This window comes from Buteo buteo, chromosome 15 (genome assembly GCF_964188355.1).
Source record: "Buteo buteo chromosome 15, bButBut1.hap1.1, whole genome shotgun sequence".
Classification (NCBI taxonomy): Eukaryota; Metazoa; Chordata; class Aves; order Accipitriformes; family Accipitridae; genus Buteo; species Buteo buteo.
Genome location: NC_134185.1, coordinates 23,845,564 through 23,917,652, shown reverse-complemented (window position 1 = coordinate 23,917,652; position 72,089 = coordinate 23,845,564). Strand labels below are relative to the sequence as shown.

Sequence of the window (72,089 nt, the reverse complement as noted above, 5' to 3'; positions counted from 1 at the left end):
GTTTGTACCGGATACAAGGAAAAAGATCACTGTGCAGATAGTTAAGGGTGGAACAGGCTTACCAGGGAGGTGGTGCATCGCCACCCTCGGAGATTTTGCAGTCCTCCCTCAACAGGGCCATGAACAAGCTGGTCTGAGCCCACAGCTGACCCTACCTGGGCAGGACATTAGACTAGAGACCTCCTGAGTGTCCTTCCAAACTGAATCGTCTTCTGATTTCAGGAGAAAAATGCAAAATTTACCAAAGGGAGCTGAGACAGTCTACAAAAATGTACATCTTTCCCTCACCGATCCTTCACCAAAAGAGGATTCACTGTGGGAGAACGTGGCCACAGAGGGCAGGAGCGAGGGACTCGGCCACAGAGAACAGGAGTGGGGAACTCTGCCACAGAGGCTCCTTGGCAGATGTAAACAGAAATTTGAGTCCATTTGTTCTAATCTTTCCAAAAGCATTTTGGCCATGATATTCTATGGGGAAGTGGCTGTAAGAAATTTAACTCTGTTGTGTGTTATACTAGATGGAGCACTGGAAACTTTTCCATGAATATTCATTCAAATTTCAACATGAATTTAATTCTGACCATGCTAACGACCTTGTCTTTCTAAAATTTGCCTAAAATAAGTGTGTACATTCAGATGGAAATTTTTCAATTTACAATTGCAGTTTGTATAAGTTATTTGCTTATAATTATACGTTTAGCTGAAGTGAAATGCAAATCAATGTACTTTCCATTACATAAAGATGACGAAGGAGCTTTTAATGGTCTGAAGAGGACTGTGTTGGAAAGACCTTGTGTTTAAATGCAATGGACAAGAAGAGATGACAGAGAACACTGCCATTTCACATCTTGCTATATTATTGATGATAAAAACAAAGAAAAAAGGGAAGGATTACGAGGCTTGAGACAACAAGTTAAGTATTTGATATATGAAATGTGTGGTGGCAGCAAGGTGTCCACTGTAAATGTCACTGTAGGAGTGACTTGTTTGCTTAAAAAGTAAGACACTAACAAGGAAGAGAGGAGTTTTGATTTTAACAGCATCGAAAAGCTACTTGAAATGACGGTAATAAATGAGACCTGCCTAAAGCTGTTGGCCCTAGAAAGGACCTTGTCCAATAGGTTGAGCTTACAGGCTATGTTTATTGTGATGGGATAGATAGAAAGATGAAATACTTGAATACATCAAAGTAACAGTCCAGATAAAGGACTTGATTCCTTATTCTTTTTCACACATTCACATCATTGACTTGAGTGGAGATAGCTTACACAAGGGTAAATCACTGGAGGGAGAGCGGACAGCCACGATGTCAGTAAAGGGCAATTGGCACATCTCTGACAACGTTGTTTGCAAAACTGGCCCTTAAGTATTGACAGTATTACTGGTAATCTGACTCTAATCTGTCTGTGCAAATATCTGTTGATAAAACCACGTTCTTGTTTATCAGCCGGAGCTGGTGTCTCTCCATCACACTATTGCTCACTATAGAGTTAGATTCATCTCACTGTACAAAGAATACTATACATTTTAAAACAGTGATGTTTCAAGCCAACTTTCATGTGTCTGGTTTGGATATCAAATTCCTACTACATGCTGTACATGCCGTAATAGGAATGAAATGTCTCACTATAACATATTGCCACAATTTACTGCACTAAGTTAAAGGTAATGACAACGTGTTTATGAAACAGTGTGATTTCGTTGTCCTTAATCCCTCTCTTTCCCCTGTAGCTCACCGGACAACTTTTTTTCAAAGTCAGTTCAGATAGCTGCATGAACATTACCGACGCCTCTATGCGAGCTGTATCTTGAGCGAATAATAAATAATGAAGACAATTGGGAAGCAGAGCTGCCAGGAGCAGGCTGGACTGGTGCCCTCCGCTGATGAGGTTAGGCTGTTGCACATGCGCTGCTGGTATGCCCGGGAAGGGCTGGGATGCCAAAAGGGAACACTTGTCGGCATGAACCGGCGCAACCTTCTAAAAAATCTTGGAAGTATTTAAGGCCCAGTAATTGGGCGTATTCTTGCTTGGTTTTCTTCCAAGTGGGTTCTTCTCCAACTCTTCCTAGCTTGGAAATATTAATGAATTATCCTTATTGCTGAGCAATGCATTTTCCACAGAGAGCTGTTCCAGTTGTTTTAATGCATTTGCTTCACATTCATCCACATAGGGGTGTTTTTTGCCCACTTTCCACAGCAAGTCTAGCAAACAAGCTTAGTATCTGCAAAAAAAAGAGTGCTAACCTCACACATTTTTTGAAAGCACTATTCAAATTGGGGACTTAATTAAACTTGGCCAGACAGCTCATTTGATTTTTTTCATCTCTTTGCACAATGAAAGTGTATTGTTGTTGTTTGTAGCTACATAAACTTTAAAACTAAACAGTGGGTTATACACACGATAATGCCTCTTCCCGATCCCTGACCTTTAGGAATGGAACTGGAGAAAACAGATTAAGTTTTGTTCTGTTTTCAGGATTCCTGTGTCAGATGTTATGCCCATGAAATATCTGACACAAGGCAGGAACAGTTCTGTGAGGCTAAGGCTAACAATGCATCATAGGTTTTGGATGGTAGGAAGTGAATGGTAAGCTTAACATGAAAGAAATACAGACCAAAAGGGAATCTCTGAGGAAATATCAAGGCATTTTGAACAAATCAATAGAAGAATTTCACTTTATTGACAGTTTATAAAGAAGTAAATTGGAAAATGTATTTAATCAAATTATTGTTGACAAATTAGTCACTCTAATCAGTATCTCCTGAGTGATGTTTTCTTCCTTTGAAATTCCCCCTTAGACTCCTCTTAGCTTCAGCTACAGATTGCCCAAGGGGGGAGACAGAAGTAACCTCACACTATCCCTAAGTGGCCAGCTTTCCAGCTCAGTCACTTTAACACTCAATGTCTTCATTCATATTTGTGATTATTATAGTAACAGTAAATCCAACAGGCAACTAATTTACCAAATGCTCTCCAATAAATGCCTGAAGTTCATTCCTCAGGTTTTAAATTAATAACTGTTAGTGGCTATTTTTAGGACTTAACTCAGGAACCCTATTTGAGATGCCTTACAGGAGCCCAAATCACAGAAAATGTGAAGTCTTGCACAAGAAGCCTGGTATTTATAAAGCAAAATGCTTATGACATCACTAAAATTGAAGCAACATTGTATGCCTAAATGACATACAATAGTTTTGCTGTGATAACAGCACTTAGGAACCCAAGCCACATGAAAAAAAATCTGCAATGCTTAGCTAGTTGTCAAGGCTCATAAAAGTGAAACACCTTCCTCCTGGCAGGTATCAGGTAGACAAACCGTTAGGTGAGTTCTTCTACAAGAAGACCCATGGCATAGGATCTACTCCTGCAGTGTGGTGCCAGACGGAGCAGTCAGAAAGCGCACGCTTTCTGAAAATGGTTGCTATGGAAAAAGTGTTTATGGCTTGGGCAATAGCCTAGTTATTGGGTCACTTGTAGTGAAAGTGGAATATCTCTTTTCATTTCCTTCCTCGCCCTAAAGCATTTGAAACATAGCTTTTTCCACCACATAGAAGACTGACCTCATAAGTCAGCACAGTGGGTTAGAGTATTCTGGGAGGGAAAATCAGCACTGCTACAGATGCAGGGACATTTACTAATTCAGTGCCAGCATCCTTGGACTTAAACTCGTGTAAAGGGAAAATAGCAAGTCATGTATTATAGGAAGAGCAACAACTGCAGATTGTCATTTGCTTTTTTTTTTTATTTCAGAATAGGAAAAAGGTTAAAAAAAAGAGATTCAGCATGTTCTTTGCAAAAAAAAAGTTATGTGTGTCAGCATCATGTGTTAGGAAACTTTTAGGTAAAAAAAAGTAGCAAGTTTCTGCCCATCTGGGAAGGAGAAGGAAAAGACGTACTGTCATATCAGCAATTGCCAGCGGTATTTTTAAAATGCCATTATGGCAACATTTTTCTTCTGCAAGCTCATCTGTTGAAAGACTGGTTAAATAAAAAAAATAAAAATAATAAAAAAAAAAAAGATTGCCAACTAGTCTGAGGGAGAAAGTGGAAGCAGAAAAGCCTGACTGGCATGCAGCCATCAAAAGGTCAGAAGTTCAGATCTTGCTCTTGTTTGATTATTTCTAATCCACCCCTATACAGAAAGCATGGCAGCTTTCAAAGGGAAAATGAGTGAACTAAAGATTGATAATTCCCAACATGATTCCAAGTTGGAGAGCAAATAAATTCATCAGATAAAAATAATCTCACAATGACAATGCTGTTGAGTTTTTACTCTAAGAGCTCCAGACTGTGTTAGTGTCTGGCCCCTGAATTTTTCCAGTAAGCACCTTTTCCCTCCTGTTTCCCTTTCCCTTTGAACTGTTAATTAATCATATTGAGCTCTCCTGCATTTAATGTCCATCTTTGAAACATGTGGCCTAACACATGCCTCTTTCAATTAGGTGTGATGGCAAGGCGGGCTTGAAATAAAAACATGAAATCAACTACAAGCAGCATTATAATTAGCAGTGGAGCTGGACTGCTCACTACAGCCTCTTGCCCCTCCATGTTGAAGCTGTGCCTGATACAAGACATAAAGATTAGAAGTAGGTCAGTTGAGTAACTCATGAATAGTTAATAACTATTTAGCTACTGTCTTGAGAAGCTGTTGGGAAAAGCGGTGGGAGCAACAACCACAAACATTAATCTATGGCAGCAGATAATCCATTGCCTCAGATGGTTCCAAATGGGCCAATGGACAGGAGCCCACTTGAAAGGGTAATTTTTAAAGGAGTACACTTCTGAAAAAAGCCAAATGAGACTCCCTTGATTGAACAGTAGCTGAGAAAAATAGCTTTTGTATGTGCAAAACACAGGAAAAAAGCAGGAATATGCTTGCTTTCTGGAAAAGGCAGTTAACATTGAAACCATTAATGTTCCCGACTTGTTATTTAGTGGTCTGTTCAATTAATGACTAACGCAAAGAATGAATCGAGAAATATGACTGCCCTACTGTTTTGCCAGAGAGTAAGTTAAAAGATAACCTGTCATGTGCCATAAACATTCATCACACTTTCCTTCACCTATTGCATTTTAAATTGATGATTAATAATATTAATACAAATGAACATAGGTGCAATACATGCAGTAGGTGATTGCATGAAGGGTGGACTAGACACTAAATTCTGTATTCTACTCCTGCTTCTGCCACAGATTTCTCAGTCCTCTGACGAGTCATATACTGTACATGAAGGAATTTTATTGCTAAATATGCAGAAGAGGAACCAGTAATATGTACAACGGTGCACAAACAAGCTGTGTTAAAATTTTAAAAAGAGGTCACTGCCTAGCTTTTACAGAAATTACAAATTGGAAAGTGTCTGTAAAACAGAAAAAGCCATTTGCTAAAGTGAGACTGAAGTTCCTAATGAATTGTGCAGCTAAGTGTCTTCAAAATTTTTGCCTGATGTCCAGAAGTTATCAAGTAGTAAAGCATGGTGTAATTTAAGCCAAGTTTACTCTGCAGTGATTTCCTTGATTACTATGATGTCCTGAGTTTCTCCATCTGTAAAGTGAATATTGCAAAACTTAACTCCCTCCTTCGCAAGCTTTTCTGAGGATTACTTAACTGTGAAGACTTTAAATGCTGAATCAGTCCAAGTGGTAACTCTCCCCCTAACATTTGTTGAGCTGCAAAAGCATCTGTACTTCCACCCTTCCCATACATAACTCATACATATCTGTGTTGGAAAGCTACACTAAGACTAAGGGGAAAGATTCTTCTTCGTGAAGCTATAGGGACACAACAGGCTCAATCTATAATCCCCCACTCAGCTCCAGGGAACGAAGTAGAAAATCTGTAGCTGATTAGAAGTCTTTTTTTACACACATTTTGGCCAGAGCCAGTATCTTATCCAGCTTTTCCCCTAAGCATACTTCCATCTTAAACAAAAGGAAGGAAACTCTGATGAGGATCAGACTCTGTTGTAAAAAATTTTTCTATTTTGTTCCAGTGAATATCATATTGATTTTATTGTTTTATGTCTCTGTGCTTAGAGAAACAGAAATTTCCCCCAGGTATTATTGTTATCATCCTCTCTTATGAAGTCTTTGTCAATAATTGCACCATATTTTTCCTAGTGTAACATGACACTATTAACTTTTTAGGATGAAATGAAGAGAATGCCCGAAGAGATACTATATATTTCTAGAAGATATTAAAATTGCTGCTGAATTACATATATAACTATTTAGTTAATTATCTTAGTGAAAATAATAGCTCTGAGTATTCTGTCTTTTAGATGAGAGAAAACCAGCAGTTGTTATATGAAATCAAGGAAATTGCACATTTGTAAAACCACTGTGAGATAAGTGCCACTTAGAACAGACGTAAAAGACTCTTGTTCCTGTTCTTTGTTAGGGAGCTTGGGTTGGGTTTGGGCCTTGGATTTTTCTTTTTTTTGAGGGAGGGGTTGTTGTTTTTTTCCAAAGGTAATCAGATTTTTCAGGTTTGGAGATGAGGGAGGATATGACAAATGGTTTGAAACTGTGGAGGTTCGGGACAAGCCTCACGATAAAAATCTGGTAGGAGCTCTCACAGCACAAGGGAGCTGAGAAGAAGTAAGAGCAGTACCTCTTCCCACTGTGGGTTGGGAACCTCTGGAGAGTGAGGTCTGCCACAGGGAGCTGAGGGAGGCAGGCACGACCAGCACATTCAGACAGATGCCTTCAAGCATGGTAATTGAAAGGATGGGCATACAATCCCGTGGCATGGATGCTGAGAGAGTGTCAGGCAGCGAACTGCAGGAACCTCCATGGTCTCCTCAACAACAGCTCCTATGGCCACTGCTGGAGACAGAGTATTGCGCTAGAGATACACGGATCAGCTCCAGAGGAGAGTTCTTAAGTTCCTCTGTTCTTGAAAACATTTTACTTCATACTTTAATAAACAAGATTCTGTGGAAAAGGTGAAAAAAAAAAAAAAGTTGTATTTCGATATGGTGAGATGTGAAAAACACGATCAAGGGAAACAGAGTATTTAAAAACATCACATGCATTTCTGATTTAGCTTCACTCTGGTATAGACGTCTGTGGCTTTTGACCACAAAATTACAACACAACCCTCTGACATGGTAAGAATTTGTGCTCCCTGTCAGATTTTACCTGTTAATATGCAGAAGGTGTTAGCTACAGCATACTCTTAATTTTATATGAAAGGGAAGGAGAGAGGCCAGACAGGAGAAACAGCTGCAAAAGCAGCCAAAACCCAGTGTGCTGGGTGGCATCTGTAACATAGCAGCCACCCAGATCACCTTTCTTTCCGTCAGCCTCAGACAGCCACCCCCAGTGACTCTGGAAGCACTCAAATCCCAATTATGCCTTATGATTGCCAGTCACGTTAATTCTGGATGACCAGCCAGTAGGGGCAGATTCAACAAGCACCTTTGGCCAATTCTGGTGCTGTCTGCACTGTCATTTTGTCTCTCTCTGTTTTGTGTTAGGATCCTCGTCCTTTGATTCTCCACACTGTCCCAGGGCAAAAGCAGCCCTGCATGGGTCCTAGGGCAAGTGCTATGCCATATGAATGTGAATGAATCTTCCCTTCCCTTCCCTCCCCTTCCCTTCCCTCTTCTCACAGTTAAAACAGGATATTTAGCCTGCTAGGATTCAGTCTCTCACCTCCATACGTGCCAGAATATGCTCACGTGTTGAGTTGGAGCTCTGCAAGCCTGCCAAGTTCAGCCTTGTCAGTGCTAACAGACAAAAATGTTATACTTGCCAGAATTCAGGCCTTTATTCAAAAGTGAAATTTCAGTATTTCCATCAACAAGCACCTATCTAGCCATAAAAATGATGAAATTCACAATTAAGATTTTTTTTTTTTCCTAATGGATTTGTCCCAGAGTGGACATTTTCAAGAAAATGAAGATTTTGGAAGAGAAGAACATAGGACATTAATGGAGCATAAACAGAAGGAAAAGGGGGCTTTAGCAAAATAGATTCCCTTCCTGATCATAATCTCATGAATATATTTGAAGCTTCAAATATTTTACTGCCTAGTTTCAGAGCTGATTAGCTTTATGCTTATGGCTTGGCAAGATATGCATTCTCCAGGTTGATGGATAGATGGAACAGGGATCCAGCTTGTTCTCCAGTGGTTTGCAATAGCATAGAAAAACCTGCTCTGCCTCCTCACAGTTTTTACTGATTCATGTTCTGCCACCTACCCTGGCATTTCATTCTTATTGCAACTGGGTGGAAGGGAGGGTTGAGACATCCACATGGCAGGACTGTCTTGAACATTTCTTATAATGGGGGAAAACCCCTGCTCTTTCATTTGTGTAGGAAAGAGGAATAAAAAATGGCCTCAGCAAAATTGCTGGAACATGTGACATCCTGTACAGGAGTGAAATGTGCAATAACAAACTTGCTGTTCTCTCCAGAAAAATGTCTAACTGGCATCAGCACAGAAGACATTCACAACCAAATAAAATGGCAGAGTGCCAGATAGTGCTTCAGTGCTTAAGGCTGTTGTAAATTTTTTATCAGAGATGTCTGTGCATCCCAAAGGTCAAAGCCATTTCCAGGGACCTAGCTGTCCTGAGTGTATGGCAGCTCTCAGGTTTGAGCAGGAGCAGTGGAAAGGCCAGTCACTGAGTAACTCTAGACTGTGTGTTGCTGTTGCCATTTCAGTCTTCCAAAATTTATGTTAAAGAATGCCTTACATTAATAATTTTCCCATACGGTGGTCATAGATGAAGAAGTGGCATGCCCCTCAGTGACAGTCAATTATCACCTCACCTTCCTGTCATGATCGATCACGCTGTTTTGTGGCAGCTGTCATATTTTTCAAGTATTTGAACCTGAGTTCCCATCTTGACAAGAGCTCTCCAAGAAGACTGTTGGATTGAGGTATTCGGTATCTACTGATGAAAACCGTACCTCTGCAAAACAAGCAGAAGTGATTTCTTACCCCATTTGAAGTTGTTAATAGTCCGCTGGAGAGGATGCCAATTCAAAGAAGAAAGGTAGTTTACTAGCGAACTGAGGGACCACACACATGTATGACATAGAAAGTTAACAAAGTGAACCAAGCCAAAGTTAACTTCAACTTCCAAATAAAACTCAGCATATAAGAAACCCGCTCTACCATCTTGCCTTCAACTCTTCAGTACAGCTTCTTTCTTTCAGCTCAATATTTCAAACTGCAAAGTCATCAACTACTCTCAGCTTCTACAGAGTGTGGTAAAACTTTGTGTCCCTTGAAAACCCCAGCACCTCAAGGGGTCAGAACCTTTATCCCAGAAATAAAAATAGTCTGGAAGTTCAGCTCTCTTCTATGGAGTCAGATGTACCACAGTTTTAGATTTACAGTCAATATTTCATTAAGGAAGAAATGCCAGGATTTGTTGGTGCTGTTGTTTTCTTGTTTTATCTTTCTTTTAAAAATTCCAGAGCCCTGCTGCAAAGCCTGTGAGATCCCGTGAGTGGAAGCTGTGCACGATGAGAAACAGAAAGTTCCTTAAAAGACTATCTGATAAGCCCTAAAGTAAAAATGAATTGTATTCACTTTAAGGCTATCTGCAGAGATTCCACTACTGAACAACAAGTTCTCAGGAAATTGTAAATATAAAAGCCAGGCATTTGTGATGATTTTAGGAACACATGTGTGCTGTCATGAAGGAGAATCATTCCATCTTCTTGCAGTCACAGACTTTAAAGGCCAGAATTTACTCCTTGAAAAACACAAGCCAGAAAACTTCACCCAATATATTTTGTACATGGTATTTCCTTTCTTTAAATGAATTGCCAGTAGTCTTAACTTGATAGGGTGATTAAAATAGTTTCCACAGACAGTTTTAGGGAATGCTGTTGAAGGAATATGTACGCAATTGGTCAAACCCTTCTCTGGTGGACCTGCACTGAACTGGAATTACAGATGCCACATGGTTGCCCCAATGGCTTGTACTGGGAAAAAGGACACTGGTACAGAATGATTTGTTAGTACCTATACCCAGTAAACACAGGGCTTGCTCTGAAGCAACATCAGCTTATACTGGTAGGAATCTGTCTTTTGCATTAACATTATCTTCCCTGTAACTGTGGAATTATTGGATTTACATCAAGGGCTTGTGAAGCAAACAAGGCAACAAACACAAACAAACCATCACCATATATTTGTGAGTCAGTGGTCAGCATATCAAATGGCAGACAGGTGAGGAAGACAGCATGCCATCCAACATGCTGAACTGGTATGGAGAGCAGGGAGCAGGGCTGTTTGGTTTAAAATCTTATCTTTTCTACCTTAGAAAAGATTTTCTGGGTCTTATCTACGAAAGCAGATTTTTTTTTTTTCCTCAGATTATACACTCTCATTTTCTAGGGTTTTTTTTTTTGCTCCTAGACAGTTTGGATTTTTCAAATCGTAACATCTCCAGTACAGTGGCACTCTGAGTACATCCTCCCTTTGCTCTCTTCCTGCTTTGCTTTAATTAGCCCTGTCTTTGTAAAATGGAAGGGTCCTTTCCTCAGCTGTCAACAGACTGAATTGGTACAGTCTAACACTCCGATTTCCCCTGCTTTTCAACAAGAGATAACCTGTGATACAGCTGAGCAGTTGCCTGCAAATGGCTACAACTCTCTGTCTTTCTCGAGACCTGATGTAAATCTCAGCTGGAGAGGATCCTGGAAGAGCAAGTGTCGCTGTACAACCACATCAAGGCTGCACACTATACATGCCCTATCTGTGTATATATATATATATATATATATAAAATGCACTATCCGTGGGCCTAATGTTAGACCCCCAAACCCCAGCGTTTTGGTCTCACAGCTCCGCACGCAGAGCCCTCCCTGGTCTCCCGAGCTGGATTCATTGCTGCCTTGCCAGAGCCCGGCGCAGGGGGACGGCACGTGCCCGGGTGCAGGCAGAGCCCGGCCACCACCACGGCGGCCAGGGAGGCTGCTCCTTCCCCGTCCGTGCCTTCCCACCTCCTCAGAGCACAGAAGACATTCCCCCCCCCAGATTTCCACGCTCCCTCCTGGAATAGGCGTATAAACTCTCCCCCTGGCCCAAGAATAAGAAGAAACGGGGTGGGGGGGAAAGTCCTTAATTAGCTCGATGTCTGGGTCAACTACTCCGTGAGCTGGGTTGAAAGGTTTATTACTTTTATGGCTGGGTTTTTATCTAGGGAAAAGCGAGTTACAGCTTATTGTGAGAGGTGGTTGCGGTCGCCTCAAGGAGAAGGCACGAGAAAGATTGTCATGTGTCTTAATTTCCATGTTGTCTCAGAGAAAGGTCAAATGTCATTATTTATTTTGAGACAAAAAACTTATGGGGAGGTGAATAAATGATTATGTTACTTTCTCTCTCCTTGCTCTCATTTCCTGCCCTGGAATTGAGGCAGATCAGCTGAGCTGCAGCACAGACACTACAACATTCATCTCGGTGGGGTTGAGATGTTTATGTAAAGGCAGAAAATGTGCTGTTTATTTAACTCAGACACAGCCATGTGACCTTCAGATGGCAATATCGTGATCAGTTTTGACACAGGAACAGAAATGGTCAGACAGATGTAGAAAGTCCAGAAAAGATGTTGTAATGGGGATCGCTCCTTCAGTAGAGGTTTATTCACTGTCCACAGTTCGCAGCTGCAAAACAGTTCAGTTTCAAAATGTTTCTGATAGCCGTAGGTGGGATGACTCCCAGCCAATATCTGATTAAATGGCATGGTACATTTTAAGAGAACTAAAGTCAGCTGTAGCACAGAAAGTATGAAATCTTTGTGCTTCGTAAAAAAAGTAATTAATTAAATGGCTGTATTCATTTCTATCTGAATCCTGAGAGTGTTAAGAGCTCTCCTTATGAATCAGAATATTTTCTTAAATCAGAAAATAATATTAGCAGTCTAAGGGAAACAGAAACTAGTGATGATTATTATTAACTCACAGTGCAATGCTTTAGTGCTTTTCCAGTATACATTAATACGATGCTCTGAAGTGCGACTCATCATTCAGAAATGAAAAGGGAAATGCAGCAGCAAAGAGCCTAAGCATCCATTTGCATTTTGTTTAAGTCAGCACCCATCTAGTCTTGCATATATATATATACACACACACGTATATGTATTTATCTATATATTTGTACTATCACTAGATAGAGAAAGTATACGTACAAGTATACAAGGGTTCAAATGGGAAAATATGGGGGAAAGTTCAGCACCCAAAATGTGTTTCATTTGCTTTGCTTACATAGATTGTGTAAACAGAAATAGGTGTAATAATTGGCATTGTAATGCTTTTTGTAAGTAAAACTCCTAAGAACAGAGAGTTTTATACAAGGTCTCGGAAGTCTTACCTTTGCTCTTTTCTGGATTCCCATTCTGTAGGACTACAGGCCAAATTCTCTACTGTGACAGCCTGGCAGCACTGTAGGCCTAGAAGGTGCTATGATTTCCTCCTGGAGGGAACTGGCCCTTTCCTGACAGCTCTTGATGATCTTCATTTAAGCTCTCAGTTGCCATCATTTTGAAATTGAAGCCCCAGCTTCAAATCATGTCAACTGCACCCTCCTTGGCCTTAATATTTAGCATTCCAGACTAGGTCTTTTTTCTTTTTTTTTTTTTTTTTCAACTCAAATGCAGTCATGATGAATTGTCTTCTCTTCTGGCTATACATTTCTCATTCTCACAGTACTCCATGAGAGGCCTCTACAGGAGGTGAGCAGAACTCGGTTCTGATTTCAGGCTCTGTGCAAACTCAGGCAGGACATTGCTGGTTTGGTAACAGACAGTTCATAGCTGAAATCATAAACGAAGCTTTCTTTATTAAGTGAAAATCGAGGAAACCAGCTGTGAGACCTAGTATATCCTCATGTTTCGTACACTTATCCTCAGAAACTGCACCTTATATTTAGGGAAATTGAACATAACTGTTATATATGTATAAGTGTGTGTGTATATATATACATATATATAAATTTAGCCTAGCAGCTGAACGTCATAAACAGAAAGTGAATCTCACTCCAGCCCGCTGAAGTCCCAAGAGACAAGGATGACGGATTTAAGTGAAACCTAAAAGTTATTGGGGCAGAAAGTGCTGCCCGGAGTACTCCGAGGAGCAGTCTCTCCTGAAAGACAGGCTGCCTCCGCGTGCAGCAGGAGCTCGGACTGCTCCCACCCTAAGGTCTGCAGCGAAGGGACTGACAGAAGCCTTTGCTCGAGGTAACGCCTTCACTCATCATCGGCGCTGCACCCCCAAAAACACCTGAATTCCAGGCAGGCTGGATGTTCAAAGCTTTTCTTGCCACTCTCGACATTCCTTTTTCCCAGCTGCCAAAACCCAGCGGTGTCCCATCCTTACGTGAAGCCGGGTGTAGCGCAGCCTCAGGAGCGTGGAGCATCCCTCTTCAGCTCCACGCGGGTGGCAGCCCTGGACACAGGTACTCGGTGCCTGGAGGTGTCTGTCATCCCTTAGGCACGGGGACACTAATGCCTGCCCGTTCCTATCGAGTGCAGCCTGCCAGCTGTGAGGTGTCAAAGAAAATAGCATGTTTATGTTTCTATCTGCTCTCCTAAAGCAGCCCTGCTGTAGCTATCAGGTGTCTCAGAGTAAGGGGGAAAAAAGACAGCAATAAAGGGTTAAAACCCAGGCAGATATTCCTGCCTGAGCATTTTAAGAAGTCCTTTGCCTGCTTTATAGACCACCAAATAATTTTACATAGCATAATAAAGGGGAAATATAGCTGGGGTTAGGCTGATTGCAGTTTCATTAAAACTGCAAGTGTGTGACATATTTCCGTGGATTAGAGAGCCTCTCGTTATTGGACAAGCAGTGCTCTCAGCTGAGGTGCAGCAGCAGCACCACCCTTGTCACAAATTATGGACCTGGAGTTCCTGAAACCCTATTAGACTTGACACTGGCTGCGCAGTCCCTAACTGGGGCCAGTAATGAGAACCTCTATTCCGACCAGAAATTTATGCCTTTCCTCTGCAATAGACAAGTGAGGGCAGCAGCTTCAAGAAATTAACTGAAAACAGAACTGTAACTAATCTGTTTACCTAATTTTTACCAGATGTGCTAAGGTAATCTTGCAGAAGAAATCAAATGAAATCAGCGCAAGCACCGCTGCTTCGCTGAACTTTGGGGACTGCTGAGCATGGAAGTAAGTGTTCAGAGACCAGAACAAAAGGGTAGTAGATTGTAAACCTTTTTCCCTGTTATGAGCAGGGCAATGAAGTGAGACTACCTAGTTTTTCCCAAACTGTTCTTTTTTACTTACCTTGCTGGGCAATCTTACAATGCGAGATCAGACCACATGTTCAGTGCCGTGCAGGGCAATTTGCTGGATGTATGATGTACAATTATACATTTCAGAATATGAAACGATGTATGAAATAAAATATCATAGTCCATTGCACCGAGAACAGAGGGAGTGCTGCATAGTCACTGGTAGTGGCATTGACAGATTGAAGAATCCAGTTCAACGTAACTTGTATTGAGCTCTTCAGCTCCCATAAATCGTATGGAAAGTCTTCTCCGACTAAACCCTCCTGGATTTTTTTTATTATTTTTTTTTTAAGCTAAAAAAGCCTAGCAGAGAGAATAGCTTATTGTCATACTTTTATTCTGAAAAAGATTTTCTCCTCCCCAGAACCTTTGCAAAGAATGTTAAATGCCTCGCCCCAATGCTGTATTTGAACAACATGTTCTGGTTACATATTGCTCCTCAATATTAAATCAACACAATGATTTTCACATTCCGTGTCTTCTCCATTACCTTTTAGCCTTCCAGAAGTTTGTTGGCAAACTTCATATCCCCTCATGTCTTGCCAGAATTAGGCCATACCTGTTGCTGTAGAATTGGAAGAGAAGAGAAAACAGACTATGAACCACGCTGTTGATGGACAGGGTGGGGATACTGGAGTCCACAAAATCAACTGCCACAGCCTGGTTATGCTGGACAAAGGATTTTATTTCATCCAAGCTATCAAAATTGAAAGGTGAATAAATGGCTGATAATCAAATATTCCCATTTGTGCAGGATTTCTTCATTATTCTGGAATTGCAAAATATGTATGAAGAGTGGGTTTAGATCTGTATCCCAAATCACTTTAGCTAAAAGTTGTGGGTAAAGGCAATCTGGCTTTTTAAAAGTTCTTGCTTTTGCCTTTCTTATTCATCTCATCACCTGTCACATCTTTCTGACACCTTGCTAACACAAAATATTGCTGACAGAGGTGTACCAAACAAAAGTTATAAATATGTCTAAAGACATAAGAGAATTTCATTACAAAATATGCAACATGGGATTAGTCTGTAAAATTATTTCATTGATCTACCAGCAGATTGATAGAACACTATTAAAGACTTCTGTCCATTTGGTCTGATACAGTAACATCTTTTTCCTCAACTTGACTCACACAAATTCCAATACTCTATCATTAATTGTTTTTTCCAGGTGATAGGTAACAATTAAAACAAACTACGTGCACCTTAAAGTACAAGTATGTAATTTTTGTTGCATGAAATTTCCTGTTTAGTAGGTGGGAAAAAAATACTTAGATTCAGACCTGACTGGAGGCATGGTGTTTTAGTTGCATAGTTAGGTAACCTTTTGGCTAAGCAAAAAATAATTGAAAATGAAATTTTGGTTAAGAACAATATTTAAAAGACAAATTAATAGGTAATTCTAGCAGTAGGAGAAAAAGAAAACAAGGTCATTAACAGTGTTGAAACTTTCTTGACAGGTTAACAAACAATTTTATTTCTGACATGCTGTCACCCTTAGTTTCAATACGCAATTTTACAAGTACTGATTTTGAATTATATTTCCTTTTCATTGAAAACCAACCTGTGCTACTTAGGAAAGGGACAAGAAAAAAGGCCAAAAAAAACCCCAAACTGAAACCTTATTGTGGGCTGACATGAAATTTTTTAGTTTTTAATTTTCTTGAAAACTTGAATTGTTGGTTTGACCAGGCAGTTCCTAGTTTCCCACCTTTACTTAACTGCATAATAAATACACAGTACTGTGCATTATATGCTGCTTTCCACAACACAATGTCTTTTCAGTAGTTCACTGAATTTCTGAAGGCACTGAAGACACTTTGGCTGTATTCACTTGGTTTGCTACAGGGATTATTGTGTCTGTGACATGGATATTATACACGTAGCACGTTAGTGCAGTAGAATTAGTGAATGGCCTCTTTTCCCACTGGAAGTGTAGCTAAATTAGAAAGAGTAGTGCCTGGCTTTTGTATCAGATGTGGGAAGACAAATGAGCGCTTTTCTGTCAGGAACAACAAAAAAAAGGACTTCGTCATTACAGAGTGGCAATTGTTCTGTATTTTATTTACTGATAATGTATCTTTTTACAGCAGGAGTTTTTGTTTGTGAGGGAATTACAAAGAGATCTTTCAGAGCAATTTCAGTCTTTATTTTGGCCTTGGAGCTTGTTACCTTCCCCTTATTTTTTCTGCTCTGTGGTACTTGTAGCAATGGATCAGCTAAAAATCTTAGTTCAAAAGGATTAATGTATGATAATTATGAATGATGTAAAAAGCCGACCCAGCCCTTTTTTTTACCTGCATCAGAATACAGGCGAAAAGAAGTGATGTTTGAAGAAATGTTTCTTTTTGTCTGTGAATCTACTCCATACAATGTCTGAGGTCACATTGACTATACAACCTAGATAAAAGTAAATATCCTTTAAGTCACTTTTCCCTACCTCTCATTTTTTATATTACAGAAGTGTGTTTCTTTTTTTATGTCAGATAAAGGTAGAATAAATAAAAAGAGATATTGGACTGTAGGCACCATTTGGTCAGAGTTAACTGCAATAACTTTATTTTTTTAAGTGTGGACTAATTTTATTGCCAGTAACAACATTAGTGGTTATTCGTGCTAAGGGCAATAAAAATCCAATGATCCAGGATGTATGATTGACAAAAAGATCACGAAGGAATTTCCCTTTTGCTTACTTATATTTCACATTACATAAATGGTCAGATACACTACAGGATTTTGGAAGCTGTTTCTGAAACGCTGAGTCTGATTTATTGCCAGAGGCAAGATGCCAGACTGGATGCATCAGGGATCTTGTCTGCTAAGAAATGCTTCGCTTTCTTTCAAGAGACTGTCCATATGCGCATTCATACCATAAGCATATGTCTGCTTCTCTGAGTTGAAGACTTCTTGGTTTTAGCAGTATCCACAGGATCACTATCGTGTCCTGTCCCTACCTGACATAAGCTGACTGACGCTGCCTCTGCTTACTCAGGAGTAATTTGTGGATAGGTTCTGAACAGCCACCTTAGCAATTTAGCCTTCTCTTTCAATCTAATTGCTTCCTTTTGTGATTTGTTTGTCCTGCTTGCTTTTCTGAATGCAGTTTAGCTCTTACATAATGAATCTACCTTGCCTCCTTTCTCTACCCACCTGCGGGCAGGGATTTCTTTTATTTTTATCCTTACCAACTGTGTCGCAGCTTGTTCATATGAGGAGACGTGTCTTCCCTGAAGGCATTTATGGCCCTTGTTCCAATGCACGTACAGTTGGGCTTCAAATATAGACCAGGCAGCTGTAGCGCCTGCCGCCTCACACGTGCTTATTCCTCTCCATCACCTAGAGATTCTGCACTGCAGGTGTCTACATTTGGGTGGGAAGAGACCCGTCTCAGGTGTTTATTTGCCTGCCTGGGGCCTCAGAAAAAGTCACGCTTTCAGCACATCTAGCATTTGCAAGAGCAGCAGGCTCCTGATGACCTGGCTGGGATCCCTTAGAGAAGCATTTTCCGCCGCATTTCTTTCACGGGCCCTTAAGAAGCCTAAAGATGGGCTCGCCCAGGGTAGCTGTCATTTCCCTACCCAGACAACAGTTCTAACTGCATGCCCCACTCCTCTTTTTTAAAGTGTGGAAGTCCTACACCCTGCCACATCTAGACCAAAATATCCCATACGATACACTTTGTGTGTCACAGTGATCCCCCCTTTAAAAAAAAGACTGTGCGTGTGTGTACGTGTAGATGCCTCAGTACATGTATCCCATTTCTTCAGGCTGTTCCTATCTATTTCTGGGGTTTCAAACTTTTGTCTTCAAATTAAAAAATGAAGTGTAAGTATCCAAAAATGGTGGGGAGCTGGTTAAAGATGGAGAATGACATCCCATTTATCCTTCAGTATCTCAGAGGTCTTACACAGAACGGCGAAGGAGGAAGAGGTACCTCACCCAACGGTACTGCCGCTTCCAAAAGCAAGGGACGAAGGTGGTAAGGCTGTGCCTCAATATTCTATTGAATCCTAATTGCAATTATGTCTGTCATAATACAGCTGCCATGTTTCTGTAACATTTGCATATGCTATATATGTGCTCATGTCCAGGAAATAGGAGCTCCAGCACATATGTTATGTTCTGTTCATCTAGAAATGACACAATCCTACTTTTCTTCACAGTTTTTTGTGTGGGAAAAAAGGACGTGTCAAGGGAAGCCTAGACATATGGTAACCTTAGCTCTCAGAGACACTGTATTCCAGTGAGACCTAGATTGGCTGTGTGTAGATTTTTTCACTCCTACTGTAAAATTAACGTTATTATTTAGTCACTGAGGTTAATAACCTAGCAATATTTTGTTCATCACCCACCTTTATTTCTAGGGTTTTTTTCTTTTAGTCAAATCCCTAACCAATACATTTTGAATAATGCATAAGCTAAATTGCATAAATATCTATGGGTATTTTGCCACTACCCCTAGATGCATAGATTGGTTAAGTATTTTGTTGTGGTTTTTAATCACAGCCAATCTCAAAGGTGAAATGACCTCTTTAATTTGGAATAATTCATTATGAGTGTTAAGGAGGAATGTTTATGTGGTTTAAGTAAATTAGTGAGAATTGGAAGTCTCTAGATAATTCTCATTTTCCTTTGGCCTTCCAAAATGCATTATCCAAGGATGCTTTCCAAAAATTCATTACAGTTTTAATCCAATCCAGTCCTACCAGATCTGCACATTTCTTTGATGAATTGTTGTTTGCATTAACTGACAAAGCAGAGTCATTCTTCAGGCCGTCGTTGAAACCCTTTTCACAGAGTCAGAACATACTGTCAATATACATTTAATGTGGATCTGTAGGAACAGGATCCTGAGCAAATGTTAGTGTGAAGGCACTTTGTTTTTAAACAAGTGCAGCGAAAGAAACACTTTACAGTTCTGCTTCTTCATACATTTATAGAGTAATCTAGCAGTCAGTTCACTCTCCCATGGTTTTTAAAAATCCAGATTAAATGCTTTCCTCTGCATTTGAGAATTTACATCTATATTCCAGGTCACTATGCAAGCTACTAGAGTATTCTGGCTTGATACCAGAATATAAAGATATTTTCAAGTTCCTACACTGTGCAGAAAATCTGAAGTAATTAGGGCAGGAGTAAAGAGCACAAGTTGAAGCAGGACACCCTAGTTGAGTAATTAGAAGAACTTGCTTGGAAGAAACAAAAATCTCATCTCCCAGCTCCATTAAAGCCAAGGTGAGGTTTCCTAAGGGCTCTTTAATTATGAGATACATAAAGTGTTTTGGAGTAGAGACTGGCTTATAGGATGCTCCTATCAGAACTTCCACTCCTTTACAAAAGGAAGTTACTACCAATATCAAGCATTTTTTTAGAGGAGCTAGCCCCTTTTTTTCCTAGTTTCCTAGTGTCATTTTTCCTAGTTCACCCAGCATACTCCCAAACACAATACAGGAAACCAGCACACTACTGCACGGTTCAGTAGTCCACTCAGAAGAGCCTAAAAAGTAACTACACATGACATATTGCAATTTTAATTCAAGGCAACTTCCAAAAGATAGTGAAGGTAGTTTTCCTAGGCTCCCTCTGTAGCCAATAGCTGAAGATAGGTTCCTCCACAGCATTTCAGACCAAAATGCTGACTTCAGTGTTCCTCCCACAGGGAGACTTTCTGCTTATATAGACTACAGGGTGACATTAGTTTTCTTTGGCTAACTTTTTCTTTTTATACTGTCCCTGAACAACCTGGTCATTTTTTTGATTTAGCTTCTGCCCAGTTTTGCAGGGTTACCAATGCGCAAGAGGTGCTTCCTTACAGGAGAAGGCTATTTCAAAAGTAAGGATGTAGAAATATCTTACTCAGTCCAGTTTTAGACCACTCATTCAGGTCAGTATGTCTCCTCACCATGCCAGCTTCTAACATGCCTTTGCTTAGTGAACATACTGCAGCTGCCTGCATAGATCAATCATTTACAAGCTGATTAGAAAGGGGTCTGGGGCAAGGCAAAGCACGTCCCAGTGAAAATAGAGATATTTTTTCCTGCACCACCCACACATTTGGAATGGGGATATAAGTAATTTTCTTATTTCGCTCTCAGGCCAAAAAAGTTAAAACACTTAATTACAAGATACTATATGTAACTAGGGAAATTAATCTAAACCAGAGAACTCTGATACGGCCAAGAAGAATGGAAACAGTCAAGCTAAGTGTAGGTAAAGAGCACACTTATTTTACAATGTTGCTTCTCAACATGTGAGGCATGCCTTTCTCAGTGAGGTGGATGGAAATACAAATGAGGCATGTGCTGTGATGAGGCACAAAGGAGATGCTAACTGGTTGTGAGTGAAGCACAGGATAAATTAGTTGTGATGTACTGTTTGGCAGTGTTTAAATTCAGGTGAAGCTGAGTTGTTTGCATTCCACCATGGTCCTACACACTAGTATTATACTCAGTAACTGCATAAGAGTATTATTTTTGATTATACAAAAAAAAAAGATAGCTTTTAGAAGGTCTTTTTGCCTAATGGCATTCATCCAGCCTTCGAGAAATGTTCTCCTTTGGGGCTATGCAGTGTTTTCCACAAAAAATGATTAAAGGCTGTACTAGGTTTACTCATATTAGGTTGAGTGCACCTCATTTTCTCTAAACCTGGAAGCTATAATCACCCCCAGGTCACTCTAACATATAGATGGGAGACTGCCTTGAAATACTATGTGTTGTAGGCACAAGGTAAAGAGCTACGAATGAACCATTATTTGCAGAAATCGAATGAGTTTGTCCTTGGCAATAAATAGGGGGAGAAAAGAGGCAAAAGTTTATACCGAGTATAAACTCTTAAAAAAACTTCCATCTAAGCACAGGTTTAAGGGTTTGGTTCATACTGATCTGTTTCAAACATTCTTTAATAAGATGGCTTGAATATAAGTAATCAAACTGAAAAACTGGACTGCAGACCCAGATTTTGAATTGTTGAGTTTGGAAGCACATAGAGCTTTGGTTTTAATCTTGTTGTAAAGTTCATAACTGGATCAAAGCACAGAGTCTGGGGCAAGATGATTTCCTGTCCTGAATGTTTTTCATGATCTATAGTATCAGAAATAAATCTTAAAATGTAATACATCTACAACCTACACTTCTCTGTTAGATTTCTCCTCCAACATAAACAGAGGCATTGTCTCCTTTCAGCCTTCATTTAAAGGTACAATTTGCCTTATTGCTCCATCACATTTCCAGATGTCAATAGTGATCTTGGGAATAGTGCTGTACAAGAGTCAGGTTTTTTTGCATTGATATGCATTAGAGGTTACCTGCATTTTCACCCATGCAAAGCAAACTTCCTTCTGATTAAATAAATCCCTTGAATGTCCTAACTAGTAGCAGTTCCTCAAAAGCAGGAAAGGTGCAAAAATCAAGCTAACTAGTACAGACTAAGCACATTCACGTTTCTTTGGTGCTCTGAGTAGTGATAACTGTTTACCCTTGGTCACGTGCAAGTGCAGAGTATCAAGTCTTCTCTGTTATTGCTCTGTAATTGCTATAAAATGCTGCAATATTTGTGGGGGCTTTTTTCTTAGCTTTATAACATTTATGAACTGTACATACCTGCTGTTTTCCAAGCAGTGATATCATTTAAAGAAAGGCAGACCACACTAAAGCTGCCTTAGCAATGGTGGGTGGTACCGTGTTCTCGTACAAAAAACACTTGACTCCAAAACAGCTCAGTGAACCATAGTTCTGGAAAAATTCAGAACTACAGGAGTTTGGATTTCTTCTTCAGTGCGAAACAGCAGGTATTGGAAATTTCCTCAAAGGCGAATCCTTTCATTTCTGAAAGTTGAGTTCTGCCTCCTTGTCTCATACTGCCGCACAATTTACCAAGTTGCACCATTAAAGCCAAGATGAGGTTACGCATTTCGGTTGAGTTGACAGGTTGTGTGACCAAAACAACATTCTCTCCCCATGCCAAGGCCCTTGGCTGTGTGCCCGTTCCTCTTCCCTTGTACCAGCTCTGCTCCCAGCCGACCACACGGTGAGCTGACCCACGAAGCACAGCACAGTCGGCAAAAAATGATCCCGCTCCCCCCTTTTTTTTTTTAATTAGTTCAGTTAGGTTTAACCCTTGAAAATGGTTCACCTGTTAATGCCAGGGAGGCAAAGGGATGGTTTTGCCAGGAATGGAGAAGAAGCGTCCCAGGGGGAGGCAGGGTGGGTACCTCTTAGGAGAGCACATGTGAAATTCCACCCTGAAAAGCAGAATAAGGAACTGCTCACTGTAATGAAAAACAGGGCCTCTGACTTGTTTTGTTAATCATAACGAAACAGCAAACGCTTCAATTGTGAACCCTTCGCTGGGACTATATTCCGGAATCCGTACGCTCGGAAAGGATACACACGCGGGCACAGGGCTGCCACATCCTTTGTGCCCAGGGACCCAACATGAAGAACCGGCAAAGCGGTCCCTTTTTGAGAACACATGGTTACTGAAGCTCTCCAGCCGTGCTACGGGTGTGCTGTCGGCTTAAGGCAGGTAGCCCCAGACTTGGGCTAGGGGGGCTGCCTGCCTGCCCTCCACCCGGGCAGGGGGCTGCGGCCGGGGGCTGAAATGCCCATCGATTCCTGCTGACAGCAGTCGCCTTGCTCGGACGGCAAACGGCAGTCTCTGCTGTTAAAATACTCCCTCTTTCATTTAATAACAACTCTCTCTATGTCAGAGATGTGTTTTCATGATTTAATGGCTGAAATATCCCATAGTATAACAACAATCTTATTCTCAATGATTTGTGGAGTTTTTTTCTCCTGTTTTTAGTCGGAAGGAGGAGCTTGCATCCTTATTTACTAAGCACTGCCATTTGAAAGAAGAATGAACACTGCTGAATATCGCTGCATGGTACTGTCGGGTTTAGGATGCCCACATTATACTTCTTGTTATTCTTTTTATTATTCTCCCTGATGTTGCTGAAGCGCTTAAAAGTCCCAGTAAAAGTGATATTCGACTATGCTGACTGCTATACAAACAAGACAGTCCCTGTTCATAAGGAATTCTTCTGTAACTTCTGTCGCTGCATGTTACAATTTATTCGCATGCCTATTGAGTTTCAAGTCAGTGACACTTCTACTCTTCTATTAGTATCTGAAGTCTTGCTTGAATATTTATTCAGAGTTGCATGTAATTCTCTGTGCAGGAGCTGGTTTTTGCAAATATTAAATGTGATTTGATGAATTAATATAAAACTCTATAATGTGTATTGTTTACACTCTGTTTGAGGAAGTGACCGGGATACAGTAGTTAGAAAGCAGAAATAGTGTGGAATCAGAAAAAAAAGACTTATTTTGCAACATTTCTGATACAGACAAATCAGGAAGCACAGATTTTTCTAAAGAAAGCATGCTGTTGTTAGGCAATCTTCTGCTTTGTTTCCAAAGCATGTATCTACTCACTAACCCACAATTCTCACTAGAGAACAGATCAGAAAAGAAAGATGTTTTCCTTAATTGTTTTCTGCCTGTGAAAAAGCACAGAGAGACAGGCTCACAAAATCTGAGAAAACAGCAGAGAGAATGAGTGACAAGGCAAGTAAAAGTTTCCATAAGGCATCTATATATGATAAGTATGAAATAACCTTAATGGCCGTAATATAGATTTTCCAGGCACAGCATTCTGTGGTAAGTCCTGACTTATTCTTGGCTGTGTTGTATTTTGAGAAATCTTCTGCATGTGACACACAGGTGAAAGGCAGTGGGAAATGTGTTCCTATGTAGTTTTTAAAGTACTTTTTATAGGAGGGTTTTAAGTTCTACAGAACTCTGTGATTTTCTCTCTATTAACTTTCTTCACAACATCAAAACATTTATAGCATGTATTTTAAAGGCTGTAATATCCATCCAATAAATGCTAAAATTTCTTTCAAAGTATACTTGTAATAATCATTTTTCACACATTTTCAGAAATGTGTAAATCAGTCTGAAAGAATTATTGTTTGTATAACTGCTTCTCCTCCACACTATATTCCGTTAAGGTTTTGTCCTCAGTGTTAGTCATATTTATTTTCAGGAATGCCACAGAAACCGCAACTTTCAATTGCATTTGCTTTCAGACATGTAAAAGAAACACATGTTAAAGCAATTAATAAAATTATGAAGTTCACGGTTTCCTGAAAGTTAGTCCCTGCAGTTTCTCAGTGAAGGAGCCTAGGCTGACCAAAACAATGAGCACAACTCAAGCTGCTCGCTTCTCACTCTGAAGAAAGTCACATGAAAATGTCATAGAACAAGCAGCACTTCTTTCCAGAGTAATTATTTTCATCCTCCCTCCCCATTTCTTTCTCATTCAACATATGATTTCTCTCTGGGCACTTGGATTCAAAGCTCTCTGCTATCAAAAGACCTCTAGTTGACTTAGCAGAGCTCTGAATGGGTCTGGGCTGCTGTAAGGTGGGAGCTAATGAAAACTGTGGTTTGTTCTCCCCTGGTGCCCTCTCAGTAAAGTTTGCCAAGCTGCATAAAAAGCAGCGGCTCTTTTTGTGCAGGGAGGCAAGCTTGTGCAGAGTGCCACTACCAGAATTATCTACCAAAGTTCAGGGCAGGCTGGCCAGTGCTGAGACAGGATTTACCTCCTAGTGTGTGATGAGAGATGAGAATTCAATGCTTTGCTTTGCTTTGCTTTTTCTGCTTCCCTTGTGTTAAAAAAAAAAAAAAAAAAAGGAAAAAAAAAAAAAGAAAGTTCAAGGCTTTTCACTGAATTAATTGTATTGTGAATGTGTGTTGGGGGATGAGTGGGGGGAGACAAACTAGTCATAAGTACATTCAGTTTTACATCCTTGAAATAAGAAAGGAGTAGTGAGAAGGAATGCCGAGCACTAGTTTCTCGTATTAAAATACAAGATTACTTTTCAGTAAAAAGATCATCTTTCAGACAAATTGAAACAAGATTTTAACATATATTGCTTCTCTGAAGTCCTAAAGAATGCATATTTAACAATGATCTTTCCATCTTTGGAGCATATTTAAAATACATTATTTCCTTGAGGTGGCACAGCTACTCCTTGAAGAACACTGAGTTATTACGCTCAGATGTTTTCACACATGAAGGAGGCCACCAGAACACCCTGGGACATACGCATTTTAGAATGGTCTTCAAAGGAAAAAAAAAAAAAATTTTTCATGTCATACTAGAAAATGGTCATTTCCTTGTTATAACTGTAAATGCACTTCCTTTTATTCATGTGGAGAGTCCAAAAAGGGTCAATTCTTTTCTGTGACTCTGGAGAGCCTCTCTAAATAGAAGCTGCCAGAATGAGTACTTTTTAAGACTTAATCGAACCAGTGATCAAATATCTGTATGCTACAAGTGTACGGCGGCACGTGAAACGCCGGGTGTGTAGGACAGATGACCACAGAGACCCCGAGGACCCCAGCCTCGGGCGGGTGGGCGCTGTGCTCTCGAGGAGTGACCTGTTGGAAGCGAGAAGTTGAGGGCAGCTTACGTCTGACTCTGCCACCGTTTCCTTTAGGGCTTTGACATGATATTTAAGGTGCCCACCGGTCAGTCGCTTTTACTTGAGATATGGCGCCTTGGCACCTCAGGCATGGCTACCTAAGACATGCCAAACCGAAATGAATGCGCATACGTGGATTGCACGCGTACGGAAAATCCGACACATCCAGGCAGAGCTGGGCCCATCTGACCCAACTAGCAGCAGGACAACACGTGTGATGCTTTGCAGAAGCACTGGCATCTTCTGCGGGTCCCGTACATTACCCAGGGCACCTCTGGTTCTTTCCCCACGGCGAGCACAGACCTCTCGCAGAGCTCCGTGCCTTGCTCCGGCTCTGGCAGCAGGACTGCGGTGGGGACATACGGCGTTTCCCACTCCCTGGCTTCTTCCACTGACCTGGACATGCCAAAGTCACGGACAAATATTCAGGAACATCAAATGCCATCCAGGCAATGTTCCGTAATGGGAAGGGAGGAGATGTCTAGGGAAACCCAGATTATGAGAATAATCTTAACCTTAGAGGAATGCATCAGAGAGATCAACAGCATCTTGCACCAGGCGATGACCCCAAGGCGCGTAGAAGTAAGGAGCCTGGGAATCAGGCACATGATGTCAATAGAGATTCTCACTATGTTTAAAGCTGTGAAAATAACTTCTGAATTCTTCTGCACATTTCCAGACAAAGAATATAAAGGTTGGGGCTTTTTTCCTTTTCTAGCTATGAATTCATATATTAAAATTCCCCCATGACCACTAAAATATTGGCACATCAAGCTTTGAAAGAGGTGTTCCCCATCCCATGGAACTTTTTTTTTTGTTTTTAATCAAAATAAAAATAAACTTTCTAAAATACATCTGTATGTAATATTCTTGATAAAGAGTAACTGAGAGAAAGCATCTGCTACGTTATTTCAAATCCAGGACATGTAAAGAAAAAAACTATTAGAAGAGTTATGTTTGCTTATTTTCTTATCTTCCAGAGTAAAAGGAATTTTTCCTTCTGCCCACTATCAGCATTCAAAATAATATTTATACTTGAAAGTGTGATCACAGGAAATGTTACTCAAGGATAAACCCTGTTTCATGGGTAAGAGAAATTAGGATGTTTTGTTTCTATCAAAGATACCAGAACAGCCATCTGTATGTAGGTTATGCCATCTGTAAGCTAGTGTCATTGTCTACCTTTCTGGCGCCTCTGCTGTTGATTTTTTTTCCTGGTAATGCTGCCATCATGTTCTTCTATTTCTCTAAGCCAGTGGGAAAATGTCCCATGCGCTTTAGTACTGAGTACTTGAAGTATTGAAAAAATCATTAAAAAAATTATAAAAAATCAGGATGAAACTGGGGGACAAGTGCTAGCGTCTTTTCTCAGCTGATTCAAGACATTTGCTCTACTCTTATTTCTGCTACCATTTTCACAGCCTCACAGGACGGTTAAGGCTGGAAGAGACCGTACTCTGCAGGACATCAGGTAGAAGTGCAAGCCTGTTTCTGGTCTGGTCAAACACATAGCGGTAAATTGTCTCCTGCAAGGAGAGTTGTCTTCTGCCTTATTCACTGCCCTGTGATCTTCCTTGGAAAGCAAATAAGTAGCAGTGGGCCTTCTGCTGGAGGAATAATTTTTTCGTTAGTGGCAAGCCAGAGAAGCAGCTCAGTATCTGTTTGTGTTTCTTCTTTTCCCTTTATCCACTTACTTGCAGTGAACATCAAATGAGATGAAATAAATTGCATTTATTTTAAATTACAGGCCAGTTTATAATCACCTATGAAAACTTCTAAAATATGAAGAAAATAATAATGGTACTTTCTGTTATGACTGTCATCTCTATTCAAACCCAGGCACAGCAAATATGCATTATCAGCAGGTAGAAAGCAATTACCTGAAGCCAGGTGCGCTATTAGAGGGGAGATCACAGGCAGGTGGTGACACGGTGGAATTCCCTTTTCTGTACTCTGGACTAAAGTCAGGAGCAGCAAGAAGCTGCAAAACATTCCCACCTCAGTGTGTCAGAGCCTGCATGCATTATGTCCCTGACAATGTCCCAGGACTTGGAGTGGAAGGGATGGGAATTTGGCAAGATCCTGCAGGGTAACACCATTGCTCTCTCAGACCGTGGTTTACGTCCCCGCTGTTTTCCCAGGGGCTCCAGTAAGTTACTGTCAGGGCTTCTGGTGTGCTTGTGTGTTTATCATTCCTCTGGTTTGGCAGATGAGGAGCTTCAGAACTGAGAAATGGAATGAACTGACCAAAGCAATTAAGGAATTGGTGCCAGACTCAAAAATTAAATCCAGATGAGCCCATGAGGCAATAAATCACAGATGATTTTGGCATGTAAACCCCCTTCTCTTTTAAATGCTGGGAATGCACTTGCCATGGCCCAAGAAAAAGATGAGCCTTGATTCATTTGTAATCAAAGCCATAGTACATAGGACGTGCTGGAATCAGAACACCGGGTACAAGAAAATGGTTGGGATATCTCAGATTTCCCAGGAACTTCTCTAATGGCTGCGAGGATTTCTTGTCGTTGCTAAACTTTCTACTGATGATAATTTTTCCCCATCCTTATTTTTTCCAGTACGGTCAATCAGGTCTGATTTGTTTATTTGTACAAATAAAAGACTATGGAGCTCAAGACAACACAGCTCACAAATTGAAAACAGAAGATTAATTGATCATTCTCAGGTTTTACTCAGTGCACTGGGTGGTTCGTTCTTTACTCCTTTCCACCCCACTCCTCCCCCTTCCTTCAGTGCTGATTTTAATCAGAGGGAAAGGAAGTGACTGTTTTCCATAGAGAATGTTGATATTTGGTGAAAAAATAAGGGGTGGGGGAGTGAAAGGTGCACAGACCTCCCCCCCCCCCCAAAAAAAAAGTTTACTGATAATTCCTTTTTATCTTTGCCAAATGCTGCTCAAGTGTGGGAATGGACAGAGCTGGCAGTCACTTTCACTAAGCCGGAAATACCATCTTTAATAAATTCAGTTAAAGGACGGGATGGACACATAAATCTCTTTGTATGTGTGTGACAGCAGTAGTGTAATGTCAGAGGAGATCTTAGAGCATTTAGCAGAGATCTGAGGTCAGCCCGTTTGCCGTCTTCTTCCTTGTGCCTTTCTGACACTCAATATAAAGCTGAAATATTTATACTTAAATGAGTATTGCTAATACAGGATATTGAGGTCATCAGCATGAGAACGGAATGACAATAGTCTGTGTAAAAAATTCTACAAGCTTCTTCAAGATGCTATATTTAATTGCACTGAGACTCCCTGTGCCTTCATTCCACCTCCCAAAGCCAACATTTTCTTTGGTTATGTATAATCCACCCTTTAAGTGCCGAGCACTTCCAAGGCTCGAAATCTGCTTGATCTGTTCTCAGAAAATGATTACTATTATTACTTTCTAGGGCTTTGGCTGCTTATTAGGAGTTTTGAACAATATTTTAGATTCACTAAATAATGAAATATTGGTTCTAATAAGTGCATTAAAACCTTTCTTCACAGAGCACAGGCGTTTTTGTGCCGTGTCTTCTGTGAAGTCATATACCCTGCAGCCACGCTTGCTGCTGGTGGAGCCAAATGACTCTCTATTCTGCCATCATTTGTGCTGCTGAATTGCTCCTGAAAGTGCCCATGCCATGCCTATGATTGTCTGTTCCTGGTTAGTATATAACCTGAGGTTGTTTCCCCTGGTAAGTGTCTATACACGTGAGTTCATCTGCAACCTCTGGATCCTAAGTGGTTTTTTCCAACACAGACACATGCCTTCACTTGTAGAACATCAGCCTTGCTCTGCTAAGACCCTTATATGTGTTTTTGTCTCCTCTGCAAGATTGTTGTGGATCCTCTCCTCAAAACGTTCCTATCTGAGAGCTCCTCAAAGCCCAGCCCCACTACTGCCCTGTTCATAAATGCAGAGATGTGTGACTAGATCATAGCTACCGGTCTTCTCCCATAGATCTCCGTATCTGACTAGAAGTCACCTTCCTATTTTAAAAATCTCCTATGAACCTGAGGCACCCTGAAGTATCTCGACATAATTTTCTTTTGATATGCTTCCCATCCCTTTTCTTTAATGTTCAGCAAACTGCTGGAACTGATAAATGGATTGTCTTTGTAGATTTTATGTGGAATACAGCATGCCCCTCCCTCTCAACAGTTCTCATTCCAACTTTAGTGCTCAGCTAAAGACAAAGTCCTTCCCCACTTTTTGTCATGTTTTTCCTTAATTTGTACTTTCTTTTAAATATTTTTCTTTTTACTCAAATAATTTTGGATAGACTTTCAAATTCATTCATTTATTGAGTGAGCGAGGATGAAAGCAAAAGTAAGTGCAAATAGAGTTTGAAGATTATTTTTAATGAAAAAAATACCTTCTGCAAACATAATTTCCATCTGCTTACACCGAAGTGATTGCTTAGTTTATTGGTCTAAATCACAAATGGCTTTAAATAATGAGTAATTTTAAATCTCTTAGGTAATGTTCCAAAAACCTGTCACAAAAGAATGATCACACCATAAAGAGTCTCTAAATATTATTTTTAAGTGTGTTGAAATCTCAGTATGATATTCATTTAGCATTTATTTCACAGGTTTTCCAAAGTGGCCACTCAGTAACAGTGACAATAGAAACCCCCAAAAGCTATGACATTGAACAATTTGGCTATTATGAAGCAATACTGTTACATGATTAATAATAATGAACGTGTTGCTTCCCCTTCAGGAATGATTTGGTAGATTTGGCTTCATCCTACCTTTTTCTTTCCTGACCAAGGTAGTATAAACTGTAAGAACCAATTAGCAGTTTTAGTGAAAAATAAATTGCAGAACAAACTCATCCTTTTTTTGAATGTTGTGACTGGGGAGAAAGTTGAGGAGATAAGAGATGGGAAACTAAATTAGTTCTGCTTGTAAATTATATTCTTAGGCCTTTTCCAGCAGTGACTTCTTGGTTTTGCAGCAAATGCCTCTAATATTTTCCAATTCAGAGTGCTCCCTTGCTGTGAGCCTTCTTGCTATGAGGCCACCTGGGATCAAAGCTACTTTCCCCCTCCTGTGGTCTCAACTAACTCCATTAGCTCTAATTACAAACACTTCTGTTACACCAACCAGATTTTATGGCTTCCAATGAGTGAGCCTCATAGAGCAGGAGAAAGCCTACATGGTACTACTGCCAGTTCCTTCTTCAGCATTATTGCTTGCCATACATTAACCTCATTCATGGTTAGCTCTGAGCTAGAATCACTTTGGGTTTTACCTTTTGTAATCAAAAAGATGCTTAAATTGTTTCTTGAAGTACACGATTCCAGAAACAAATTAACTTGGCCTAGGAAAGGGCTTTATAGTATTAAATTTTTCATATGTGCTGTGAGGCCCAGAAAAGGTTTATGGTGTTTATTAATGCTATTAACAACATTTTCTTAATGCACAATGCCATAAAGCAAAACTGTGTTGTCCTGTATAAGTAACACACAGAGAAACATGCATCACTTGCTCTCAGCTTGTTTCCTGATGTCAACATTTTTCAAACTGTTTCTTGAGGCTTCAGTAAAATGGAAGGTGGAAATACTTAGTTTAATTTAACAAGCATTGCACATGAAATGACAGGGGGGGTTGCAGAATCTCCCTGAAAGGGGCTAAATAATAGAGTTCTGGATTTACACATTAACCATTGGAGGTGGAAATCACCTTCCAGGGACTGTGGCAAGGAAAGTGCAACACTTTCCGGAGTTGTAGAACCAAACACACTCTATGGCTGAAAAAGCCTCCTCAGCCCCTGCTACTCCAAGAGCTAAAATAAATTTGTCAGTAATTAAACAGCCTTGACATACTGCCTGTCCACAGCTGTTTCTGGAAATCTTGTCATAATTTCTCCAGCACGTTGTACTATAGTCCTTTTTCACTCTCAAGAAGCCCGTTCACACTCAGCCCTTCCCTCGGTATGTGCAACTCATCTGCATTTGCCTAAAAGTCCATGGAAGCAATGAGTGTCTCTCGCTCTAGCTCTTGTGCCCAAGAAATCCTGGGGAGACTTTTAGTGTCTTCTGGTGGTCTGCAGGGCCAGCTGGAGAGAGTCCCTCCATGCCTGAGCACAGACCAAATTGTTCTTCTCCCACGGAGAAAGTTAAGCTTCATCTTTGTGACAGCCAGTCATCTTCAAACTTCTCCTTTCTCCCCTGCCACCTTCTAGAGGGATTTGCTTCTACAGCTGAGGGCTTCACTGCTTTGAGGATGAGTGAGAAGGTCAGTGCAGGAGAACAGAAAGCAGCACATTGAAAATAAAACTGTGCAACAGGAAAACTGAAGTGGAACTCCCCTAACATCAGCCACCTAAAAGCTATAAATCTATTTTAAATTATCTAGGCTCCCCTCACAGTCAGTACAAAAATATAGGCACTTCTGGGATGGATCATCTTAGCCACCTTAGGCATCTATTTTAGATTGGAATAAACTGCATTTTGGAAATGTCTTTTACTCTGATTTTTTTATTTTGAAACATAAGTGATTATAGAAAGAACCACATTGTAATTTCTTGAAAGTATTCAAGTATTCATTTTTAAAAAGGCCCTTTTTTTCACAATTTCACCTAACAGGATTCCTGGTTTTCCGCAATTTTACTTGTCAAGATTAGTGAGTTTTTCCTCCTTTGGCTACAGAACTTATTTACCTCAACACAAATGTTAAAGCTCAGAATAGTCAGTGATTCCAAAATCTCAAGATGGAAAAATTTTGCTTAATGTGCAAATATATATCCTACAACATCATAGTTGACGAGGAAGAAAATCATCATTGCTGACATTTCTCCAAAAATTAGGAGAAATTTTTGTAGTCATAAGCAGCTGAAACTGCTACCACAGCTGGAGATGGATTTCAGTAGTTATTTGTGAAAATAGGTGCCTAAATTCAGATTAGTCACAATAGCCTCTTAACTAACCAAAGCTGTAGCAAAGCACTTACAGAGTTCAAGATGTGGTCCAACCCTGCTGGGTCCCTCAAATCTGTGTCTTGTTTGCTAGAGAGAAAGTAACCAACAGGGATTATTTTATCAATTAAGTGCCTCAGAAGCAATAAAATATATTATCATTATCCTTTCAGGGAAAGAGAAAAGAACCATAGCCTCTTGTTTAATTTCAACTTAACTCTGCTTTTAAATCTAAAGATGTGAAATATTTCTTCTTACTGTTATTCTTACTCAGACAAATTCTGGCTGCAGAAGTTTAGTGTTTATCTGAGAAAAGATGGCGTTAAACTTATGTCCAGATCACGGCCTGGCTTCCAGCCATACAGGAAAATAGAGAGTCATAAACTGTCCCCTTACTCCCTAGGCATCTCAGGTTTAAGCTCAAGAGAAATAATTTCCAGAGAGTAACTACTTCCCATCTGTGTGTTTGCCAGGACTCAGACTGATGGGATAAATAATCCCATTCTCCCTCCCAGTTCCTCCAGAACAGATTAACTGATCTTTGTGCATTGACTCAGCAAAGAGAAGGTGATGTTCGAAACACAGACCCGGTGCCAGATATTTTCCCACTAAAAGTAAAAAGGTCACTAAGAGAAAGCCAATCTGCCTCCAGGGTTGCTGTCAGGAAAGTGTGACAGAATGTGTTCACCTTAATTAGTATTTCAGGGTTTAACTTTTAGTATTAGGAATTTATTGCACTTGTTCTCTGTCTTCAGCTGCGGAGGATTTACCCTGAAGTCTGCTTTCAGCATTCATAGTCTATGCTTTCAGAGACACCGCTGTCTGTCAGGTTAGTTCGTGAAGGACGTAATATAAGATGTAGGAGCAGGGCAGCCAAGCTGAATTTGACCAAAGGTTCCTTCAGCCTGCCGTTCAGTTTTGGCAATGGCCAGGCATAGGCACCAAGGAAGAGGCCAAGGGCAGATTTGTTTTTCCTCTTGGATTATTCTCCAAGCTCCAGTAAATTCATTTATGGACTTCCTGAGACAGATAGTAGTAAGTCTCACAAGTTGCAAAATCATTCCCTTCCATCAGCTTGTCCACTCCACTTTTTAAGATGCATAAACTTCTGCTGCCTTCGTGTCCCATGGCAAAGGGTTCCACAGCTTCCCAACTACAGAGTGAAGAATTGCCTTTTTGTCTGTGTTTTGAACTTGCCAGCTGCAATGTGATGACCAGTAGCTCATAAACCAGAGAAGGCAAATAAAAATTGATTCCCATCCACCCTCTCAGAGCCATTCATGATTTCGTAGGCCTCTGCCTATTCACACCTCAGCTAGTTCTCTCCATGTTGAAGAGCTTATTTACTCATTCCTTGCACAGAAAGCATTGCTCACCCTTGGTGACCTCCTCTGAATTTCTCTAAGGCTCTTTCCCAGGGAGTAATTCAGATCACTAAAATTAATCCTTGCTCTGAAGCACTCCCTGGTAGGACCTTCTGTCTTTCTCCATTGACAACATAAAAGGCTTAAGGATGCCAAGGGCCCCACTTACACACCTGAGTTAAGCACCGGGAAAGCTCTTCCACCTTGCTTTCATTTAAATCATTTTCTTGTTTGTAACAGTTAAAAATAATGTAACAGCCTGATTATTTCAAAGAACAGAATTATTATTCTTGCCTGTGTGAGAAACAAATTATTAAGATAAAGTTCCAATATGATATGTCTTTCACAAAGGAATAAAAACACCGTATATAAGAGGAAAGTGTTTGCAGAACTTTCACAGAGGGTTTTTCCATTACTAAGTTTGTCCACAGGCTGGATGGCTTGTGAATTCCTTCCAAACTGAAGTGTGTGGTGGTTGCAGTTAGTAATAACAGGGCCTTTTTCTAAGTCCTACTTACATGAAACGTTCTGAGCATTTGGTATTCAGTTGCCGGAATTGAGCCTACCTGTTTGCTTGTGCCCTAAGTAGGCAAAGTCGTTGGCACTTTACTGAATTGGTCCCAGCCTTAATGTTATTGATTTTTAATATACAATAATGAGAATGAAATCTGGTAAAGAAATTAGAAGTTACACTAAGAACAGATGAAAGTTTCCCTTTTGTACTCTATGTCATGCTTTCTGCTCAGCATGTTACATTCCCAAAAGTAATCTCAAAAATTGTCCTGACAGTTGAAGCATAGAAAAATGTGAAAAATTGCATATGCATGTAAAATCGCAGGCCTAATTCCGGAGGTGAGGCCCATCTGAAAATTGGCCAAATATCATCTCCATCCTCCTTTCCCTTCTCATGCAAACTCCCATTATGTTTGCACTCACTTTGTAATTTGAGCTATGACTTGATCTTCCTGCATGTGCTGTACTGGTGAGCATTAATTTTGCTCCAAAGAAAGAGCTGCCATCATTTTTCATTTAGATAGGAAGAAAGAATATTCCATTTTGTAGCAATCATCTTGGTATGTTGTGTGTCTGTCTGAAACGTTTCCAGAGAGCGCAGATAAATGGTGTGATATTTGAAAAACAGGGCACCATATATTTTGGATAGTCTCTAGGAAAGTTTGCAGGATGTCCCTGACTGGCTCTGTCTGTGAGGTCTGAGACAGTCTTTCTGACAGAGCAGATCTGTTACTTATCCAACAGGGAGCCACTTGTTACTCCCTCTCATTTTTGAGGGAGGAATTGAAACAATATGCCAGCAGGAGCAGTAACTCCAGACAAACTCCGGATTACAGTGGGCCCGATGCAGCAAGGAGTTGCAGCAAGAGCTTTGCTTGGAACACGTGAGCTGCTCCATTGCTAGTGTTGAGGTACCGTGCGGAACGTCCAAGCACCCTGTTAGCTGGTCAGGATGTATTTATGGGATTAGGAAAATAGAAGTACCCTTTTCCCAAATGGGAAGGAGGTTCTCTGAACTGGTGTTAATCTACATGTGGCTTCTTGCCTCCTCCTTATTCTTACTGAAGCACAAGAGACGATGTTTTTTTCTCCTCATCCTTTTCCCTTCAATTTCTGACTTTGTGGTGAGCAAGGCAAGTGTACGCTTCATGCTGGAGTTTGCTTCATCCATCCATGATCTTGGTAGGATGGCAGCAGCAGAGGTAGGAGAAGAACATAATCATATACTAGAATACTTTTACAGTTTCTTTTCATCTCTCTAATGCAGGGTTATCTTTTTATTCTCAGGCCAGAGGGAGATTTTCCTCAGAGTCATAGTTTATAAACAGCTTTTGTTTTCCTCTTTTTGGGGGGGAGGGGCTAGGAGGGGAGTTTAAGTTAATTTAAAATGTTAGCTCAAATAGCAGATGAAGTTTCATTTGAAATCCCTAGAACAATGTAGATTTTTTGAACATGAGACTAGAAAACAACATTACATGGTAAGAATGGATAGCTCTAAGGACCATGCGGTACAAAGCCATCCTTCTCCTTTCATCTCTTCCCTTTTCTGCAGAGAGGAAGGGAAAGAAATGTTCCTAGCCAGCAGAATTTTTCATGGGAGCTGCTTCATTAGTAGTTTGAGGCTAATTCTTCCATCATTTAATAGATTTAATAAGTCTGTGGCCTCTGTTTTTAAATATACTATGACAAGTCTGTCTGACTGAGTCTAGAAATGGGAATGGGAAAATCTTCACTGACTGCTGAGAGATCCTGTGTGCCTCAAAGGGACTAAACTTTTCACTTTCATTTGTCTAAAAGCTGTTAGGATGAATCCATTGCTGTTTTTTCAAGGTGTGCATGATAAATAACTGGTAATAATGAGGAAATATGAAATTTCTCTGAAAATAACTGCTAAATATAATCCAACATGACCATAAATTATGTGGTGTTATGATAAATAAAAGCAGTCAGATCATTGAGAGAATTACTGAAACATTAAAAAGTTCCTAGAAACAATTAGAATCGTTTTGCATTTACCCAGTGAAACATTTATAAAGTAAAAACTTTGTCCTGTATGAATTAAACACATTAACCATCCAGCATCTATCTCAGCAGTTTGGTAAAATGATCATATTCATTCTTCATAATTAATTTCACAGAATAGGTAGGAGTCTTAATCACTGTTGTTCTTTGTTGAAGTGCTGGAATGGCAGGGACAGCAGTGGTCCTCTACTGATTCTGCAATACAGATATTTCAGCTGGTTCCAATTTCTATTGTGTAACACCTCAGGCCTATCAAATATTGCCCATTTTGGCCTCACTGAATGTTTAGCCAATGTCAACATGATGATAGCCAGCTCTAGAGAAGCCACTTTGCATTACTTAATTCTACTGTAAATATACAGTCATTCCTATCTTACTCACTGACTCATCCAAATCAGCAGCTGGATGAAGAGCAGCTGGATGAAGAGCAGCTGGATAAGACTGGTCCAAACTAAACTGCGGTGGTATCTGTAGGACAGCAGCACTCTGGGTAAGCTTGCCTCTTCTCCAGTGTCCTCTGTCATGAAAAGCCTTTGTCCTCAGACTGCTAAACTGATCCTCAACATCCATACTTTTGCTGTTTGTTTTATTTTGGTTCTGCCTTTGGAAGTTCAAATAGTCATTGGATAAAAAGCAGACCAGCACCATCAGCACAACCCATCACCCCAGTATTGTTGCAGTCCCATAGGAGAAGCATCTAAGTATGCAGGATATTCACAACTGGTCACCTCAATATTTTTGGCTCTGGGAAATTGTTTCATGCCCCAGCTTGTACACACACAGGCACACATATACACATACACGCATACACTGAATTATTGGGAACATTTTTGTGATGCCAGTGAAGTCTCCATAGGCTTTTTGTAGGCTTTGAAACCTCTTGTTCTAAGAGCTACAAGTGCTTGAAAATCTTAACTCCTTTCTGATTCAAATTAAGAGCTAGTTTCTTCAACCTTATTGCTCAACAATAAATTGTTCACAAGAAACAACAGATACCCAGACTACATACCAATCAAGCTGTTTCTCTTGGGACAAACTGGGAAATAAAAAAGCAAAAGCTTGTGAAATATTCTACTGCTAGTTTGCTAGAGGCAGTATAAGAAAGTAAAAAGACATTATTTGTATTTTTGAATGTGATTGCATTTAGTGGCATCTACAGTGCCCTGCATCTTCAGAAGTCTGCTGTCATTCCATTTTGAAAATTTTGATTTAAATGTTTCTCATATCTGTCTAGTTTTATGAGACTGTGTATAACTGGGTTTGCATGAGTTTCATTAGCTTCTCAGCACCCATTTCTGTAAATAAAAGGTCTCAGGAGCTCTGAGGCACAGATTTTAGAGGAGCACAAATTTCCACAGTGGTATATTATTTTGCTATTGACAACGTAGGAGAAAACACATAGGAAAAAACCCCTATTTTTTTCCTTTTTAACATTGTTTTTCAGTATTATACCAAGAACCCAAATTAGGTAAACACTTTTTCCACTGTATTAAATACCTTTTGTGATTGGAAAATAATTTTTCTTAGAAGAAGAATACCTTTTTAAAACCAAAATTCACATTTGTCATGAAAATACATGTTTTCATATAGGGACATGTATTTGATTTTGAGGAAAAATGATTAGTTCAATGACAATGTCATGATAGAATTTTAATTAGCATTAGACAGTTTGAAGGTTAATTGCACCTTTACAGTATCAGCCAAGAACAACTCCAATAAGTATTCTGCTTCAGAGTACCTGGGATCCTTCCTGCACAGGGGGACACATCTCATGGGACTCCCTCAATGGACACCATTGCTCCCCCACTCCAGAGCCACTGGCTATAAACAAAACATTAAGATTGAAACCTCCACCCTCTTTTTTTACCTTGAGGTAAAGTGTTTTTTGGAGTATACAGAGAGAGCACTCGATTACACCAAGGGAATTCAGGCACAAAGGTTTTTTCTCGCCCTTCTATGAGCCACTGCTGGGTGGTTTTGTAACTTTTCCCCTAACTTAGAGTTTCAGGCATGTATAGGTCTTGCTGTGAAATTTTCTATCCTAAAGTAAGAGGATCATCATGTAGTGTTTACTGTTTGATAGTGAAATTTGTTTGGATATTTTCAAACAGAATAAAATAGTTTATTTTATTAATCCATAAACAAAGAAAATATTGTGACAGCATCCTAAGCAGAACGATGTGACTTCAAAGCTGGCTTGCTTTGAGCCAGATGACACCCCAAGGTCCCTTCCAACCTGAGGCTAACCTGAGGTGCTTTTCTCCATTATGCTATTACAGAATTTATATACCCTAACTTATCTATTTATTCAAATATGTAGACTCACGGAAACACAGAGAGAGATTAGGGTGTATAAATTCTGTAATGAGATAACAGAGAAAAATCACCCATGAGACTTTCCTGCCTTTTCACCTGTGGTGTTTGAGGCAAAGAAGAGACTGTTATATGGAGGGAACCCATATAGGTTAGGTTATCTCTATACTACAAAATAGTCAAAAAAATGGGTGGCCGCCTCCAAAATGCCCACTGGGAATGGTTCCAGGCCCACACTGTTGCCCAAATGGTGCCTGGGCATGTCTAGAAGAATGCTAGTTGTGTCTGAACGAGAGTGTGTAGGGGTAAGGCTAAAAGCCCAGATCATTGCTCAAGCCTTTCTCCTGCCCCTCTTTAACCTAATACAGACCTAGGTAAACAGCTGTGGTGAGAGAAATACAGCAGAGATGTATGGTGGTACCACTCAGGGGCTTTGCTAGGAAGACAAAAGAAACTTCTTATATTTGTGTACAATGTATTTAGCCTACAAACTAAGATAGCTTTCTCATTGATACTTAAAAAAAAGGAGGCAAAGTAATTTCTTGGGTTTTTTAAAGTCTTGGAGGTGTTAAAACATCATTTAGATTATGTGAAATATGTTTTTTTCCCATATAGCTAAATAAAGCACATGCTTGCTACAAATATTTCATTTATAGCTTATAATAGCATGTGTAGGCATTTGAAAGGGGGAGGCTGGTTGAGGAACAGAATGGGAATGAGCAAGTCGATTTACTTTTAAATGTCTTGAGAATATTACACATCTTCACTATGGCTTAATATGCACATTGGACAGCTGGATTAGTACAATAGGTTGTAATCAATATGACCTATAAAGCCAAGAACTAATGAAGATTTACATAAATGGACTATATCAGGCCCACAAGAACCATTATAAATTAACAAGGAATGCAAATATAGAAAGTTTTGACCCTGTACCAAAATCTGCATTTACCTGATAGACAATAAGTAACCATAAGAAGTAAATTTGGTAAATAATATTTGTATAATAAGAGTGAATTTACTACATAAAAAAAAAATACTGGAAAATAAGCATTCTTTTTAAATCACTTAAACGTTGTTTTATCTGCAAAAACAGTTGTAAAAATTATTTTGGTCTCACAGGCAATATAAGCATGTTTGCTTCATAATGTCTTCCTTCCCTCAAGTTAAACTGTAATGAGGCTTGTGTTTAAGTAACATTACGTTTGTGATGTAAACTGACCGAAAGCCAGGAAATTCAGAACTAAGGCTGATACTGTCTTCAGTTCATGCTGTGATATCTATTTCCCCTTCTCTTCACAAAGCCATGAGCAAAAGATGAGGTGTCAGTGTAATGCTGAATTTTCTGGCTTTTGTCAATTCATGTCACAATATCAACAGTGCTAAGCACAGGGTGGGGGGTTGTATTTAATAACAATATCAGATTACATTAGACACTCTTTTTTCCCCCGCTTATTGCTGAACAGGCTGTTTTATGGCTTTTGGAATTCAAATTACATCTAACTTGACCTGCGCTTGGGTGTGTTTGGCTTGGAATGCAAATGTCCTGTCCAGTTGCATATCCCTAAGTTCTCCAACAGAAATAATTCTAGCATTCCTGCTCTCTGTGCATATATAAATCTTTGATCAAGGGTATTGTGGAAGCACTGAGGCTAGTACGCATTCTCCTTGTACAAAAAAAGAAAAAATTAAATGGTCAGGACAGCTGTTATGCTCATGCCTAGAATTCAGACAGAATGCTCTAGCTTATAAATGGGGTGTGCGTGTATATAACACAAAAGATGTACCTTGTTTTCCTTCTTTTATGTTTCATAGTGGACTGTTTCTCTGGGAGGCTCACAGCATGTTTTTATTATATTGACCTATTTTTGTACATGTTTCTGTGCTAAAGCAAAGAAAATACATTGTAGGCTTACCTACCTCACGTTCCATGAGGTTGGTAGCATTCGACTTTAAATCGTTTATTCTAGCCCTGTTTTGCACTTCAAGAAAAACTATCTTTAAACACTTACTTGTTTTCTATTCTTTATGATTACAGTAGAAGAGCTTCCAGAGACTGACAGGAATACCGATTAAAGAATGAAGAGATTTAATTATGAGGGTACCTGCTGGCACAGCTCTATTTAAACATTGGATGTGTTTTCAGGATCAGCCTCCTTTCCAGAAATGCTTGACTCGGCAAGAACTGGCTAAGTCTCTAAACTCCAATAATAGCTTTGCTATATATGTTTGAAATAATGTGAATAAACCTTCTTGAGACATTTTGCTAAGAAAAAAAGCTATTCTGAACAGCAAATTACATTGTATTTTAATAGCAGATGATGTTGTACAATCTGCCAGATAACTTCCAGTAGCATATTTTTAAAGCACTTGGATTATAGTATAAACCTCACTCAAAAATTGAATGAAGACAGCTCTCCAGTAGCAAAGATGATATCAGGTATAAACAGCCTTAAAATATCCTACATTTGTAGTGACTTGACAGACTAAGGCAACCTCCCAAAAGCCATTTTTTGTTCTGTTTATTGAGGAAATACAATAACAGACATTTTAACAATGTAAACAACATGTAAGTAACTGAATGTTAATCCTTGTCAGGCTGAGGCTACTAGGATTGACTGTAATTGAAACAAGTGCAATAAAGTATAGCTAGAAAATGACTTTGATGAGTAAAATGCCAGCTCTCTTTAAAGGTTTGAAGGTTGGAAGGGGTGGTTTGTGGTCAATGTTCTAACAATAGGCTGCCTCAGATTTCTCCATCCTAGCCGGTGCCCTCAAGTGGATGGTGGTGTGGTGGAATAAAGTATTGAGGAATCAATTTTTTTCTTTTCCTGTTTCTTACAAAAATGATTTTTTTTTTTTATAACTGAGATGTGGTAGGAGTATTTTGCACACAGAAGAAACCTTCTCTACAGCTTGCTGGATTCCAACAGGCTAAGGTCTGCACCCATTGCCATCTTCCACTTTCCACACTGCTCCTCCCTTTTTCAGGCTTCTTTCTCTCCCTGCCCGTGGTTCTTTAATACTCCAATTCTACCTATAAATCTGCAGATTGAGACCTATACGGTGGTGGAAATAAGACAGCAAGGAAAGATCATGTGGAGCTCTGTATATGTTTAGTGGATAGAAATTATACTGAGAAAGATAAAGCATGGCAATAGGAAGGGATGATATCTGAAGAGCAGTTTACGAGGAAAGGAAGGCAGAGTGGAAAAGGATGTAACTTCAAGTAGAAGGGGAATGAACACCGTCAGCGTACAGGAGGACTTCACGTGGTGAGCAGGAGCTTAAAAGTTGAGAGATGAGAAAGACTTTTCTTTAAACCTAAAAGAAGGAAAAATAACCTAAGGAAATCCCCCCCCCCAAAAAAAAAAAAAAAAGTCTGCATTTACAGTTAGGTTGCTCAAGTGCACTTCCCATCAGCACAATCATTTCAAATCAAGGAAACCACTAGTGGAGCCAGCATTAACCAACTTCACTTTATACATCTTACCACCTAAACATTACAGTACCCATAGCTATTTTCAGCACCCTCAGCTTGATAATAAAAACCCTTTAATTTCAGCATACAACCTTGTGCAAGCCTCATATCCAGTTCTTAAAAAAAAAAAAGTACAGTCTTTGTTCTGACCTCATGTTTATCTTTCTGGTGGCTAAGTTATTAGCTGTCTTCACTTGGCTGGGGCAAACTTCAAAGTGGGTGTCTTTGAATAGCATTTTGAGAAATTTGAGGAACTACATAGGTATTTTATGTTAAAGATGAAAGGATGTTTTTAAGTAGAACAGATGAGACTATGAGTGTGTATGTACATTACAAAGTTTATTTAAGAGTCTGCTTCTATTTTTTCAGTATTCCAGTATATTAAGCTTCCTTGATCACCCTGGACATTTCAGATATAATTCAAATTTATGCCAGTAGCTTTGGTGCTATATAATATTACTCATATGCTAAGATATATTTTACCCTTACCTATGCTATTTATGTATTTTCCCATTTTCAAAGTATTCCTTTTAATCTTCCTTGTTATTCTTTACAACATCATTACGTATTACTATTTTCCCAATTTTTCTATACTTTTTCACTGAATTCAGCTCTTCTGGTACTAGCAGACTCAGAATTTCTTTTATGTATGGAGGTATTATAGCATCTCTTCCTTTGTTATACTACTTGACCTGGCATTGAGAGAGGAATTTATTTTCATGCTTTCTCTTGATTCTGTTATTTAAATATCATGCCAGAATAGTCCACACTGGTGAAGACATCACAGTGAATTCTGTGAGATGAAGATGGCACTGCTGAACTAAAAGTCCAAGCAGGTCTGGCTAGCACTATACATACGCTATGTACATGCACATGGAAAAATACATGTGGGTATGTGTATGTATACGGAAATGAATAAGCAGTCAGTATAAATACTGTTTGCAAAGGGAGAGAAAAAGACACTGAGACAGAGGAATGTTACATGTGGTGTTTGCATATGGAGATAATTGATATCTGATTCCTAAGTGGTCAACACATTTTCCTGGTTCAGCTAGCAGTAGATTACACAGCAGTCTCTTCAGAAGTTCATATGACTGAGTAAGTAGTCTGGCTCTTTTCCACTGTACCATTCCTTTGTCTGAGGGTGAAATAGTCATTCAAAAACTAGAAAATCAGGATCTCTCTTTTTCTATTTTAAATTTACCAGTTACTTCCCTAAATAGAACAGTTAGCCACTGAATTCAGCTCTGCTGGAGTAGCTGTTTTTGCAACCTATTTAATATAGCTCTTAGTGTAAAAAGAAAATATTCTGTATTTAATTGAGCACCAAAAATGCTGGAAGAGGAAGAACAATTCATGAGCCCACTGAGAAGAAGCATAAACCAGCACCTACCCCCCTAGATTAGAGGGGGATCCAAGCAACTGTTGTATACACTCCTCTTCTAAATCACACCCTGATCCTCTGTCACTTTGACTTTATTTGTGGGTCTCAGTGGAACTACTCATAAGTGTTAAACAGACACGAAAGTGTTTACAGAAATGAGCCTAAGAGAATGACATACTTAATCCTGCTGCACGACTGCAGGGAGGAGCTGGAGCAAATTCCACCCAAGCATTCCCCAAACTCCGGATCAAACCAGAGAAAGAAAAGCTGTCTGCTGCAAATAAGAAGTGGGATGCCAGACAGCTTGCTTTGCATAAGCTGCCAACCAGTGTTCCTAGCATGTAACCTCAGGAGTCACTGTTAAATAGGAAGAAACTTGATTTGGTTGTAGGAGGATGTTGAGGGGAAGAAAGTAACACTGAGTTTCCAGAGACAAGGAAAGATTCAGGCAGTTATTAAATACTAAAAATGACCACAAATGTATCAGTTTTCTGGTGAGAGACAGAACAGATAAAATACAGAAATCTCCAGTTAGATATATCACAGAGGAGAATGGAATACAGTCTGGCTTACCAAGTAGTTTCATATCAGTCATCAGACTAGTTTAGGTAGTAGTGCCAGCAGTCAGCTCCCAGACCCCTGAGACCTAGATAAAACCAAAAAAATGCCCTCGTCCCTCTCCTGCTGGTGAAAGAGATTCAGTGGGCAGGTAATAAGATGCAGTGAAAGAACTGTTTTGAAGATACATTTTGATAGTGAGGAAAACAGGTTAAACAAATTGCTTCTAAAATTACTGGATTACACTTTGTTATCTTAAGTTATGACTATATCACCCTTTCATAAATAAAGCTTTCCTTGTTTGCATATAGTGCTTGCAAGCTGGCATTAAAGAGGGTACACCTGATTTTCTGTCTTGATAAGGCTGGTAGGTGGATTAGTCACTCGTACAGGCTTTGAAGTATCAGAAATGTACCTTTTCTCCTGCCTTTTTCTAATGAGCAGAAGGGGTTACTGTCAGCCAAAAAGAGCAGCATGATTCTTTCAATCACTCATCTGCACTTTTGGATTCCTCATGTAAGTCTATGTTTTCATTTTTTATTTTTTTTTCTTTCTCCTGCTGATTATGTATTCTTCCTCTTTCTCTTCAAGATTAACAATAGCATCCTATTAGTTTTCGTGATAGTTTGTGATTACAATGTCTGAAAAGAAATTCAATCTACCCAACCCACTACATGCAGATATCTGCTCATTCAGACATATGAAAACTGGCTGAACCCATTTCTAAAGCCTCTCAGCTCACAGTTCTGTAAATGGAAAGACTCCACAAAAGCAGGAAACTTGTGAAAGGCCTTTACAGTTGATTACTCTTTACATAAACATACCTACATACACATGCAAAGACAACCTGACTTAATAGGACTCTGTCCTCCTTAAGTCTCTCTCATTTTCATCTCACAGTCACAGAATCACAGCAAGGCTGATGTAGGAAGGCAGTCCTGGAGATCTTCTAATCCAATCCCTCTCCTCAAGCAAGGTCACCTAAAGCAGGCTGCTCACAACCGTGTCCAGTCAGATTTTTAATATCTCCAAGGACGGAGGCTCCACAACTTCTCTAGGCAACCTCTTCCAGTGTTTGACAAGCCTTGCAGTAAAAAAAATTAAAAAAAAAAAAAATAAAATCCTGTATTTCAGTTTGTGCCCATTGCCTCTTGTCCCATCACTAGGTGCCACTGAAAGGAGTCTGGTTTATTGTTCTTTACTCCCCGGGACCACCCCATCACTCCTTCCTAAGCTTTCTCTTCTCCAGGCTGAGCAGTCCCCACTCTCTCAGCCTTTCCTCATAGGAGAGATGCTCCAGTCCTTTCATCACCTTTGTGGTCCTTTGTTAAAGATTGTCTCCAGTATGTCCACGTCTCTCTTGCACTGGGAAGCCCAGAACTGGACCCAGCACTCCAGGTGTGTCTCACCAGTGCTGAGCTGGGGGGAGGATCATCTCCCTCGACCCGCTGGCGAAGCTGCTCCTAACCCAGCCCAGGAGGCTGTTTGCCTGAGGGTGCACTGCTGGCTTGTGTTCACCTCGGGGCCAGCCAGCACCCCCAGACCCTTTCTGCAAAGCTGCTTTCCAGCTGGAAATCTGACACACCTCCTTCATTGCTTTGTCATTTAAGTAGATGCGCCTTGTTGTGTCCTAAACTCATCCTTCCATTTATAACGCTATCTTGACCAGAAGAGCTTACTTAGTACACCCACTCTTGAAAATAAAATAAAATTCATAAATTCCCTTGTTGATTCTTCACTAGGTGGTTATCACACACTTACTTGCAAAAATCTTAGAAAAGGTGGATATCCATAGTAGGCCCAGCAGCAAAGTTGTGAGAAAAGCTATTGGTGACTTAAAAGTAGAAGTTACTAATAAAACAAGAAGTTAGGGAGGAAAATGCCTTCAATTTACCACACATCATTATGGGAAACTGCACAGCACATGTTTAAGTGCTTTGCTGCATTGTGGCCTGTGGTTTTATATAGTATAACTAGTACTGTGTCAGCTCATACTATTACTTCATATTATTTCTCTGAATCTTCCTCGTAATACAGTTTTTATTTCTGTTAGCAGATGGAATTTATTGAAGTGGGTTTTTTGTTGTTTAGCAGAATGATCTCTGATTTGTTTTCTTAATTTTGCTGCCTAATATTTTAATTTGACATATGCCTTGCCCAATTATTATTTTATATTTAACTATATTTTCATTCTTTCATCTTGTTTTGTAGTCACTTAAATGATTCAAACTTTGCATCAGTTTTATTTCCTTTTCCCGAGAAAAAAATCTATGTTTCCTTTTTCTGCATTTAGAATTTATGAAGAAACTTAATATAGCAGTTGAATAATTATTTTCAAATTCACGTTAGTTATTTTTCTATTGATAAAGTCGATGTTTTAACTCATTCATACTTTATACTTCCATATACATGCTCCTCCTCCTTAGGAAAGATTATTTAAAACTTTATGACTTTCTTTGTATTGAACATACTGCTCTAAATGTCCTGGTTTTGATAGGTCTTCCTCAGGTATCTCTTGAAGAAGAGAATAAGAAGCTCAGAGAGCTTGCTTGCTGTCAGGCAACCTGGAACTACTTAATTTTATGGAAAGTATTTGTTCTTTGTAAAAGCAGCTCAAAGTCTTCCTACACTGGCCAGTTCAGCCTAGAAGGCAAAGTCATTCTCTTTCTACCAAGACTGAGGATACAGGAGCTTCCTGCTCCTTGGTATGACATGTCCTGCTCTGTGGACAGGGCAGAGTTAGTGCTTGATGCCATACTTTCCTGAATTTGCTCTTTCTCAAATGCTCAGAGGCATATTACCATAAGTCAAGCCAGGGTCCTTCCTTTTCTTACCAGAATAAAAGTAGACTATGGGATTTGGAGGGAAAAAAGGTCTACTCAGCATAATTATTTCCGTTTCCTAGACTGGAAAACTCAAACAGTACAGGTCTGTCTAGCAGTAGCAACTTAGTAACCTACATTATCAATCCAGGCATACCACATAAGAATAATCCTCTAAAAACAACAATCCCAGAAAACCCAACAACAACCAACCAAACAAAAAAAGAGTCATAAAGCAGAGAAGTTTAACGTCTTTTGGAAAACTGTGTTTATGTATTCAGTGATCTGAAGAGCCTAGAAATTAAAGATGTCTTAGAGAAGTTGCTCTGTGGGGTGGTATAGAAAAGAGTCTGGTTGCCAATCATCAGTCAATAGCCCCTTCACGTTCCAGTAGAAGATTACAGGGAAATAGGATGCTTTTTTTACTGTGCTGCATATAGTCCTCGCAGATCAGGATGTCTCTTTTCTTGGATATTTAAATCTAGATTAATTATGAGTCTGCTTTTCCCTGTGTTCTCATAGAGAAGAAAGTAATTAATGACTATTAAGTGGTTGTAGTATGAGGCCTAAATTAAACAACGTTTTCCTTTTCCATGTTTAGATAAGATAGGTTATGAAAAGTTAAGTACAGATGGAATATGACAAATGCTGCCATCCAATTTCCCATTGCTTTCCTGATGGCATGTCTTCTGAAGTAACTTCTAAGTAGTTTCCACTTTCTTTTAAGACAGAAAAACTTTACTATTTCTTTTTGCACAGTAGAAAAAGAGACAACGTTTTCTAAGTAGCTAAAAAATTAGGTATTGCCTTTGAAACTCCTCTTTGTAAAATGAAGAATAGAGTTAAAATCTTCCAGGGATTTCTGAATTTCAAAACTTGAGCTGGATCAGGTACTCATTGGAAACAAATTGGCTTATTAATGAGCCTTTTGTCGAGGTTGGCAAATCAGCTGTGTGTGAATTCCAGCCTGTCAAATGCTTGCAAAGGGTTGACTTGGAGTGTTTGCAGATCCCTCTTCATGACCTGAAAACAGTTCCAGAAGCCGCATGGCATGTATCCCAACCACTACTTTGGCCAACCAGAGCACCTAATACACCTCACTGAGTGATTGCAAACCATTCCTGCTAACGTTTATAAACTTCTTGGAATTTGTCAACAGGAAAACAAAGCAAAACAAGAAAACCCACAAACTCAAAACTATACCCCACTGCATGTTTGCAGCAGAACTAAAAATGATAGAGACAGCAGAAGGCTGTCCTCCTTTTCTAGCATTTATTGCCCAAAATTAAAAAGAATGCAGACATGCTTGCAGGGTAGACCATAGATAATTCTACCTTATTGGGAGAATTATCTGTAATTTTTTTTTTTTCTTCTTGAGTTACGTCACAACTTTTACCAAAGAAGTGGTACAAAACCCAGGCATCTTAAAGAACTATCATAGTACCTGAAAGTTCTGGTTTATCCTGTGGTAGGGACACTCTTTTTAGAGAAAACAAATGGATTTTTTTAGGTTTACCACAGATTGGACACATTTTTTGTTATTATTCATGCCAACAAATCTTCAGTATTTTAAGTTCTTAGTCTGATACCAGAACTAAGCAAATCCTTGAGGAACTGTTGGATCAGGATGAACTGAAGAACAAGGTACTTTAGGCTAACTTATACCAGGAGTAAATATAACTAATAGATATTGAAAGCATGTGAATGCAGAGTTTTAATTCTAGCCGCTCTGCTTTACAAAGATTTCTGTCTTTGAGTGCAGATGAAGATCCAAAACTGCCCATGCAAACTGCTAAAAAAAAAATCAAATCCACGGTGAGCGTTTATGAGGCTGGGTCCAAGTTATTATGTTGGCAAGGAGGCTTTTTCTTGCTGTTTCTCTTGCAAATGTAGAATTTACTAAGGCTGCTGTAGCTTCAAAACTTTCAGACAAACCTTTCTTCTCTGTCAGTTTGATATAACTGTAAGACAACACACACTGCAAAGTTTAAATAGTTACAGCTTTTCTGACTTTTTTTTATTGATGGAGCAGTGACACATCAGTTAAATCCTCTTCCTCCTTCACTTTTCTTCCCACCACCCCACCCCACCCCCCAACTTATTGAATATGCAATGAAAAGCTAATTGGCAGAGAGCCATTCTGGCAAGCTGCGTGATGTGTTCAGCAGTTTGTTTGATTTATACCGTTGGAAGTTGCCAAACTTTTTGTCATTTGGTTTAATATAATGTTGTGCCTTTAACAATTTTTTCTTCCATGAAGGATTTTTATTTTGCTCAGTAGGATTATAATTTGAAGGTATAATTAGCATCTTGTTAATTGTCGATAATTACACATGTCATTCAAAAAGCTCTTGCAAAGGGCATGCGATTCATTTAACAGAACTTCCTCGAGCTGGTGTTCAGAGGTCCCTAATGAGCAAAGAATAGAGCAGGAGTGGATGTAATAATATAAATTGAAAATATGAACACATATAAGCAATCTAAATTTAAATTCAAGGCAGTGACATGAATGAGCCTCTCTGCTATCAAAAGAGATGCACAACAGTGTGAATTAGCAACCTCCGTGCTCCAAAAAATTGCAAAGACAAAGAAAATGGTACTCCGATGTTAAGCTTTGCATTTAAATTTTCCAGCAACATTTATACAAGTGTAATGTAACATACAGAATATTACAGCCAATGCAATGATGAAAATTAATAATTACTTACATTGCAATGTTTTTTACCACTGCAGTGTCATTCTGTGCTGTGTAACCATGGCAGAATTTGATTGTTTCTGCTCATACTGTAACAATTGTAAGGCTCTCATTTAGGAAAATAGGTTCCATTGAGAGAAATCAAGAGTATTTCTGTAGTGAAGTTTGGCAGCCTTGCATACTTACAACCTGTTTCATATCAAAACAGCATAATGGTGCAGATCCCTCTGAAAGAATAACTGGGGTTTCTCATTCCTTGGCAGGTAAAACTCTCAGTGGATCAGTGAGCGAGAGGAAATTTTATCCTCTCCTTCAGGCCCATCAGTCTGGGGCCCGTAGAGCTGGAATCAAACCCTCATTTGGGGGGAAAAGGATTTTTGCCATTTACGCTACCTCCGAGTTACCTCGCCGGAGAAAACAAACAGGCGGTGGCCTCCGTTCGGACCTCTCGTCGTGCTGCCGAGGGGGAACGTCCCGCGGGTTTTTCTCTCCCCTCCGCCCGCCGCAGGGCTGGTGCTGTCATCGGGTGTCCCACTGGGTCGGCTGAGGATCGCAGCGGTGCAGGGCAGCCTTCGCGTCTCTTTTTCCCACGCTGAGCCGCGCACTTCTCAAAGACGGGCCGGGACCTGGTCTCCAGGAGTTGCCATAACCTCCGCTTGAACTTTTGGGTTTTGCCCCACCTCGCCGAGGGGACTCGTTCCCCTCTCTCCTCGGGAGCGCTCAGCTGACTCCGGCTGCGTTAGCTCCAACGCGGTTGTTCGTTAGAAAACTGCTCGCTCCCAATATTTCCATCTGAATGCGGTTCATTTTCTCCACCCATGCGGATGACTTCAGACATTTTCTTCTTAGGCCTCCTCTTTGTTGTTACATGACTACGGTGGAGTTTTTCCCTTAGCCATCTGTCTTTTTGAGAAGCGCTTTGAATACTGTCAGGTGTTCATGCTAGCAAGAGTTCCTCTGTGTATTCCTCAGAGCCTTTCCAATCAGTTCCTCTTCTACTTGACACAGAGCTGCAGCAGCTGGTGCCAAAGCACTCCATCACCTTTGTTAATAATCAGGTTTTACTGCCTCAGTAAAGAATGGACAAGAGTGAGGATTTAAAAGAGATTAGCCTCTAACTGAATTAGAGGGGACTACAGATATCTTTGGTTTATGTGAAAGATTCAAAAGTTTTTTTTGTCTTGAGAGTATTAGCGTTTCCTTTTAATGACTTTATTAAACAAACATTTAAATTCTTGTATCGTCTTTCTCTCATTTTTCCTTAATCCCTGGGATTCTGTTACATACGGTGATTGTCAAAAATTATGTTTGTTACAACATAACATGATGTTTAACTAAGAATTCTTGGTATTTTCAGTAGAATTTTGCTTGTCGTATTCTTTTTAGGTAGTCAGATCACCAAATGTACACAGCTAAAGAGAAAAAGCCACAAATCAGCACACAGTATCAGGACTGTTAATGTATTAATGATCTATTCGAGCGGGGTGTCACAGGTATCACTGCACTCAGGCCAAACAAGATCTCCCCATCCTCACTTCTTTAAAATTAAACCATCTTCCATGTGGCAAAAGCCAGCTAATGAAATAGCTCCAACTTCTCCTTGAGAGCAGACTTCAAGTGAAAATATTTCAGTGACCCAGACCCTGTCTTCCAGATGATGCTCTAATTCTTTTTGCATTTAACCCACCAAAAGAAGCCCAGGTGACGCTGGAAAGAAACCTCATCCTGTCCAGGCTGGCAAGTCTAGAAATGCTGCAGGTGCCCTTGCTGCAAGTGTCGGAGGAAATCCCTGCGTGAGGCTGCTGAGCAAAAGGGCAACACTACCTTGAGAGATACTCACGGTCCTAAAAGAGAGAAGGATCTTGTCTGCAGTGCCCCGAAGGTGCCCCTATCTAGAGTAGGACTCACAGTTGTGAACCTCAGTCTCACGCTGATGCTTAAACTACGCACCGCTGCATGGTGCCAGAGACAGGACAGTTGCTGTAGGATTCATGTTAAGTGAAAATTAAGGACTAAATACAATAACAGAGTTTAACATCTTCCACCAAACAATGGGATATCACCTGTTGTATTAACAAGATTTGGGGCGATGAGCGAACAATTTAAAAGACACAGTTTAAGGTTTGTTTCAGGCTCTTATCACTTCTCCAAATCCCACCTTCAGGTATCTCATCTCAAGGATACTATTACTTTTAGAGCTCTATCTGTCATTATCATTATCATTATTATGAGATGCAGCGTGCTTCATATTCTCACTAAAATTAAAGAGAAGATGTAAGTGAGATAATATAATGCAGTTCTGTATTACTAAGAGATGAAATGTTATATAGGGGTACACAGGGAGAGTTTTAGCTAAATTTGGTTTTTTGTTCATTGTACCCTGTAGGCCAATCAAAGAAATTGCATCTTTTACTGGCCCAGCCCAGTGCCAAGTAATTCTTGTCTCCTTTCTGTTATCTTTACCTCATTTCCTAATGATTCCTCAAGTGTTCTGTTCCAATTAAAGTCTAATAGTATATTCTTTTCTTAAATCTTTTTACAAAGCACATTTATAATATAAATCAATGCAATGAAACCACTGAATAATGCAGGCACAATATGTACATCTCGAGAGCAATTTTTAAGCTCTTCAAATTCAAGTAAAGAAGGAGAATGCAAATAAGGCTGTGGATATTCTTGCCTCTTATCTGTGTGTGTCTCACATATCTTCCTTTTATTTCCTACTTCTTCTTTCAGAATAGCTCATAGTGCCAAGTTTTGGTTTTGCTTTTTCTTCATCCTAAATTCAATCGAGCACATCCTGTTAAGAACAGGACCATCAGAAAATGATATTTAACTGGACCAGTGAGGATTTCTGATTTTTCCCGTACTCCATGCAGGATTGATAGTCTTAATTCAGATTATTTTTTTATATGTTAAAAGCATGAATGAAAGAGGAACAGAGAGCTATAAGATATTCAGCAGAAAAAGCAACAGAAGAAAGAGCTGATAAGCTTGTGCAACAGATTGTGAGTGGAACAGAAGAGTAGAATCAAACAAATTTTTTAAAGAAAGAAAAAGTATAGCAAGGAAACAACCACCACAGAAATCTAATGAAAAAGAAAAAAATTAACGAAGGTATCAGCAGACACTATGTAATCTGTCCAGGAAAATAGAAATACTTTACAATTGGCTGTTTTGCACCTGGAGACGTTTGGATGCAGAATGCAGATAGTCAGGCTGTTTATTTAGAGATCTAATAAACCTTGTGTTCAGGACATGTGCCTTCTTCAGCACTATCATATTCTCAACAGTTATTGCCAATTCACTGAACTTTGTCTTGCATCCGATTCTATGTAATATTTTTCTTAAACCCGATCTTCTGTGATCACGTGAAAAATCTCTTCTTAAAGAAAAAAAAGTTATTAGTTCTTATGATGGCAAAGCATATCTTGGAAACCACTTTCAAGTTTAAGTGCCTCGAAAGCGAATGTATGAAAGTTTCCAAATTGAATCTTATGGCTTTTACTGCAATCTTGCGGGCTTTTTCAAAATGATTTTAGAACATGTGGCTTTGGCCATGCTGTCTCTGCAAAACATGTAGAATATGTATGGCCGATGGGGAATATATAAAAAGTTCTATGCACTTAAGTTCTCTGCAGAGAGGCTCAGCTATATTACAACGGCTTTCTGACTGGAGAACCTTCTATTCCAGCACACCTCGGCCCTGCAGAGCCTTGTGCAACCCACAGCTGCCAGACGCCTGTGCCACGCAGCCCACAGTGCATGTGCAGTACTTGGAGCGTGCTGATCTCCTCCTCAATTTCCATCATGATCAAACAGGAAAGAGTTTATAGCAATACAATATTGTTGGCGGTTTTATTATGTTTTGCTGTCTGAATTAAAAGAAGATAGAAGTAATGTTCTTTGATAAAGAAAACAGATATATTTCTTTTATCCCTGAAAGTTGCCTTGCTCCCTAGAAGTTTCTCTCATGACATCACCTGTAACTTTTTCTGTTTTCCAGGACTGTCAAATCATCTTTTCTCTGTGACACTTTATGAATGTGTATCTAGTGCACTGGAACAGTATTTATGTACACATTTCCACATGTCTCTAAAGCAAAAATGAAAATAACTGTGGTTAAAGCTGTCACATCAAGTACAGAAAATATGTACTTAGAAAATGAAAGGGTTCTATTTTATAAAGCAAATATATGAAAGTCATTCCCTTGTACATATCAGCCAAGACTTCGGTGCAGGGTAATATGTAAATAAGTCTTCTGATATCACTGGTGGAGACAAGCTGCCAGGAAGAGCTCAGGCCACCAGACAGTAACAAGGATGCCTGAGGCTGTTACAGCAGAAAAATTCTCCATGCTAGTGAGAATATGTTTTCCACTGGACAGGGTTAAGACTTACCCTGTTAAAAATACTGTCCTCATCAATTAAAGCAGATCTCAGAATATCAGAAAGAAAGTACCAAGCCCCTGTTAAAGCTGGGGGCACATTTCCACTATATCATTCTCTGTAAGAAGCAAACCCTCCCCAAGGGCAGTGCTGATCCCCAGCTCCCCTAATTTCAATACAGCTAATTTCAATACAAATAATGATGCTGAAAGCCTTATTTCTGAAAACAGCCTGGTCTAAACTGGAACTTTTCCCTTCTTTATCTCTATTTCTAAAAGTCACCAAAGGATAATGTACTAGATAGTGCTTTTTAGGAAACCCCAAAAGAAAAGCATAGTTCAAACCTCTGAAGAATGGCTGGTCAAACTATAAGCTGAATATAATTTCCTCTGTACTAGCATCAAGTGGACATAAAATGAAACTGGTTTGATTCTGGTGCATTTTACCCATAACAGGCACTAATTTATCCTTGGTGTCAGTGAGAAGAAAATGAAGCTGTTAAACATTAGTAAAAGTCAGTGAGATGGAGATCAGGATATTAAGAAACTTACTTATTTTGTATCTTCTCCAGCATATTTGTGGGTAGGAACATTTTGTGCTTTTTACACCCTCTCAGCCCTAGCAACACTATTGTCCCAATAGCTAGGAACCCCCAGTTTGAGGTTAAGTTTTGGCAGGTCTGAGCTGGCCACAGTATTTAGCAAGATACCCCTAGCGTATTTTCATATGCTCCATTTATTTCGAGAAAGTCAAGGGAGAAGTTTAAACAAAGGGCAGAGCCAAGGGTAGAACATATTTTGCACTGTGGATAAGAAATTATCTGTATCAAAAGACATGATCCTCATCATGACTACTTCACATGGGAACTACCAACACAAATCTCTGAAAAGTAGTGTTTAACCCTGTTAACTGAGCCTGATGACAGAGGATTGACACATCACAAGCCGGCAAAATCTGTGCTCACCACCCCAGCTTCTTACAAGACCATTTGTGCAGGAGTGATTCCAAGTTTTCATTATCTCAGTCTACTGACTTCTATTCCTGGAGATGTTGCACTTGGTAAAAGAAGATGTAAGGTCATGTACCAGCCAATTGCACGATAAAAGAGGGAGTATAAAAATAACATACCATTTTGTCTACCCCTCTTTTCCTTCCATCACCCCTGCACTAGCACGTATGCTGAGTAGTCTATGAAAAGACAAATTTAGTACCACCTGTAGTCACTTAAAGTCATATTTCAATCTTGTCTCCAAAAAATGAATGATATTTTTCCTGGAAACTGTACCTATGAACCAAGCATTTTTTTAAATTTTTTTTTAACTAATAACATTAAAAATATTTATTTATTTGTTTGTTCTACATATAATCAATAGTTCTAATCAGTTGTCCCTGTACATATAGAGGTATCTTTTACAGTGTGTGTATATATATATATATCTATCTATCTTTCTGAAATGCATTTTAAATTAGTAGGCATTTTCATGCCTCTCTGAATATATACATAATGAAAAAGAATGCACTGGTAGATGCTGATAAGCCAAAAGAAGATGTGAATTCCTGAAAAACTGGAATAGGCACTTCTAGTAACTTTCATACATCACTGCACATAAGTGACTCAGATAGGTGTTCATAGGAAAGTGGCTCCATTGAATGACAGGCAGTTAGATAGTTTTATCTAGCTAGCTCACCGTTGAAGGTGTATATACTGAATAGAATTATCATCAGTTTGCAGATGGTTAAAGCACTACTGTTCAGACTTCTGACAGGCAATGATTTTTAGAGTTAACAACGGTTTTAGCAGCAACACAGGATTAGAATGGCCATCAAAAGTCCAGCCTCCTGCTTAAAATAGACCCAACTTCATGTAGTCTTGTTCATAAACCTATCAAACTACATCTTTCTTATCATTGATAATCTCTTGGAAGGCTGTTTCAAAAGGTTGTTTAGTCCTTTGATGGCTAGAAACATCTTCATTTCACAGGTAAATTTATTAACAGGAAGCTTATATGGAATTATTTTTGAGTCAGTGCACAAAAATCTTATCGCTCAGATATTTCATCACCCTTCTGTTGCATCTATAGATCTATGAAGTATCCCCTTAGACTGAATTTTCTTAGACAAATAAAGGTGATGTTTTGAGGACATATTTAGTAAGAAAAGTGTAAATGGGTTCCTGATGTAGTAATCCACCTGCAAAGCAAGTTAGTAATGTTATATTTCTTCATTATGTTTTTGGGGGTGATAACTCTGAAAAAGAATTAGGAATCATTGCATACTTAACACTTTTCAGAAATACCAATGACACTGAAAACTCATTTCTCTGTTATCAATAGAAATGTTTCTCCAGCAGCAGGAAAAGGGCTGGTGCTGCTAATATCCATCTGTCCTAACCTGAGTGGGTGAGATTTGTAGGTGAGAGTAATTTAACTGAATGTAGATATACTTGGTATAGATACACAGATATGGGCTGGTTATTTAAGTTCCTATCACAAGACCCTATGAGAAATAAGCCCTTTAGGTTATAAGACATCTAGCTATTTTGTAAGTCTATTCAGGATGAAATGGTTTGCTCCCTAGAATGACTTGTATTTCCTTACTGACCATAAAGGCAACCCTGGAAAGGAGTCATCTGACGTTAGCTGAATTAAATAGTCTCCTGTCTATAAGGATGACTTTGAACAAGAAAATCTCATCTAGACCCAGATTTAACTCTTCAACCTGGTGTTCATAGTCCCTTTACATTCCCGATCTAAGAAATGAAAGGGACAGGCACCTCTGAAGAGCAATAATTGCACCGAAGACCTGCCTGAACCTCTGTGAGTGCCAATCATTCACCCTCAGTTAGAGAAAGAGCCTATATAGGGTGCCTATGCATCTCACTTAGCCACCTTAGTTTACTGTCTGAAGTTACAAGGGATAAGTACAGGCCAGAAAATGTGATCATATATCAGTTCATTTTGCAAAGACAACCAAATAGCATACCTCTGTTGTTCATGAATCTCTAGGTTAAAAAGTTTCAATCATCCCATCAGTGTTTTGAAATAACACCATAAAATGATTTACTAGATGGTGGTGTATTCACACGCTGTAAGTCACAAAATATAGTAACTTAAATAATCATTTTCAGGAGATCCAGCAACTCTTGGAACCATATAAAAATGCATCAATATAAACCATTTGCCAAACACTTATAGAGATGAGGACTGCATTGCAGACAACTCCTGAAAAGGAGGTGGGGCAGTGGGAGGGTAAATTCGTAACACAGATTATTCACAATGAATAATTCAACTAGTTCTTTTTAAAACACACTTCCACCAGCTGGCTTTTGTGTAAGAACTTCAAAGTATTTCAGTCTGAATTGATTAAGACTCTACACTACATTGATCTGGGTGTTAGAAAAATTTGCTGTTCTCCAAAAAAGCAATGACATTTGAGCAGTGCAGTTTTGTACTACTTCTCTTGACAAGTCCATGAGAATATTTCTTTGAAAATTAGGACATTTTTATTGATCTCAGATGCAGAAATATTTTCATTTTGACTTTCCTTTACAAGGAAAGTACATGTTGAATCACAGAATTGCTGATATTTCCCTATAATAGTATCACTTTGGATCACTGAAATCTATCAGGTTTGTTTCTAGCTGCAGATATGGACATTTCACAGCTAATGAAAAAAGTTATGGTTGAGGAAAGTTCAACAAGAGCAGTCTTTTTTTCCCCCCCTCTTACTGAAATCCCTTGCTAAGAAAAGGAAATCCCTTTTTTTTTCCCCCTTGGCACTAAAATGCTGTAAGCAAGGACTATACTGGTGCTAAATATTAGCAGCTGAGTTCCAGAGTGATGTATAAACAGAGTTCAAAGGCAGAAATAAATTTACATATGCATTGCTAGCATAGTTTCTTTTACCACTGCAGTATTCTATACATTAATTTGAGTGCTGGAAAACTCCTCTCTCTGTGGCTTGTATTTTAAAAACAAACTAAAACAGAGGAAATAATTTCTGAGGCCACAAATGGGACTTTGTGGAGACAGCACACATTAGGACTGAGGGCCTGCCAATTGCTTCTTATTTCTTCCCTTATTTATACTGCTTATTTATTCACCCTGTACTTGGAGGTCTGGCAATTTTTTTTCTCTTTTGTCAAAGCAGCTGGGGCATTTTGTGATGCATCCCAGTGGGTGCCTCGCTGTACTCCAAGGCAAACATTATTTTACCATTGTGGGAAACGTATGTCTCATCCTCACTCATATGAAGAGCTATCTAACCAGCTTTATCATAGTGACAAAGAATGCTATCCATTTGTTTGGATAAACGTATCTCATTTCCACATGAAAACCAAGGATATAAGAGATAATCATGACAGACTGAGAGATATCAAATGTTTAATTTAGTTTAGAGCAGCACTTGAAAGTTTAGATATACGTGGAATGTCCCAGATTCAAACCTTTCCAAATGCAGACAGTAGAGATGTGTGTAAGAGTTTTCCACTGTTTTCTATTTCTTCCCAGAAAAAGACTTCTACATATTGGATTTTCAACTGCTGCTTTCCAGTGGAGCTGTGGCAAATTATGCCACCACCAGATGAGTACCTCTCTGATTTGTTTTTCCTTGCAAAATTATGGTAACTACAATTGAGGTTGTAGTGGCAACTCCAAGACCATAAAGCAAAATGGAAATGACAGAAATATTTGGAAAAGATAGGTGAATATTGTATTTGGAGAATGAAGGTAAAAACTTTGAACCTCAAAGGAGTTCCTTCTAAGCCTGAGAAAGGCCAATATATTGCATTCTCATGAGACTTGTGTCATTCCTGAAACAATACAAACAAACCAAACAACTGCAGTAGAAACAATTTGTTCAAATTCTAGTTGAGGACTGGCCTTGCTTCTGGTCACATGGATCTAGGAAATACCTGCTCAGGTTGAAGAGATTCCTCGTCCAGTATGTTTGAAATTGTAACTTCCTTACGATACCAAGTCTTTCAATATTAGGGGCCAAAACCCTCACATTCCTGCCTTTCGATACGGGGAAAGCCTCTTTGGAGCCTTGGACAGAGTATGAAGATTTTTCTGGTACCAGACTGATTCTTGGGCTGCTAACATATAGTCCTGGAAAGGAGGGAATGTTCTTCCCAGCTACTCCTTCAAGTACAAGGGGTAGGGAGGAAGATCCCAGCACCCACATCAAGGATGCTCTGTCTCTGCCTCTGCAGATGCCTCCGCCTCTGCTCCCCTCCCATGCAAAGCCTCATTGCTCGGATCGTCTGCAGGTACTGATGTCCATGGTCTGTTTTAAAAAGATGTTTTAATAAAAGAGCAAGAATACTGCAAGCTACCAGCAACAGGGAACTTTTCCCTTCTACAGGAAGGACACCAAATAATGATATTCAGTCTGACACAGGCTCCAGATGTAAGTCCCTGGCATTTACTAGAACTTCTCCTCTGTCTGCATGTGATTTCCATGTGCTTCTTTTGTAGGCAGTACTACAAAATGTCTTAGAAAAGTATTGAGAAAATAAGAAACTTCCCCATGCCCGTGCTTCAGAAGACCTTGGAATGGGTGAACAGCCCTGGGGATGTTTCATTTCAACAGAAGGAAGATTGCAACTCCTTCCATGTTCCTGGCCCAGGTTTAAATACCAGTAAAAAACTCCAGTGTACACTCGCACACCGAAGGTTAGTCCTCTGTAGTGGTGCCAAAAGCAATTCTTATATGACTTTAAATATAGAGGATTTAGTTCTCTTCTGCACTTCTGCTGTCATGAGGTTAGATCAGCTACAAATAAAGATTCATCCATATATCATTCAATGTCTCTACAAATGTAAGAAGTAATTTGTTCCAGGTTTCTTCTTCTTTATAAGGAGTGTCATGCCATAAAAACGGCAAGTTTGCAAAGTATTCACACTCCTTTGAGAGATTAAAAAAATACAAGGGTGAGGAGCTGTGGGTGTACATACACACAAACAGTCTGTGCGGAGGCATTACGCACGTATTAGCATTGCATGTTTTAATGGCATGCCCTCTTTCATCTGTGCTCTGTTCTCCCAGCTGTTTCCCTCAGACTCAGTCCCAGCATTTCAAATGTCTGAAAAGAGGTTTTTAACAGATGCTGTTGCTTTTCTCCAGATCCAGCTTCTTTTCTGTTTATTACCTTTTCTGTAAATGTCCAGTGTCTCCTGATTCAAGATAAGCCTTCACACTTCTGAAAGAGTCTCCTTATTAAGTTTCAATTTCCCACTAGCTAGCAGAGGCAGAAACAGAGTATGCATCCCGTTGCAAAAAGAAGTTTGATAGCTTTCCCACAGGACTTTCCTCTTCTAAACCTAAAAGCTACAAGATACCAGTCTGAGGTCACGTCTTGAAACATTGAGAATTGCAGTGGCACTTTTGAACAGTTGTCTTTAAGGCAGGAGGAAAGATGTACCAGGCCAGGAACCCTTCAGAAACTCTCTGAAATATTGCCAAAATAAAAAGCGGGAGCTGTCTGGATTTTCAGGTGGAGGGGAGGAGAGGGAAATCTCTCTACAAAATTTGGGGGCTGCACTGAACATGTGATGATGGCTGCTCTGGGAATCACCTCTGCTCTGACCCATGGCTTTTTGGCCTAATAGAACAGCTGTTTGTAAAAGGAGATTTTCTCATTTGAGTCAAGCTTCATGAAACAGTCTTTCTTTTGCCATCCACAAAAATGCATATTAAAAAAAATAATCACGTCTCCTCTTTCAAATGGAGAATTCAACCACATTTTTAGCTATCATCTGCTCGTAGCTATCCTATATGATGATTCATTACGTTTAATAATTCTGAATTCATATAAAGAGAAAGTAAAGGATTTTAAGGCTCCAAGAAGGAGAAAAGCTATCCATATATTCCAGAGAAGAACAGCTGTCAGGCAGGGGAAGTAAGGAATAATATTTTGATTTTGTTGTGAGGTACTTCCTTCTATAAATAACACTGTTACATGGGTATAAATCAGAAGTACCGTCATTCTGATGAGACCCCAGGAGACTTGAGCTCTCTGCTCACAAGAAATTAATCTCTATTAACTCAGATGACTTCTGAATAGGTTACATGCTCATCATTCACAGAGGTAGGCTGACTGCTGAAGGTTGATACTCTCTCAGAAATGAGGGTAATTAATGGATGAACTGCTGCTAAAATACTAGTTCAAGTCCAGTTTGCACACCAGAGGGTCTAGTATTGTTCACTTATTTTCATCTGCAAGCTTCAGTAACAACCATTTTCTCACCAAATATTTATTTCCTTTTCAATTCAATGTTTTGCTTTTTAATCAAATAGAATGCTGGGATAATGCAAAGACACTACATTTTAATTTATAAGGATTTTAAAAATTTTATTTGTAATAAATTGTTGTTCTGGAATCTTTTTTTCTTTCTAAATCTAGGGTATGCTTTTGGGGGTTTGGGGTTTTTTTTAAGAGTTGTTTCAGATAACAAAATAAAAATGCTTCTGTGCCTTTTTTCATTCCCTGAGCAATTTCACAATAGACTGTGGTTCATGGAAAAGATTGCAAGGGTCTTCCCGCGGGCAGGACCAGACCCAAGCACCAGACAACAACCTTTTCTTTGCACGGGAAAGGGGGTGCTGGGGATTTGGTTTACAGACAGGTTCTGTCCCACAGTGGAATCTGAAATGGTGTATCAGGAGCTACTGCCCTCCCCTTGTTCTCATCAGAAAAAAGAAACTGAAAAAAGTGGAAGAAATAAGAGAAGACAGGGAAATGGTACTTAAGACATACGTTTCAGAAATAAATTGTTAAAAGATGAAAGTCATGTTGTTAAATATGAGAAGAAAACAGAGTGATCAGCCTTGTGTTTAGTACTCTGAACACAGAGCTTTACAAGCATAAAGGCTGTTTTGTTTTTAAAAAAAAGACCCAATTTTAGATATCTGGTGGGGAGGCTGGGGGATGGGAACTCACCATTAACTGGAACAACTGTTCAAAGCAAAGAAATGAAAAAGGGAACAGCAGAGGAATTTCTCTCCAACTTGTCTACTGAAGCAGTTTCGGGTTTAATTTTCGTGTCTGTTTTGCAATCCCTTGATAGTCAAAACTGGCTGACACAACACATGAGATATGCCAGTGCCAGTCCTGGGTATTTTGGGTTCCTGGAAACAGCACAAAGATCTGTGTTGACAAAAATTTTACAGATGTGCCACATTTTTTATTCAGAGTGAGACGCAGAGGCCCCTCAAACGGGAGGCTCCGGGCTGTGCCCGGGGGTACCCAGGCAGCGGTGAGCACCCAGCGGGTCCTGTCGGACCAGGGCGAGGAGAGGGGAGACACCAGAACAAGCTGAATTCTCAATATTGTCAGTATTGCTTTCACAAGCATTCAACAACTGTGAATAAGGCTCCCGGTTTCCTGAATATCACTTAGAAACAGAAGGGTTTCACTGTTTTAGTAACAAACGGGAGGTTCTTTCACCTGCTTCTGTTGGGGGCAAATCTGAGATGTCCTCGAACCATATTCTCACTGAGAAGTCTCAAGAGGACTTCAATCCAATTCTCACTAGGAATCATATCCTTAAGCTCATTTCTGGAAATATAGAAGGGATTTTTTTTGTTTTTTTCTTTTAAGCTACTTGGCAGATGATGAGCTCTTAGAAGACACCCAAAACATTGAGAGACCTGTGACAACATTGCATGAGTTGGCAATAAAGTTCAAGTAGGGAAGAAGAAGAATAATTTGAAGGTTGGGATCCAAGAGAAGGGAAAGAAATCGGTGGAATAGCTGGGTGTATTTGAGGAGAGGAGGGGAGAGGAGGGGAGAGGAGAGGAGAGGAGAGGAGAGGAGAGGAGAGGAGAGGAGAGGAGAGGAGAGGAGAGGAGAGGAGAGGAGAGGAGAGGAGAGGAGAGGAGAGGAGAGGAGAGGAGAGGAGAGGAGAGGAGAGGAGAGGAGAGGAGAGGAGAGGAGAGGAGAGAATATTCAGCTTCACTCCATAAATCCAGTATACATAAAGCCAAGATCTTAATTTCTGTTCCAACTTGTCAATATTAGTCTGGCTTTAGAGCTATAGAAAGAATGCCCAGATGCAAGTGAGTAATTTTTCTCTTACTGAATGTAAACTTCTGGTCAATTTGAGGTACATAGGTTTGCTGCTTTTGCCATACATATACCCTGGGTGACTTTTATACTTAAACTCCTCTATGCTATATTAACTCCATCAAGTAAGGAGGAGAATCAGGATGCAGTACAGATGAAGACTTTAAGCCCCTAGATTTAAGCAATAAATACTACTCAGTAGAGACAAAATATATTGTTTACGTATTAGAAATCTGTGTCAAAGCTTGTGCAAAAAGACATGTACTCTGAAAGATGAAAAAATAAAATCTAATCTTGAGGTAATTTGGATTGATTTTGTTGAACCATATTTAACAATATGTCCTATAAACACATTAAATTAACTGATAAACTGTTCATTATTATCCAAAAGCCAAAATTAATTTCTGTTTTTATTCTAAATTCAATTGCAGGGTGTCTTGCTCAGAAGAAATGAAGTAAACTTAATTTGATAGAAAAGAAACTCTAATGAAAGAAAGATGCCTTCAATTCCATCAGGTTAGTAAATAATTTTCTAAACTTTTGTGAGGAAATCCTTTTAATTTGCTAAGGAAATTTGACACACAGTCATTACATTTTGCTACATTAGGCTACAGTATTTAAACAAAGATTATTTTACTGCCTACAGCAAATGCAATTTGTATCCAGAGCATTTTGCCTAGTAATTCAGATGTTTATATAGCTTTTTCCATCTATTGAACAAGAATACAACTAAAAACCAGTAAATCTTTAACAAAAGATTTATTAAAAAGTGATTCTTTTTTATAGTGTTTACATAAAGATCAGTATTTTATGCAACAGTGAAATCTCCAAATAATATAGCTTCTCTAGATGCCTACTGTAAAATGACATCTTAGGTGTTTCATTTTTATTGACAACAGTGACATTCTCAGACATCCCATGAGCATGAGGGCCACTCAAGCCAAAGGAAAATTATTTACAGGCCAGAGCAAGAGTTAGTTATTAGCATTAATGTTGTACAATTCTTTTCCCCTTTCTCTGCTTCTGGTGTTCTCATGGGACATTGCACATAGGCCTCGCAGTTAAGGATGTCTTTAAGGGAAAACACAAGACAAATCCTCAAGTCCTTCTGTAATATGCGCAGTAAAGAAAGAGTTAGGTGACAGCCAAGCAGCAATCTGTAGTCCCAAAGGTATGCTGTGTGTCAAAGTAAATGTCAGCACTTTTGGGGTAAGGCCCACTTTTTCCAGCCAAAGACATTTCTGTTCATTCAGATTGAGTGTTTTGAGCAAATTTAGCAATTTTCTGAAGTGTATCTCTAAATCCAAGTGTTGAAGTACTCACTTCGAAGCTAATGTTCTTGCAGATTAAAGTACTTAAAAAGCTTGTAGAATTGTCTCTGTTATTGCACAGGTGAAGAGATTGCTTTAGATACTAATATGCATCTGCAGTGCTAAAAGACATCAGGAAGAAAAGTCTTGCTGAGACTTAGAGAACTCCTACACAGGTCTGACAGAGGTAGGAAGCTGCAGAATGAAGCACTTCTGACTGAGGAGCAAATAAAACCAAAATCAATCACAGTTGGCTTCAGGTGATACAGTGGAAATTGAGTACCTCAGCTGGTGGCAGACAAATATTATTTGAATGTTTATATTCTGTATTTTATTTATTATTTTATTTTATTTTATATTTCTACATGGATCTGATTAAACAGGAGATAAAGCCAGAGAATTTCATGTTTCATTACAGAACCATACTCCATGGGTCATGTCCCATGTTGACCAAACTTCCTTGTTCTAGGGACACTATCTCGTGCTTTGGTGAAAGGGAAGAAAAGGTCTTTTATCTTCCTTTTTCTTAGACCATAAATTTCTTTACTTTCTGTGTATGCTGTCTGTATACTGCTCAAGTGTCCCCACTGAATCTCCATTTACAGCACTGCTTTCACCATCTGGATTGCATTTGGGACCTCAAGTTTTCAGAATACATTGCACTTTGAATGAGTTTTCCTTGCACACCTTTTCAAAGATGCCTCTTTCAGAGTAAATGCCCTTTTGAATCAGCCATAAGAACTGCTCTTCCTAGCTGTTTGTCTTCAGGATGCATGCTGCAAGGAGTCGCATTCAGAAAGGTTTAAGTTTCGTGGTCCTAGCAGCAAGAATTTGCTTCCTCTTTGCAGGGGCCCACACCTTCATGAAGTCCACACAAACTGTGCTGCCCATCATCAGATTACTGTTGAAGTGGAAAATGTGTTACACTGGACTTGTTTCTGTAAATGACATGTAAGCTTGAGATCTAGTTCAGAAGAAAAGCTGAATCCCTGAAGAGACATTTGTTTAGAGACTCATCAGTGAACATAGGTCCTTTTCTCAAATGTTGATCCATTAAAAAAGCTTTTAAGACCCAGGGTCTCTACAAAGCTCTAAATTTAAAACAGATCTTGCAAAGTACATCAGGTGGCATCAGAAACAGAAGTGGCAGAAGAAACAGGTCTCTCCAATTTCTTTGCGGTGGGATAACCAGAAAGAGCAACAGTCTGTTTGGGACTGTAGTTTCGCAACACTGTCTGAATCAGGCTGGCAAGCACTGGAAGAGTAAGAAAGAGAAAGAGAAAGATGAGGAGGATTAAAAGGACATCCGGAGGCGCTGGGTTCCCTGGCACGAAATGGCTATTGAAGTTGTGAAGTGAGAAAAGCTAAATATGATTACAATCTTCTTTTAGCCATCTGCTGTGGTTTTTCCTAGCTTTCTTCAACCCAGCATCTGAAACACAGTCCTTCCGACTATGCCTCACTTCTTTACAGGTATTATCCTGCAAAAAATGACTGCACATCTTAAAATTATGTTCTGCCTCTGCAGCCACAGAAAGGTTACCCAGATATTGGGGTGCATGTTGTTAAAATGGAACTACTAAAATTGGCACCAGGTTTTTAACTCTGCAGAGTTTGAATCTTAGACAGCTGGATTTCCCAGTGCTGTTTTTTAAACCTCTCTGCATGAAGATCTTGTTCTTTTCAGTTTTACTTAAGCATTGCACTTACTGCCACACTGTAAATTGCAATTCTTTTCTTTAAAATCAAGTTACGTGGACAGGGAGGATTTGAGGTAAAGTCCAGGAGTTTTGTTTACTTTTATCTGTGCCTAAATTCCCTGTTCAGAATATTGATTAAAATGAGTGTCAAGATTCTTGCTACCTTTTCCAGGACTTTATGTTTAAAATACAAATATGACTCTGACTAATATGATGCAAATAAAATGCCTCACCCAGTGACTCATTACAAATAAAAAAACCCAAACACACTGTTATCTACATCTAAAAAGTGTTGCTGCTATTGTTTTGAGATAACTTGGAAAACTAGTAAAAACACACTCAACGTGACAGATGACAGGATTTTTTGATACCATTTTTAGCAGTATTTCTGACACATAGAAACAGAAAGCAAGTAATTGATTTTATCATTCATCTTTTTGAATTGACTTAATATGAACAATTTCAGCAACTGTAGGTAAAACTTTATTTTGTTAGTTCAGGTTGTATTTTTACTTACAAGGACACAGAATCTAGGGCACTGGATCTCTTCTGTTCATAAAAGGCCTCACTAAGCACTTCTTGACAAATAAAAATTGATATTCTAGATTGAGTACAGTCAGTGTAATTCAATGCATAACATATTCATAATATGCTCAGTGATGTAAAGAATGCAAAATAGGAAATTTATACAAGTATTTGCAAAATTTTACAATGCTGGGAAAATGAAGACTTTCGTCTTAATGGATATAAAATAGAGAGATTTGTCAGTTGTAGCCCTGACCTGCAATTCTAGGAAAAAAACTTTTTATATGACATAAATAAAGAGAAGTCACCATGCTACATCAGTCAGCTAAATAATTCTAATGATTACTGTGTGTAAAGAGAGGACGTTTGACTAGGAGTTGAAAGATATGAGGTCAAGTCCTACCTCTGGCACTGGTGAGTTGAGGTGGCCTCAGAAAAGTCAAGTCATTTCTTTGTGACTCTGTTTCCTATTCTCTGCCAATACCATCACTTTAAGCTAACTAGAGCAGGATTCACTGGGTGAACATGTACCCAGAACTTCAACACCTAGACTCTTCTCATTGTTACTGCAGAGCAAATAATAGCTTTGAGCTTATGATTCATCTGAGCAGGAGAAACATCTTTCAAACTGATAAACCACACCTTTGAAGTCGTTATTTCCTTCTAATGGCTACAGGTGGCTGGATCAAATATGTATGGCAGACATTTAACGTTAGGTGAAAAGACTGAGGCTCCATTGGACCTTACAATAACAAGTGGCATGGTCCAGAACAAAAACACTTGTTGCTGTGGGTCCAATATCCATGCTAAAGGTGCCTCAGGTGTTTTACTTAAGACAAGAAGTAAAAGACATTAGAGAAGCACATATTTTGGTTTCATTTCACACCAGAGGAATCCATTTTACAACCTCCAAGGCAGTTCCATGGTGAAAGCCAAAGTGCAAGGGCGGGGGGGGGGGGGAACAATCAGAATATGCTCTTCCAAGGATTGTTTCTCTGAAATAAAAAACTAGTGTAGATGTACCTATTGCCTCCCACTTTCTGACTATGCCCAGCAGAATATAGAGTCAAGACTCAGAATTTTTTCACAGTATTGCAAAAACAGACACTAATAAAAGTTAGTGATCCTCCAAAAATTCTCTTCCCACCTTGGGCTGATACTTATGAGGAGTCTGATACTGATGGATTTATCTCCTTCCAACATAAAATATTTTATCTTGATTTTGTCCAACACGTATAGCATCTTCTATGTTGTGGATCCCCTCTTTAAACTCACGTGGTTTTGACAACTGGCTTTCTCAAAGGTGGGTATGAGGGAGGAGCATTTGAAGATCACTCTCCAAATGACTCACACTATCCCATGACTTTCTGCACTCTTTGATGCTTTTGGTCAGACTCAGCATCTTAAGTTCTCTGCTTGCAGCAATAGAAGGGAACTTGACATGAACTTGTTTTTTATCGCCTATCACTCAACACTGTCTAATATGCCTGTGTGGGATTCAGCTGTCTTTCAATCAGTGTTTTACTTTGCAACTTTTTACTTACATTTTGCCACCCCAGCTCTGTCTGGGAATATTTTTCATCCTTTCAAAGACTTATTTGTGCTTTTCTTCCTTCTGTATCCTGTTAAGGGGCTGGTGAGATTGAGATTTTCTTTTCCTTTTTTTTTTTTTCCTTAGACCCATAATTCCAAAAGTAACTGAAGGATTTAAACATTGCTTGTGAAGTCAGTGTAGTCCTGCATTACAAGGTATATATAAAAAATATAAAAATCAAACCCTTGTTTTCAAAACAGACCAATTAAACATTTTCTTCTGTGGGGTCGCTGTTGGTGTTAGGTATCTGCATGGCTTTGCCGCAACTGATCCCTAGTTAAAGGTATGAAATTGCTGAATTCCTGAAGTTGCTGGGATTGTTTGTGATGCTATCACATTTTAAGGTTAAACAGTGAACTCTAGATTCAAGTTGTGGCAGGAATGGTACAAGAAGGATTGATTTTCAAGTGTAGTGGGGTTTTTTTTTCAGTTTATTTTTTTTTTAAGTCCTCTTCAAGTCTGCACGTAGCCTGAGCTGCAATAACTGCAGCCCAGGGCAGTGTCAGTGAGGCAATCAACACCTTATCTGGGCAGCTTTTATTTCCTGTTGAAAGAGGTTGCTGAGGTATGCACTGAATCCACATCTCCCCCCACAAACTACTTCATCCTCTTTGCTATCTGCCCAGTGATCTTCCTTCCCACAGCAGAGGAAGAAGGCTGGGCCTCCCCGTACTGCTGCAAACACCTTCCTCTTCAGCGCTGGCTGCTTCCATTCAACGGGAGCGTGAGGCTGGGGGGACCCGCATCTCCCCCAGCAATTCAAGGTCCTCCCAAAGGGCTCCACCAGCTTCAGTGGCACCAGGATGTGGCCTTCATGACATAAAACAGCACAGGAATGTTCTGATTTTCTTTCTCTGTTTCTTAGGAATTTCGGTTCCCACTTTTAGGGAGCAAACTTGAACTGTATGTATGTTGCAGTCCCCCAAAATCCATGGTTTCCATAACAAAAGTAATGATACGTGATATGGAAGTAACTTCATTCTTAATAAAACAAAATAACTAAGTAGTATGATATAAAGCCAGTTTCCGTCTTCCTTCCTTCTGCCTGCTAATGAGATTAAGTGCCAACTTGATAGGAGGCAGATTATTTTTGAATCGTGTAAAATTGTATTTTTAAATTATAGAGCTTGACCCAAAATCGGGTTTATATATAGTTAGAATAGGTTAATAAATGGTTAAATGTTCCTGCATCGGCTTTTAGACATCCTTGTTTGCTTGGGTTTTTTTCCCCTTTGGGTACTGCAGACTAGATTTGTCTGGGCCAATAGAAATTAATTTGCCCTATAAAATTTACCCTCCCTGAAGCAATGCAGCAAACTCAGCAAGATTGTTTTCTCTAAGTAACTTAGAAAGGGTTGGGTGGGTTGGGCAACCAGCTACTATTCAAGTAAGACTGGAAAACAGCAGAATAAGAAATTTAGATACCGATCTGAAACCCAATTCATCATTAGTGATACCATCAAGACCTCTGTGCTATATTTCAGTAGGGGTGAGATACATAAAAACCAACATAATATAGCAAATTTTCTAACATTCATTAATACATCAGGGGAAGAAAAAGTTGGAAATTTGTCTTTCCCTCTAATCTCCCACATCTCCTAGCAAAGCCAAGTAGCAAACTCTTGGGGGGGGGGGAAACACCACCACCCCCAAACCCATGCTACTTGAAAAGTCAGAGGTAGTATCTGAACACACTGAGAAAGTCACAATGTCCACTATGAATTCTGACTTCTTCCAATGAGCTTAATTCAGTAGCTCAGTTTGCTACTGGAAACCGAAACCGAAAATCATCTCAAAGCTGGCTATAGCAGGGGTTTTAATTCTAATGCTGACCCTGTTAAGGTCATGCTGCATCTTTGCTCTCAGCTCCAGCTGCAGTATTTTGGCTGTGGACCGGTTTTACAAACAGTTATTTCATTTCCAAGTTATATTGCTTGCTATTATCACAGCCGAAACCATAGTCTCCCCTGGAAATGGCAAAATGGTAACAGGGCACTGCCTCAAACTGCAGTCTGCACAAAGGTGGAAATTTTCCCCACTCCCACCAATTTCAACAAAAGTCGTACAGAGAGCAGGCGTGCCGGGTCTACAGTACCCTTGTGTACAGCTAAGCTTTGCAAAAGTTACTCCTTACTGCTTCTGCCTTCTTGCATGAATGCTTTTACAAAAATCATTCACAATCATCATTAATTCACAGACAACAGCTGAATAGACTTGGAGAGCACAAGGGACCATTTTGATCATGTATCCTGCTTAATAGAGACCATAGGACCTCCCCCGATAAGTAATTCCTGACTTGTATCCAGACCTTCCGATTTACTAAAGGGACTTTGCCAACAGGCAGTTCTTCATTGCTGCACTGTTTGCGAGCAGCTCATTTCCAAAGTGCAGATTTTGCTGCTTAAATTTTATATATTCACAGAACGGTTTGGGTTGGAAGGGACCTTGAAGACCATCTCGTCCCAACCCCCCTGCCATGGGCAGGGACACCTTCCACTAGACCAGGTTGCCCAAAGCCCCATCCAGCCTGGCCTTGAACACTGCCAGGGATGGGGCAGCCACAGCCTCTGGGCAACCTGTTCCTGTCTCACCACCCTCATTGTAAAATGTTTCTTCCTTATATGCAATCTAAAACAACCCTCTTTCAGTTTATTTGTTCTGGCTGGTTAATTAAGTCACATGCTATCGTTTCCTTCCCTTGGAACTATGAGTCAGGTAAGTAACCAATGAAGGAAAATATGCAAAATGCAATTTAATACTAGGGCAATCCTGCGTTGGTATCAGTCGCGGAAATCATATTCAAGTCAACCATTATGCCAGTGTACATCACCTCAGAATCTGACCCTCAGGGAGCAGAAATAGTACGATATGGTTTTTATGATAATAATCAGGAAGCACGTGAAGTTTGTAACTTCACAAACTCAGTTTTGAATAAACCCAGCTAAACCATTTTATTTCATCAAGATTTGCAATAGTAGAACAAAGGACACTGGCTTATTAATAGAATATGAATATTGAAGAGTATTTAATGTGACTAAAACATAATTGACTTTGTATTCAAAGACTTAGGAAACTGAGATGGTGATAAGGAGTCATAACTTTCTGGTTTGGCTTCAGTTTTGATTTTGCTTAAAGCACAAGTGGCAAATGGTGATTCACACCTTTTGCAGAGAAGAGGTGGCATGAACAGTATTGTCTCTTTGTCAATGCATCCTATGAAATAGGATTTGCTGGTTACATTGTGGTCTTTTTGCTGACCAGATCAAGAGTAGCCTGATAGACAAGCCACTGTGAATCTGACATAAAAAGTAGAGGTTTATCATCATTTCAAATAAGCTTTGAAATTTTCTATCTGAGTATTTGCTAGATACTTGGCCATATGAAGTTTTCAATATCTGGCACTACTACTGGCTCCATGTGTAAACTCCTGCAATTAACATCGCTTCTCTGCATCAGCTGACACATTTATAAAGACAGTGGTACCATATGCCAAGGCATTAATTGGTTAGTGCTGCTCTGGTACAAGGGCACCACATCCTTATTAGCACAACGTTATTAGGTGCTCATTTTATCAAAGAGACGACCCAGGCAGAAGTCCTCCACTTAAATCAGCTGTCACTTCAGAAAGCATCCAATAAGGAAAACAAAACAGAACTAAAATATATG

At 39.5% G+C, this 72,089-nt stretch overlaps 2 long non-coding RNA genes across 2 annotated transcripts; one reads left to right on the top strand and one right to left on the bottom strand.

The window, feature by feature from the left end:
• Positions 1 to 30,148: 30,148 nt before the first annotated feature.
• LOC142039813 (uncharacterized) lies at positions 30,149 to 50,107 on the bottom strand. Its single transcript, XR_012653064.1, has 3 exons — positions 49,853 to 50,107; positions 32,723 to 32,777; positions 30,149 to 31,988 (listed from the first exon to the last, which is right to left on the bottom strand). It is a non-coding gene; the product is annotated as an uncharacterized LOC142039813 (long non-coding RNA).
• Positions 36,983 to 50,216, top strand: LOC142039814 (uncharacterized). The gene is made up of 3 exons (XR_012653065.1): positions 36,983 to 37,076; positions 40,938 to 41,339; positions 50,103 to 50,216. It is a non-coding gene; the product is annotated as an uncharacterized LOC142039814 (long non-coding RNA).
• Positions 50,217 to 72,089: the final 21,873 nt, after the last annotated feature.